The 69,574-nt window shown below is 37.8% G+C and overlaps 7 protein-coding genes and 1 long non-coding RNA gene across 13 annotated transcripts; 5 read left to right on the forward strand and 3 right to left on the reverse strand.

Moving 5' to 3' along the window:
- Positions 1-18,658: 18,658 nt before the first annotated feature.
- LOC112283460 (uncharacterized) lies at positions 18,659-22,472 on the forward strand. Its single transcript, XM_024522128.3, has 7 exons — positions 18,659-19,414; positions 19,689-20,022; positions 20,335-20,504; positions 20,770-20,915; positions 21,179-21,239; positions 21,584-21,676; positions 21,929-22,472. The coding sequence occupies exons 1-7, from the start codon at positions 19,109-19,111 to the stop codon at positions 22,217-22,219; spliced, it is 1,401 nt and encodes a 466-aa protein (XP_024377896.1). The 5' UTR covers positions 18,659-19,108; the 3' UTR covers positions 22,220-22,472.
- A 755-nt stretch (positions 22,473-23,227) lies between these two features.
- On the reverse strand, positions 23,228-26,431 carry LOC112283462 (metacaspase-5). 2 transcript variants are annotated; one of them, XM_024522151.3, is made up of 6 exons: positions 26,364-26,431; positions 25,941-26,019; positions 25,490-25,792; positions 25,198-25,276; positions 24,365-24,912; positions 23,228-24,090 (listed from the first exon to the last, which is right to left on the reverse strand). In XM_024522151.3, the coding sequence occupies exons 3-6, from the start codon at positions 25,754-25,756 to the stop codon at positions 23,641-23,643; spliced, it is 1,344 nt and encodes a 447-aa protein (XP_024377919.1). In that variant the 5' UTR covers positions 25,757-25,792; positions 25,941-26,019; positions 26,364-26,431; the 3' UTR covers positions 23,228-23,640. The 2 variants fall into 2 exon arrangements, with proteins under 2 accessions (XP_024377919.1, XP_024377910.1); XM_024522142.3 differs by lacking the exon at positions 25,941-26,019.
- Positions 26,432-29,599: 3,168 nt separating this feature from the next.
- LOC112282172 (metacaspase-4) lies at positions 29,600-34,131 on the forward strand. 2 transcript variants are annotated; one of them, XM_090250544.1, is made up of 7 exons: positions 29,600-29,671; positions 30,004-30,712; positions 30,968-31,036; positions 31,273-31,351; positions 31,599-32,607; positions 32,789-33,212; positions 33,482-34,131. In XM_090250544.1, exons 4-7 carry the CDS (start codon positions 31,336-31,338, stop codon positions 33,914-33,916), a joined length of 1,884 nt encoding a protein of 627 aa, XP_090106670.1. In that variant the 5' UTR covers positions 29,600-29,671; positions 30,004-30,712; positions 30,968-31,036; positions 31,273-31,335; the 3' UTR covers positions 33,917-34,131. The 2 variants fall into 2 exon arrangements, with proteins under 2 accessions (XP_090106670.1, XP_024375283.1); XM_024519515.3 differs by having other exon boundaries at positions 30,004-30,672.
- A 1,465-nt stretch (positions 34,132-35,596) lies between these two features.
- LOC112283643 (uncharacterized) lies at positions 35,597-38,644 on the reverse strand. 2 transcript variants are annotated; one of them, XM_090250570.1, is made up of 6 exons: positions 38,512-38,644; positions 37,883-37,956; positions 37,598-37,747; positions 37,137-37,422; positions 36,783-37,016; positions 35,597-36,527 (listed from the first exon to the last, which is right to left on the reverse strand). In XM_090250570.1, the coding sequence occupies exons 1-6, from the start codon at positions 38,581-38,583 to the stop codon at positions 35,907-35,909; spliced, it is 1,437 nt and encodes a 478-aa protein (XP_090106696.1). In that variant the 5' UTR covers positions 38,584-38,644; the 3' UTR covers positions 35,597-35,906. The 2 variants fall into 2 exon arrangements, with proteins under 2 accessions (XP_090106696.1, XP_024378468.1); XM_024522700.3 differs by having other exon boundaries at positions 38,472-38,618.
- LOC149989880 (uncharacterized) lies at positions 36,887-38,494 on the forward strand. The gene is made up of 3 exons (XR_016503011.1): positions 36,887-37,022; positions 37,147-38,191; positions 38,359-38,494. It is a non-coding gene; the product is annotated as an uncharacterized LOC149989880 (long non-coding RNA).
- Positions 38,645-39,270: 626 nt separating the features above from the next.
- Positions 39,271-44,179, reverse strand: LOC112282166 (uncharacterized). Of its 2 annotated transcripts, XM_024519491.3 has the most exons (9): positions 44,042-44,179; positions 42,888-43,823; positions 42,151-42,294; positions 41,535-41,840; positions 41,244-41,303; positions 40,693-40,938; positions 40,285-40,395; positions 39,937-40,113; positions 39,271-39,811 (listed from the first exon to the last, which is right to left on the reverse strand). In XM_024519491.3, exons 2-9 carry the CDS (start codon positions 43,734-43,736, stop codon positions 39,485-39,487), a joined length of 2,220 nt encoding a protein of 739 aa, XP_024375259.1. In that variant the 5' UTR covers positions 43,737-43,823; positions 44,042-44,179; the 3' UTR covers positions 39,271-39,484. The 2 variants fall into 2 exon arrangements, with proteins under 2 accessions (XP_024375259.1, XP_024375269.1); XM_024519501.3 differs by having other exon boundaries at positions 42,888-44,112.
- Positions 44,180-44,306: 127 nt separating this feature from the next.
- Positions 44,307-47,876, forward strand: LOC112282182 (zinc finger CCCH domain-containing protein 12). 2 transcript variants are annotated; one of them, XM_024519534.3, is made up of 2 exons: positions 44,307-46,193; positions 46,801-47,876. In XM_024519534.3, the coding sequence occupies exons 1-2, from the start codon at positions 45,152-45,154 to the stop codon at positions 47,325-47,327; spliced, it is 1,569 nt and encodes a 522-aa protein (XP_024375302.1). In that variant the 5' UTR covers positions 44,307-45,151; the 3' UTR covers positions 47,328-47,876. The 2 variants fall into 2 exon arrangements, with proteins under 2 accessions (XP_024375302.1, XP_024375311.1); XM_024519543.3 differs by having other exon boundaries at positions 44,332-46,076.
- Positions 47,877-49,869: 1,993 nt separating this feature from the next.
- Positions 49,870-57,563, forward strand: LOC112291012 (imidazole glycerol phosphate synthase hisHF, chloroplastic). The gene is made up of 18 exons (XM_024537933.2): positions 49,870-50,420; positions 51,243-51,325; positions 51,475-51,569; positions 51,822-51,925; positions 52,640-52,809; positions 52,998-53,112; positions 53,316-53,374; positions 53,530-53,589; positions 53,822-53,920; positions 54,107-54,169; positions 54,382-54,444; positions 54,538-54,620; positions 55,032-55,140; positions 55,391-55,444; positions 55,639-55,764; positions 55,868-55,973; positions 56,542-56,708; positions 57,165-57,563. Exons 1-18 carry the CDS (start codon positions 50,186-50,188, stop codon positions 57,225-57,227), a joined length of 1,854 nt encoding a protein of 617 aa, XP_024393701.1. The 5' UTR covers positions 49,870-50,185; the 3' UTR covers positions 57,228-57,563.
- Positions 57,564-69,574: the final 12,011 nt, after the last annotated feature.

Raw genomic sequence — 69,574 nt, forward strand, 5'->3', positions numbered from 1 at the left:
GCATGCACTCGACAAACTCAACCCTCTAGACTCCTCTAAATTTCAACCATAGAAGTTTTTCCAATTTCACAAAACAGTCAAGAGTATCAGCCTTAATTTTATTGCAAAAAAAAAACCCAATTCACCAATACAAACACTGACTTTTAGCAACGACTGCCAAAGTCCTCCCAACTCCTATGAATCCAATTCTATGCCTTTCGAAGGGGCTTAAAGCTAGCTCTCCGACCTCCAAATTCCTGATTTTTGAATGCCTCTTTTCTTCTCCTCTCCTCTCTTTTAACTCCATGTGGTCTCTTTTTCTCCTGCCCTGGACTCCAAATTGGAACAATCGACGGCTCTTCTCCAAAATTCATGTCTCTAAGAGGATCTTTCCATGGAAAAGACATTTTCTCCAAAACAGCATAGAAAACAGAACAGCTTGAAATGGAACCAAAGCCTTCGTATTTGGGACCTCATTGGTTTGCCCAACCAAGTCAGGTCTCATACTGAGTAAGAGGCCCATACCAAGACCTGGATTGGATGTCTCCGTAATTGGGTCAAATTGGCCCTTCACATCAGACTCACCCAAATATTGAATTGGTCATTTCTCCTTTTATCGACTCTTGGTAAGAATGGCTCAAACTCATTCTCCTTCGATTTATCGGAGAATCTTGAGGACCTTGATTTATCACCTCAAATTTTCTTTGGTATTGGATTTATTGATCTTGCTTATTGAAATTGGACGAAGCATTACATTATTGATAAGTATGCCTCATCTGCTTACAATTCCTACACACTGGCGCATAATCATCACTCGCTTTGGGATTGGAATATTCACTAGCATAATGACCAACCTGTTTGCAACGAAAACAACGAAGTGGTCTTCTTGCACCTCCATCATGCATATTGGGTGTCTCCACTGGTATATACCTACTAGGCTTGTTCCATATAGGGTTGGAAAATAATCCTAGTTGTCCCATTCGTACAGAGGGTACTTAGTTCGATAACGTCGGTGGGATGACATTAACTGACCCTGAATATTGGCACTAGAATTGGCCATTGTTTCTAATATCCAAGATGACTAAATATTAATAATATCTTTTGTATTTATATTTTCACTATATAGTCATGTTACAATATGACATCCACCCCCTCTAAACCTCTTCATCCTTTGGTATGCACCAAATACCCTAGTTGTTGTTTGATTCATAATACGTTCTTCAAGTCTTTGTCCAAATCTTCTTCATCATTTTTGCTCTCCATGTCAAATTCATCTTTGTATTGAGAAATATTTATATCTTCACCAAGGTCTTCTATATTTATTTTTGTGTATCTTTGTTTAAATATTTTTACTCGCTTTTTTGTAATTGGTATTTTTAACCTTATTCTATCTAACTTCCGCAATAAATAAGTTATATTATCATAAACAACTGTTACCACATACGGTCCAAACCATCGTTTAGAAAACTTCCTTAAAGTACTATGTTGATTGTCCAAGCTACTATCATAGACCAAAATCCAATCATCTTCTTCAATTATTTTAGGCCTCAATCAATGCTGCTTATCAAATTGTGTCTTATTTTGTAACCTTGTTCTTTTTAACCTTTTTAATGCTATTTGCATATCTTTTGATCTTTGCTCTAATTATTGAATTCCAATAGCTATAAAATCTTCTCTTGTCAATTCATCTTCCCATGGTAGCACACTCCAAGTAGGTACTTTCTCTTCAATTGGCATAATTGGTTTTTGGCCTATCATAAGCTCAATAGGCATATATCTCGTTACCAAGCTATGAGTTGTTTGATCAATCCATAATGCAAATGACAAAAGTTGTCACCATTCTCTAACCTTTCCATTACAAGCTTTAACTAATGCTTTCACAATTGGTGGGTGACCACATTTACTTTTTACATTTCCTTCAGGATTATAAGCAGTAGTCAATGATAGTTTAATTCCACATCTTTCAAAGAATTCATGAGCTTCTTGTGCATTTAATTCTCCACGATCTGCAGTGATTTTTCCTACACATCCGTAGTGGCAAATAACATCTTCAAGCAAATATCTACAAATTCCTTCCATAGTTTTTGTTCTCAATACTCTTCTATCTACTTGATTTGATAAATCTTTACGAGCTAAGATCAAATATCTCATTTGTCATAACCCGATTGGCATAATAACCAAATCAACAACCCATTTAAAATGAATAGCTAGAGGATATGTAGGATGAAGACCATCTCGATGTCGTATATTAGAATATGCTTGACAAACTTTACATGATTCTACAAATAAGAGCTTATCTCGATACATATTTTTCCACCAATATTGTTCTTTAAGCTTAGCGAAAGTAGTCCAAATTCCTCTATGTCCTGCCCATAAACTGTCATGAAATCCTTTTAATAATTTTTATTTCTCTTCCTTATTGCCTATCATTCTTTGTAGCATTCCAATTCCTTTCTTTGGTCTCTTCCATAAGAATCCTTCTTGAAGCAAAAATCCATATGTTTTTTTTCTTATTTGTTTAAATTTTTCTGTAGACCAATTTTTTTGCTTAGTCAAGGTATTCAAGTAATGACTAATATCTAATAATTCTTCTTCATAATTTTCTTCAAGAAATAGCTTATCTTCTTTGTTAAGATTTGATACTAAATAGAATTTTGACCAAACATCATCAATGTCTTCAACCATTTCGTCTTCTCTTTCATATCTTGCTCGAGATAGCATGTCTGCTACTAAATTGACCTTTTCAGCAACATGCTTAAATTCCGGATTTAATGACTTAATATAAGCAATCCATCTTAATATTACAATATCCTGCGTTGAACAATTAGTGATCATTTCAAGTAATGATAAGCAATCCGTTTCAATTACTACTGCTGGACCAATCAAATAATCCTTTTCAGCTTTCATAGCTGAAACAACTCCCCAAAGTTTTCTTTTGATTTGCGAATATGCACGTTTACGAGTACTTAAAACTTTAGCTCCAAATCAAACTGCAAATCTATTTTCATTGGAGTTATCTTGACTGACAACCCATCCAATAGCAATAGGACTAGTATCCACATGAAGCATTACTTATCTATTATAGTCATAATTAATTTTTCTTAAAATTGGAGGTGTCACCAACAACACCTTTAGCTTTTGCATTGCTTTTGTATGCTTTTTTTTCCATTTAAATCGATAACCCTATATAATAATTTATATAATAGATATGCTACATGAGTATAATGAAGAATCCATATACGATAAAATACACAAGTTCCTAAAAACCTACGAACTTCTGTTAAAGAGTCACATGAATCTCTCATTCTTCCAATTGCATCAACTTTTCTTGAATTAAGCTTTCTCTCATAAAATCCATACAAATATCCAACAATAAAAACTTCTTATACTCCAAATATAGATTTTGCTCTTAAAAGTATAAGATGAACCTCTTCAAGTCAAGTTAAAATCTTTTCACAATCGTGTATATGATTAACAACATATTTGCAACACCCCCTCTCATCTAAAGTTTCATCTTTTTTTCCTTCTTTACATCCTTTGATAGGAACATCATCTAAAAAGAGCGTAGTTTTTTCAGGATTAAAGTCTCTTAATACCTTGTTCATCCCATTCATCATATGTGCAACTAAGTTAATAGCACCCTGAGGAAGAGTACACATTTTAAGTAATCTAAGTGGCATTCTCATTCTTGTTAGATCTCTACTCCCATGCGTAAGTTGAAATTGATCATAATCCGAATATAAATCACCCATTGAATAAATTGTCCTTCCCACAAATACTTCTACAAACTCGTCTATTAAAGTTCCTATACCTATATTTTTTATAGTTAGTGCATTCATTGGCTACATATCTTGAATAAAATGTAACGATCCATTTTTCTTAGGCACTGTAAACCAACGTCTAGAATATGGAGCAAAAGAAGGCTCTAAAATTTTCATTCGCATCTTTTCTTTCAATAATTCCACCAATTTAGGTAAATGTACCCTCAGAACGGGAATTGGCCTTAAGTTCCAAGGCACATGAGGTACTGTAAAGATAACGATAGGAGAAACAACATTAGGATCTACTTATCCTATTTCACGAGACCCAAAGGTACATGATTTACCTCGTTTCGCAAGCATTTTTTTAAAATATTCAATTTCTGTTGGAAATAAGGAACCATCACATCCAATCTTCAATTCTTCAAAAGTCTCCTTTGTCAACCAATGTCCAATCTTCTTTGGATCTCTTCAACTTTCTTCTTTTGATACTTCTTCCATTTATTCCTTAGAATCTTGTGGTAAACGTCCAGCAACAGGTTTTACCTTTTTATCTATTGTTTTATATTTTGTCTCTATAATAACTTTTGGTGCTTAAAAAGATTCAAGTATAGAATAAACCTCCCTTGCATGAATTTCCACAATCTTATCATTATCCTCTCATCTAATAGATGTAATTAATTCTAAAGAATCCTCCAATCCATTTTCTTCATAAACACATGAAATCTTCTCATTATCTTCTTATGTCCCTAACTTGCATAATTTCTTTTCAATACTATATAATATTTTTCTTTCTTTTCTTTTAAAATCATCAACTTTCTTATACATAATATTTCCATTCTCAAAAATATCAAAAAAACTTGCATCAAAGGGACCTTCATCTCGTTGTTGGAGTAGACAGAATTTGCCTTAAGAAAACGCTAGGCTTCTCACTGTCACTAATTATTCAATCAAGCTTGAAAATAAGAGAAGACCTAAGTTTATATATAATTTATCCCTTTTGAATAATTACACCAAATACACAATCCTCAAGTAACCCACAACTTCCAAAATATGATAAAATCTTCTAAAACCTTATATATTCTTATGAGGAGATTTTTCTGAACTTCAACACCTCATATCTCCTAATCCGACCATCCAAATAAACTCAAATTTTACATGAGGTACTCATGTATTCTTATTAACTTCTACAACAAATTTCAATTGCAAATTCGTTGCAAATCTTGAGATATCTTGAAAATCCTAACAGCCACTTGAAACCCTTGTCTTTATACATCCGCGTGCAATTTTCTTCATATCTCACAAAATGTAAGCTCAAATGCCACGAAATTTGTGTATATAGCTTCTTAATATAAGAATTTACATTCTCCAAAACTTTGAGCTAAAAATTCATCCGAATACTCATGTTATGGCTCCAACCATTACTACAAACAAAACCGCTTACTTACTGCCTTTGATTTGGAAGCGCCGCCTTCAACTCCTTACAACTCCTTTATATAAACTCCAAAAGAAATAATTCTTTCATGAAAGATGTAGGCCTTGAAATCGCCATTCCAGTCGTACCTTCCGATCTTCAAAAGCTATTGTAAAACTCCTCGTACTTTCAAAAGAGTAACAATATGTCTTAAATAAATACCTTAACTTCAAACGGCTATAACTTTTTCACCCTAACTCCAAATCCTCTATTTTTTGTACACAAATTGTACTCCAAACCCTAAACTTTACAATCCTAGCTTGTAATCTCCAAATGCCTTCGAAAGAAGAACCCTAATCCCTAATAAGGCCTCGGGCAGCCTCCTTGAAGTCCATTGGGCATGGTATTCGACTAATAGGGATGAAGTTCTCCATTCTTTGCCTTCATCCAACCATGCTTTGCTTTTATCCCTCCTAATTAGCCTCCTATTAGTTTAGATTTTCATCCTTAGGCTTCGACCTTCTCCCAAGGCTTCATACTAAATATTTAGGTCTTAAATTTTTTTTTTAATGTCAAAATCAAAACAAGTAAAGAAACAAAATAAAGTTTCTTATACCAACTCTTTTTAATTTAATCTACTAGCCACTCTAACACACATCTAGATTTATTAACATATAATATGTTTTAACTAATTTTTACATACTATAAGTATTTACACTACGACATCCACTCCCTCCAAACCTGCACATCCTCCGGTATGTGCCACATGTTACTTTTCTTCATCTTCTTGAGATTTCTTTGAATTACTCATAGGCTCTTCTTCTTCATCTTCTTGGACTAAATATTGAAGTAAGAATTTTTGAAGGTCTTCTATTTGAAATAATCCATCTCTTTTCACCCTCTTCTCTACTATTGGATTCCTTATGATAGCTCCATCTAACTCACGTAAAGTATATGTGGCATTATCATATACTGTAACCACCACATATGGTCCAAACTATTTTTTTACAAATTTCTTTATAGTACTATGTTGATGCTCAAGGCTACTATCATAAACTAGAACCCAGTCTCCAATCTCTATAGGCTTAGGCCTCAACCTATGAGTCTTATCAAATCTTTCTTTATTTTTCAATCTTGCTTTCTTTAACCTCTCAACTACAATTCGTAGGTCTTCAGGTAACCTACTTAATTGTTGGATTCGAAGCTCCAATAATCTTTCTCTATTTATATCATCCTTCTAAAATAAAAATATCCATGTAGGATAGGTTTCTTCAGCTGGCATCATAGATTTTTGTCCTAACATTAAATCCATGGGCATATAACCAGTGACAGTACTGTGAGTAGTTCTATCAGTCCATAAAGCAAATGGAAGCAGTTTAGGCCATTGAGTTGACTTATCTTTACATGCCTTAACCAATGCATAAATGATAGGAGGATGACCCCTCTCACTCTTTCCATTGGCTTCAGGATTATAAGAAGTAGTCAACTTCAATTGAACTCCATACCTGTTGAAAAATTCTCTTGCTTCCACAGCATCCAATTTTCCTCTATCAGCTCTCATCCTCCCAATGCTACCATATCTACTAAAGATGTCTTCCAATATAAATCTGCATATTACTTTTGTAGTCTTGGTTCTCAAAGCCCTCTCTTCAACATAATTTGATAGCTCTTTTCTTGCCAAAATCAAATATTTCATACCTCAAAGTCCTAATGGCATAGCTACCAAATCAATCACCCATTGAAAATGTATTGAAGGTGGATAAGTAGGATGTAATCCATCTTTGTATCTAACTTTAGATTATAGTTGACACTCTGTGCAGGAGCTCACATAGTCTTCTACATCCCTGTATAAACCCTTCCACCAATACCTTTCCTTGATCTTGATATATGTAGTCCAAACTCCTCTGTGCCCTGTCCAAAGTGTATCATGATATTCTCTTAAAACCTTAAATTTAGTTTCAAGATCTCCTACTATCCATAATGGGATTTTATCTCCTCATTTTGGCCTCTTCCATAGGAATCTATCTCTAAGCAAATAACCATAGGATTGATGTCTAATATCTTTGAAGGTTTTATCCATCCACCCTTCTTGTTTTTTCATTGTACTTAAATAAATTCTAATATCCTTCAATCTGCCTTCATATAATTTTTGAACCTTATCACCAAAATCCATTCTACCAGTAGCAAATGAATTTCTATAACTCTTCTCTTCTTGATCTTCACCTCCTTCGTGTGCCATCATTTCCTCTTTGAAGGTATATCTAGCTCTAGATAATATATCCCCCACCAAATTTTCTTTGCCAGTGATATGTACTAAAATAAGATTCAATGTTCTTATGTAGGCTATCCATCTTAACATGGCAATGTTTGAAGTAGTACACTTAATTATCATTCCAAGTAATGGCAAACAGTCTATTTCCAAAACCATACTTGCTCTAATCAAATAATTTGTCTCAACCTTTAAAGTGGTGAATGCTCCCAAAAGCTTTCTTTTAACTTGTGGATAAACCCTTTGCCTCTTTGTAAGAATCCTAGCTCCAAACCTTATAGCAAATCTTCTCCCTTCTATATCATCTTGTCTAATAGCCCATCTAATTGCTGTAGGGCTTATATCTACTGTTACAACCACTGATCTTCCACATTGATAATCCACTTGTCTAAGCACAGGTGGTGAACTCAACATCTTTTTTAGGTTTTCCATAGCTATTTTATGTTCTTCTTTCCAAACATATCTTTTATCCTTCCTTAATAATTTATATAGAGGCTCTGAGATATGGGCAAAGTGAGGCACCCAAATGTGATAGAATACACGTGCTCTTAAACACCTTCTAACTTCTGTAACATTTTTATAAGCCTTCATTCTAGATATAGCATCAATTTTATCAAGGTTTGGTTTCCTACCATACCTGCCACACATGTGTCCCACCACTAGAATCTCATCAATTCCAAAGCTTGATTTCTCCAAAGATAATGTGAGCTTAACTGATTCAAATCTCTCTAATATTTCAGCCACATCTTCAATATACCTCTTAACAAACTTTCTAAAACCTTCAACCTCCATAGTCTCATCCTTGTCTTCTTCTTTATCTCCCTTTATAGGTATATCATCCAAAAATAGTATGGTTTTTTGAGAAATAAATTCTTTCAATATTTGGTTCATAGCATTTTACATATGAGCCACTGAGTTGGTTGCACCTTGAGGTAAGGTATACATCTTCATTAAATCCAAAGGAGTCTTAATGGTAGTTAAGTCCCTACTCTCTTTAGCCAATTGAAATTGGTCATATCCTGAATATAAATCTCCAATAGAATAGATGGCATGACTTGCAAATTGTTCAGCTACTTCATCTACTATAGGACCTGATCCCATATTTCGAATAGTTACTCTCTTTGCAAGTTGCATATCCTGAATAAACCTTAATGTCCCTGACTTCTTGGGTCTTGTGAACCATCTATTAGAATAGGGAGCAATTGAAGGTTCTAAAATATCCATCTTCACCTTCTCTTTTAGTAGTTCTATCAATTTTGGAAGTAAAGCTCTAGGCACAAGTATAGGCTTTAAATCCCATGGAACATGCGGCATAGTAAAGATTATCATAGATACTACAACATTAGGATCCACACATCCAATTTCATCAGGAGTTGAGGCAAATGCCTTATCATGCCTAATAAGTATTTCTTGAAATATAATTTTTTCCGTTGATGTCAAGAAATCATCCACTCTAATCTTCAATTTAATTAATGATTCTTGAGTAAATTGATGCCCAATTCCACGTCCTTCCCTTAGACTTGGCTCCTTAATTGCTTGGTTGATATGATCCATAGTATCAACTGGTAATTGAGTAGCTATAGGCTTTACTTTTCTTACTACTGCTTTATATTTAGTTTGTACTCTAGTTTCATGTTTCAATCCATAGCTTGTAGCAAGCCCACCAATTACCACTATCTTTTTTAATTCTTCATAAGTCTCTTTTGAATATATTTTTACTATAGCATTTCCATCTATACTTATAGCTAAATTTTCAAGAACCTTTATCAAATCATCTTTCAAACCTATTTCTTCTGTTACTCCAACTATGGCTTCATCACTTGAAACTAAATCCACTCTTTTTAAGTTTTTCTCTTGTTTCTTCACCTTTCTTCTATGTACAGAATCTAAATCTTTAATCTTTCGAATATTCACAAATCCATTACTAGTCAAGTTTAAAAATCCAAAATTCATATTATCTACAATAGGGTTTGCAGATGATTTATTTGCACCCATGTGTCCCCATTCTACAAAGATACTTTTTAGAAATCCACAAAGTTGTTTCTTGGCTCCAAAGGCATCCCTGTTAATTGTTCTCTATGCCTTTCATGAAAAGGTTTCACAATAATAAACTGCACAGCTTTTCTTCCATGCCAACTATGAATCCTGGCATAATGTGAACTATCATCCAAGACTCTAGTTTCCATTCTAGCAGCTGTAATATAAGGTTGACCAAGTATTACCAGGTATGTAGCAGAGTTTTGCACGAAGAAATTTTGCTCCACTTTCACATCTCCAATTCTAGTCCTTATAGCTGAGCAAGCTCCGTATAAATCACCTTGTTGGTTGTTTGCAGCTCTAATTACCCAACCATAATTGGTATCAACTAGCCACTTATTTTTCTCATATATTCGCCTTGACATGATATTGATTTCTGATCCATGATTAACTAAAGCCAAAATTGGATCTTTAGAATCTTCCAACCTCACATATGTCTCCGTAGTAGCTCTAGCCCAATAAGGAACTGAATAGCTACTACTTCCCATTCCATCATTATCACATTTAAAACAAGTATTCACACATGCTTCTTGTGCATTCTTCTTTATCTCAGTAATTTTCATAGATGCACATTTCATTTGATGCTCATCTATAGCTTCTTCATATTTATTTAAAGCCTCATTGTCCATATCAACCTTAATTCCAGCTTCTGGTATTGCAAATTGTACAAATACTTGCCCTATCTCTTCTTCCTCATCCATAGTTACTCGAGTATCCAATGCCTCGATCATAATAGCTTCAGCTGTCATTTGCCTCTTCTTCTTTATTAAATTGATGATCAACTCATGGAAATCCTTTTTAGCTATACCAAGAGCCTCTCTCAGAGTGAATTTAATTTTTTCATCTAAGATCTTTTCCTCCAAAATGCTCTTCATATCTGTAGATGTTTCAATGTCAGATTGAAGTTTATAAGCAGGATTTTTACCTTTAAATTTTCTTGCATCATCTTTCTCTTTCTCTTTGCTCTTCTCCCACCACTCTTTTGATAATGGTGCACCACCAAGATGAATAGAAGAAGGTATTTTCTCCGATTTTTGCTCCTTAAAAGCTTCTTTGTTTCTTGGAGACCTCTTCTTATTTTCAAACTCAATAACATCTTCTTCATAAGTAGCTCTACTTCTTTTTTCTTCAACCATGGCATTATATAAATCATCATCATATTTATCTCGGCATAAATATACTTTAATACTAATAGCATCAACTGGATCATTCCACCCAGTCATTTTTCTGATAGCTTCAGCTCCTCTGATCATGATTTTTATAGTTAGTAGGGAAATAGCCTTAAGTACTTTTTGTTCAATTGTAATAGAGTAAGACTCAGCTCCTTCTCTTTGTATGGCATTATTTCTTGATATTTACTCTTCTACCAATTTTTTCATGCCACCCTTCCCAAAATTTGTCTTTAAAGGCTCATCTAACACTGTGAGTCTTATCTTGCCCTCTTTGAAGTATAAAATACCATCCTTGATTGCACCTTTGTAGCTATCACATTCACCATGCTTGTAGTTTGGATGGTCACACCACATACATCTCTCTACAAATCCCTTTGAGCCTTCAATTGTCTTTGATGAATTTACTATTTGGGATTTCTTCAATTCAATCATTTCTACCTTCAAATCTTGTATACCCTTGATCAATTCTTCAAGAGTACCATCATTAATAGTCTTGATCATCCTTTGAGATGGTCTTTGATTCTAAGATGTAGGCACTGGTTCCAATCTCGATATTAAACCATGAGTCTTAATCTTCTGTTGTTTAGCCAAAAGTTCCATAGTCTCTTTTACTAGCTTCCAATTATTTGTAAAACCACTCTCAGATGTCTTATCTGCTAGATAAAAGAAAAACTTATCTTCCAAATATTCATCAACTGCTTGTAAAAATAATCCAATTTTCCTTGTTTCCAAGAGCTGCCTCTTTTGCCATAGTAACTGTCCAATCTTGATCTCAAATTCCTTGATTAATTTATTTGGAGCCAATTGATTCCCTCGCCTTTGCTCAATCCATTCCAAAAAAGTTTGTCTTATCATTCTTTCTAAATCTTCTTTAAAAAATTCATCTTTCAAGAGTTCTTCAAATTTCTTCCATGATATAGTCTCAGAATGTAACTCTTGCACCGTTTCTCTGATTTCTGGTACCACTGCCAAATCAAAGGTGGTAATCATCTTCATCTCTGAAACTTGATGCACCTCCATTTCACATGCGTAAATCCTTAAGAACTTGGTGATATTCCTTCCATCAAACCTCTCAACTTTGTCCACTACTACTCGTAAGGCTTTAGTAGTGTTTCTATCCTCTCCATGCACATATTACCTTTCTTCCATAAATTGAGCAAATGCCCTGAATAAATCACGGACACCCACTCCTCCTGATAATCCAAACCCTAGATTTTGATCCCCCATTTCAACTTATTAAAAAATCAGTGCCTTAAGGCTCTCTCAATGGAAGCACCAATAAATATGATAAAATCCTCTAAAACCTTGTATATTCTTATGTGGAGATTTTTTTGAACTTCAACACCTCATATCTCCTAATCCGACCATCCAAATAAACTCAAATTTTACATGAGGTACTCATGTATTCTTATTAACTTCTACAACAAATTTCAACTGCAAATTCGTTGCAAATCTTGAGATATCTTGAAAATCCTAACAGCCACTTGAAACCCTTGTCTTTATACATCCGCGTGCAATTTTCTTCATATCTCACAAAATGTAAGCTCAAATGCTACAAAATTTGTGTATATAGCTTTTTAATACAAGAATTTACATTCTCCAAAACTTTGAGCTAAAAATTCATCCGAATACTCAAGTTATGGCTCCAACCATTAATACAAACAAAACCGCTTACTTACTGCCTTTGATTTGGAAGCGCCGCCTTCAACTCCTTACAACTCCTTTATATAAACTCCAAAAGAAATAATTCTTTCATAAAATATGTAGGCCTTAAAATCGCCATTCCAGTCGTACCTTCCGATCTTCAAAAGCTATTGTAAAACTCCTCGTACTTTCAAAAGAGTAACAATATGTCTTAAATAAATACCTTAACTTCAAACGGCTATAATTTTTTCACCCTAACTCCAAATCCTCTATTTTTTGTACACAAATTGTACTCCAAACCCTAAACTTTACAACCCTAGCTTGTAATCTCCAAATGCCTTCGAAAGAAGAACCCTAATCCCTAATAAGGCCTCGGGCAACCTCCTTGAAGTCCATTGGGCATGGTATTCGACTAATAGGGATGAAGTTCTCCATTCTTTGCCTTCATCCAACCATGCTTTGCTTTTATCCCTCCTAATTAGCCTCCTATTAGTTTAGATTTTCATCCTTAGGCTTCTACCTTCTCCTAAGGCTTCATACTAAATATTTAGGTCTTAAATTTTTTTTTTTAATGTCAAAATCAAAACAAGTAAAGAAACAAAGTAAAGTTTCTTATACCAACTCTTTTTAATTTAATCTACTAGCCACTCTAACACACATCTAGATTTATTAACATATAATATGTTTTAACTAATTTTTACATACTATAAATATTTATAGTATGATATCGTGAGAGTACCTCCTCTTTTGTACCTCCATAATCCTGCTTTATAGTAGTACTTCCCCAAAATCCTTAAATCCTTCAACAATCCTTGGCAATGGTTTCTCCCTCAACCTATCTCGATTCCGTTCATGATTAGGAAGTACTGTCAGAAATTATATAGCTTTCTTTTCATCTTCACTACGTACCCTTGCATAAGCAGAACCATTGTCAAGTACTTTTGTTTCCATCTGTATTACTGTAATATAAGGTTGTCTAAAAATCAATAGATATGACGTTGTATCTTGAACAAAGAAATGTTGTTCTGTCCCAACATCTCCAATCCGAATTTTGACATGTGAACAAGCTCCATATAATTCGCCTCGTGTGTTATTAGTTGCTTATATTGCCCATCCATGTTCCATATCAATTGGCCATTTTTGCTTCTTATAAAGATCCTTAGACATAAGTTTTATTTCAGAACCATGGTCAATTAAAGCAATAATTGGTTCTTCTATATCTCCTACTTTCACCAATACTTCAGTAGTTTCCCTTGTCCAATGTTTTTGAGTATAATGGCTTGAAGCTTCTATTTTCTTATCACTATAATCTTCAAAATGTACTCGTTGATTATATCCATTCTTTTCATTTGTTGATTGTTTATAACCATTATCAACCTCTTCTTCATCTTTATATAATCTTACATCAATAGTATGACTCATTCCAACTTCACCCATTAATTGTCTCTTTCGCTTAATTTATCAATGATAACATCATGAAACTCCTTCTTTGCAATTTCCAAAATCTCTTTCAATGTGAATTCTACCTTAGTATTTAATATACGTTCTTCCAACATCTCTTTTAAATTTGTTGCCACTTCAATATCAGAAAGTAGCTTATAAGCAATTGATTTTTTTTTATCTTTTGTCTCATTTGTTTTTTCTTCCAATCATACTAAAGTATCCTTTATAGGCAATTCTTGTGAAACTGCCTCACAAGCCTCATTTCCTCGAGTTTGCCTCTTAGAAGAATTTCCTTCCCTTGTATCATCAAAATTTTCTTGTCTCTTTTCTTCCATCAAAGCTTCATGTTGGCTCTTAGCAATATATGCATGAACTGAAAGAGACTCAACACGATCTTTGCAACCTGTTGCACCTCGTATTGTAGCTATAGTCCTCAATAACGCTTTTCGAGGTATTTTCTACTTTTGCATTGTAGAAATGGCAGAAGCCCAAAATTCACTAGTTTCCATACTTCCACCAAAGTCATCATCTAATCTAGTGCCATAACTTGCACTCTCTCGTGTTGCTATTTCATGTTCTTTTAAATAATCTTAAATCAATGCTCTCATACCTCCTTTGCTAAAATTGATTTGAAGGAGATCCTCTATATCCTTTAATGCTATCTTTCCATCTTTCTAGTAAATAATTCCTTACTGTACCATATTATTAAATTCACTGCAATCCTTTCTAGTATGTGAAACGTCATCATACCAGATATATCTTTGTACATACCTTTGTTTTGAAACATTCTTCAAATTATTTGTAGAAGCATTTTCTTCGAGTCTTGTTAATTTGATTTGAAGATCTCACATTCTACGTATAATTTTTTCAATCCCCATGTCTCCTTTCTTTGATAAAGATGTTGAAGGTTGAATAGTAAGCATTGTTGGTCGTGTTGTATGTACTGGAATTTTAGGTCCTTGTACTCCTTTTGGAATATTACTCCTATCCTTCCTCTTTTCTCTTTTTGCAAGCAAATCCACCACATTTTCAACATTTTTCTACTTTGTTGTCAATCCTTCATCTTCTTCTTTGTCTTCAAGAAGCAACTCCAATTTCCCTTGTAATTCTCCATCAACAGCTTGAAGAAATAATTCAACTTTGTTCGGCTCTAATGTCAATTTTTCTACCTTCAATAATTGATAATACTGCCTCTCAAATTCCCTTAGTAGCTCTGTTGCTTGCAAATTCTTATTAGGCCGCTCGATCCATTCTAGAAATAGTTTCTTAGTAACACGATCAATGTCCTTCAAGAAATATTCGTCTTTTAATGCATGCAAAAAAATCTCCCATGAATTTCCATAATGTTCCATAATTGAGGTAATATGTTCTCTTATCTCCGGTATCATGGCTAGTCCAAATAATTCAACCATCTTCTTCTCAGAAACCTGACTTAATTCCATTTTCCAAACATAGCATCTTAAATACTTTGAAATATCCCTTCCATCAAACTGGTCAATTTTATTGACCACTGCTTGCAAAGCTTTGGTTGCTAAAGCTTCTTTGTGATCATTGCTTTGTTGTTGCTGCAGAGATAATGATAAGGCTTGAAACATACTAGCAATGGATGGATCCATGTACATATCTTGCCTTTTAGAAGAAACTCCATCACAAGCTCCACTTGAAGTTCCTCCCAAAGATCCTTCAAAATTTTTAATCTCATTCTCCATGAAATAAAATGAAAATAAACAAAATCTAATACCTTCCACCTCAAGTTTTCACGTTGCATTCACCACTTATGTCATATTACGTGCTATCTTCCTTGAGAATGCACTGGGCATTTGACTAAGGAAAATAAAACAATATTTTGCAAGTATCTAGATAGGCTAGTGGGTTTCAACCATCTAAATACAACTATTTCAGATTTCAATGTAAAAGCTTAATGCCATTAAAAATTGCTTAGAAATACTATTTTAATAACTTCAAGATATTATAAGCATAAGTCTTTTGTTATTTGTTAGTTCTATTTTATTTTTTTTATTTTTATTTTTATTTTTAACCCTAATCCTAGATAGTGAGCTTCGACAAGCTATAATTCTCAATATGACCATCCGATGGTTGTAAACTTCTACCACTAGTGTCTTTGCAAGCCTTCCAAATACTCAAGAAGTTTCAATCTAATCTAACTTACAAGTTGCAAGAAAATGCCATTAATCCACACTGATGTATCTTGACCGCAACCTAAAAGTCCTTGACTTATCACGCCAAAAGTCACCTTATTCCAGCCAATAGGTCTCCAGATATTACAAAAATCCTAAACAACCTCAATCTGCTAACTTTCGATACCTCTTTACATTAATGGTCAAATATCCTCTATCTGTTTCGTCAGATTAACACAACTTTTTGCATGCACTCGGCATACTCAATCCTCTTGACTCCTCTAAATTTCAACTATAGAAGTTTTTCCAATTTCACAAAACAGTCAAGAGTATCAGCCTTAATTTTATTGCAAAAAAAAAATCCAATTCATCAATACAAACACTGACTTTCAGCAACGACTGCCAAAGTCCTCCCAACCCCTATGAACCCAATTCTACACCTTTCGAAGGAGCTTGAAATTATCTCTTCGACCTCCAAAATCCTGATCTCCGAATGCCTTTTTCTTTCTCCTCTCCTCCTTTTTAACTCTGTGCGGTCTCCTTTTCTCCTGCCTTGGACTCCGAATTGGAACAGTCGACGGCTCTTCCCCGAAATTTATGTCTCTAAGAGGATCTTTCCACATAAAGGACGTTTCCCCCAAAACGGCATATAGAACGGAACAGCTTGAAATGGAACTAAAGCCTCCGTATTCGGGACCTCATTGGGTTGCCCAACCAAGTCAGGTCTTATACTAGATAAGAGGTCCATACCAGGACCTGGATTGGATGTCTCCGTAATTGGATCAAATTGGCCCTTCATATCAGATTCACCCAAATATTGAATTGGTCCTTTTTCTTTTTGCCGACTCTTGATAAGAATGGCTCGGATTCATTTTCCTCCCCCCCCCCCCCTGATTTATCGAAGAATCTTGAGGACCTTGATTTATCTCCTCAATTTTTCCTTGGCTTTGGATTTCCTAATCCCTCTTATTGAAATTGGACGGAGTATTATATTATTGATAAGTATGCCTCGTCTGCTTGCAATTCCTACACACTGGCGCATAATCATCATTGGCTTTGGGATTGAAACATTCACTAGCATAATGATCAACCTGTCTGCAATAAAAATGACGATGTGGTCTTCTTGCACCTCCATCATGCATATTGGGTGTCTCCACTGGTATATACCTACTAGGCTTGTTCCATATAGGGTTGGAAAATAATCCTAGTTGTCCTGTTGGTACGGAGGGTACTTAGTTCGATAATGTCGGTGGCGTGACATTAACTGACCCTGAATATTGGCACTAGAATTGGCCACTGTTTCTAACATCCAAGATGACTAAATATTAATAATATCTTTTGCATTTATATTTTCATCATATAGTCATGTTACAACACGACACCGTTCTATAAGATCTCCAACACATGTCCAATTTATAAGACATGTACTTTAACTTATAAGTCAAGTTTCCTATGTCTGCACCATTTCATTAGCTTATCCTCCAAGCTATCAATACACGCAACACATGGCTATCTTGTTGGCCAAGTTTCTAACCTATCAATTATCTATAAACATGTATAAAGGTGAAACTACATCTGCAAAGCTTTTAAAAAGCTTTTGTATAAGATATTATCAAATTAACCTACTTTTATCTATTCATAATTTCTAGGCAATTATTAAAATAAATATATATATATATATATATCATAGGTATTTATAATCTAAATTTGAAAACCAAAATACTATTAATTTCATTCTATGCAATATTAGTTTTAAAGTCAAGAAGAAAATAACTTCAATTATTTGTAAATTAGATTTTTTTTTTTTAAACACAAAAAGTACAAAAAAACACCAAAAAAAAAAAAAAAAAAAAAAAACACATTCACCTCGAACTGAGAGAATAAAGATCCAAGTCACATTATACCTATACCACACCAAAGTTTTATGTTTAAAACTGATTGAATTAAATCATTACAGAATACTATTTTAAATCAGATTTTGTTAATATTAGCTACATAAATTTCCAAAGGATTTAATGGTAAATAAAAGCATCAGTAATAACCTTTTGTGGATAATTAAAATAAAATTTATTTTTATTTTTTGAAAATGACATGAACTATACATATGCATAATAAAAATTCGTTCAACAACCATATATTTTATATCTAAATTCCTCATTTTGCTTGAAATTCTCAAATATTAGCTTATCATCTTTTTACATTAAATTTCCTCATTATTTCTGCTTTATTTTCATTTTTATATGGTTATACAATACTGAGAAAATCTAGTTTAAAATATTCACTTTAAATAAAACACAATTGGTCACTGTCCTTAAAATTCTCTGATTGGCTAGATTTTTCTGTCTGTCCTTGAACTTTGCAGAATGGATGAATTTTTGAGAAATAAAGTTAATTCTTGATTAATGAAATTTAAAAAACCAAAAGAATCTAGCAAGAACTATGTTTGAGATTATTGAAAGGGTTTCATTCTAAAATGGAGATTTAATTACAGGTTTGCAACTTCTCAAAATTTATTTCGAATTCTAATTTACTAGTAATCGATTTGTTATTTTTTTATTTTATTTTATTACCTTTTCTTGTAAAAATTTTAAAATTTCATTGTTTTTACAAAAACATCATATCCTTTACCGTGGCACATAAAGTTTCAATTCTGGTATCTCCAAGGACCTTGAAAACATCAAAAGTAAAAGCTAAGTAGCTGCGATTGAAGGAGTCACGCTAAAAGTGAAAGGAGTACAAACATGGCGGTGGAACGCGATGAACGATGAACGACGAGGCGTACTTGCTCTCTTGCTCCATTCCTTACTACAATTTCAGAGATAGCGGCACTACTTGTCAGCTTGCATGCTCTGTTTTTCCCCAGTTATGGAGTCAATTGCTTCATCCTCGGTTTCTAAAGTGCTTGTGATGCCCACTCTTTTCCCACGTGCTGTCCTTTACGGACTTGCTTCGAAAATCACCACCCTCCCCTGCTTATACTACAAATTCGGGCACATTGTCGTTCTGGACTGTGTTCGAGCCATTGTGAGCCTTTCTGGTGCTTGTTTCTGTAAGTTGGTTGACAAAACGATTTGGAATCATTCCTCTGCTGGCTCAAGCTCTCCCTGCTTTCGGACAACAGTACACTTGCCGTCTTGTTGTTTGCTTCAATTTTCGTATGCCTGGTACGTAGGATGTTTTTCTTTTTCTGCTTCTAGGTTAAAACGTCGGGGTTACAGTAGAGGCACTTTAGAGCTGTAGCCCTTGGAGGCCGCATGGCTAGCGTTTTGCGCCGTTTCTTGAAGGTGCCGCCGAGAGAGCCTCTCCTTGAATTAGAGGCCGATTGGTCTGCAGTATCTCCTGCGGGTTTAGGGTTATTGTTCAAAGAGTTACTGGCTGATTTTATGGGAGCTCCACCGCCACCCGAGGTACTGGAAGCTCGAGAGTTTTACAAACGGGCATGGAAGACCGCAAATATTGCAGACATCTATTTTCGGAATCGTCACATATTCAGTGCTACCAATCCAGGATTTCTTGTGCGAGGAATTATATATGACATGCCATCCCTCATTTACAGAGATGTAGGCCTCCACAAGCTTGTTTCAATTTCGCACTTTTGAACGTGTTTCTGAGTGTCTTATTTACCTGCAGTATTCGCGTTTACTAAAGTAGTGATTCTCTTGTTTTCGATGAAGTTGGACGGATTGAAATCTGAACGCGGTTATACTGGGATATTTTGACACAATGTACTTGAACTGAGTTATTTGCTCTCCAGACTGGATCTGTGTTATCTCAAAGTTGCGTATCTGAGTCCTGAATTTATCATGAAGCTTTTGATTGATCACTATTTTGCAGCACAAGGCCCCGACCAATACGTCAGAATCTATGCTCGCTTCGAGTACCAGCTCTTCGACATCAAGTAGTACCGCAGAGCCCGTGGAGAAATACGATGTTAAGCGGCGAGACTGGTCTTCGTTGCTACTTGATTTCGACACAGTCGAAGCGAAGAATAATACGAAGGCTGACGACACTGCAGTGTCCGCAGACCAAGTAATGGAATCGTTAGGGTTGAAGGCAGTTGTACCTGGGCTTAAGGATCGTGTGGGGATAACGTTGCCTGGGCGAAAGGAAATGAAGCCAAGATCTAAAATGGAGGAGAAGCAAGCACTGGAAGAAGTTATGGGCAGAGGTGAGCAGCTTGGTTGTATCCTGATTGCTTCTTTAACAATTTTCGTTGGGAATATGGCATTCATATACTACCAACAATCGTGATTTAAAAGCTCTATTCTTTTGTTACGTATCTTGCAGGTGTTGCGTTTTTCCCGACTTCATGCATGTAGCATGAGAACGAGTTTAAAGATAGCTATTTGATATAGACAATACTCGTATCGATGAGCTTTGCCATGGAGAGAATGTCGCCCTGTCTTAAGATTTATTTGGATGCGCAGGAAGTTGCTATGTTCAATGTATAACATTTTCGTGACGTTATGATTGTGGATAGGTGATAGCATTCGTGCAAAATATGCTGCTAAGATTTTTCAGAAGAAGATGTTAGCTGAAGCAAGACGTGAACAAGCTAAGTTAGGTATTTTTCTGACTGCAAGTCCTAGAGCTTCTTCGAAAGGATGGCAGGCCATGCCAGGGGCGCCAGCACTCGTTCGTTATATGGAGGTTTTTCTTTTTTCAAAGTCAACTCTCCACCCGTTTTATTTTACTAGAATTTGTCATATGAGTCGTTTCTTCGTTCAAATATTCTAACACTTCGTAAAGAGCAAAAGTTGTTCCCCAACCTGGTTCTATAACGCCACTATTAGAGCACGTAATGTATTGGTTAAGATTGAAACTCTCTAAATTTCATTTGGCTCTGATACAGCATATTTCCTACCCTTCAGTTTTTGTTGCAAAATTTCTCACTGCAGAGTACTACTCATTTCAGGAACGTGGGTTGAAACAAGCTCTCTTAGCTCGTGGATCTGAGGAAGACCTTACTTGTTTGTTGGACCAGTTGGGCAATTATCAATTTCAACATATTACCCATTTAAGCAGCGGAAGCAGTGAAATGGCATTTGGAGAAACTCTAAGGTGATGAATACGTCATTTGTATTAAACATTAGTAATTGTTTTAGAACTCGTCCCAGTTTTTTATAGTACTACCTTTTTCTAAACAATACGGTACACCTTGTCTTCATAAGAAAGTGTTGTAATTGTAATTACTGAAAAACTTGGATTTGGTCATAGTCAATGTCTGATTAGGTACAGCTTTGTCAGAGTGCGGGCTATCTCTGTGTTGAAAATGTTATCTTCTAGTAGTAATATTGACAACTGTGGTTGAATATTTTCTACAGCAATGAGCAGTTGAAGAGAGTATGCACGAATTGGGCGCTTCCTCCTAAACAAGTTATGGTGGTGAGTGACACACATCTGAAGTTTTCTACGACAAGACAAATTTAGTTCTAATTATGATTTTACAGTCGTGATGGCATTACTAACATCCTCGCGGCATACTCATGATTGGTTCTGGTGTAGTGGTTTATAAGATTTTCTTAGCTTGATTGATACATGTTATGTTCAGTATTCCTGCTAGCGAGGTTCTGCCTGCTCAGCATCACAATATCATCTTTAATAGCAATTGTTGACATGTAGAAAATTTCCAAGGCTGGTAAGAGCAGAGCTTCCATATAAATTTCGTGCAAAATTTGGGTGGGTTTAATCTACCTAATATTGATCTTGCTGTTTTCGCTTTTGACCAGGTGATTGGCAGTGGGGCACCGGGCAAAGCTGCGTTGGCTGCTACTGAAGATTCCGGCTTCTTTGTCTGCCAAGTTAATAATTCTCCTCATGAGGTCAGTTCATTCTCATTTAAGACACGCTTTCACCAATTGATGATATTCTAGCATTATATGAAATCTATTAGGAGAAAATGCTTTCATGAATGCATAAATTTCTTATGTTTCATTCTGTTAGTTTCGCTCAGATCACGAAGTGTCCCATGCTGGTGGCTGAACCAAATTCAAGTTTGTGAAGATCGTCACTGGTTTTTTGTGATTAATTGTGATCTTAGAGGTAAAGGCTGGTTGCTTTGGCTGAGTGAACAGGACAAGCAAGAACAAAACATCACAGAGACACTCGGAACCAATGCCAAGTCCTCAGTCCAAAAGAAGGGATTAGTTTCGTGGTTCAATCAACTGAAGGAAGGTACTCTGCATGTGGATGAAGACAACGACTCAAGAATGCGGCATTTGTTCCCCAAGGGGCATATACATTTCTCAGTGACAGATATGGTTGAGCTAAAGTGGGTGATTGAGGATCTCAATGGTGTCTCGTATCGCAAGAGTACACTGATAAGTGGATTTCAAGATCTTGGACAAGGAGCGAAGCAGTTGTAATCTTGGGGCTGTTATCTCCTTTATTATCAAAGATCAGAGATGACAGTCTTGTTGTATGGCTGTGCTTCACAATGAGTGTAAAAAACAGGGAACATTAGATAGGAGATTTGCTTGGTTGAAACTGGAAGTTGCCTTCCCTTTTGGAATAAGGGGAGTAATGTACTACATTTATGCATAGGTGAAGTTACAGCTTCTCCTTGGTCTAACTATTGAATATAGTCTCTAAACATCCTCCAAGATTTTTCATCACAAATGCCCAAGTTGATCTTCAATCAGCCATGACATCACTGAGTTTTTAGTAATGAGTGGAATTGAATTAAGTCGTTAGATTTTTCTTCATGAGAACACTGACATGAGTGTTAATACGAACTTTAAGATTGCAAATTAATTACAAAATCGCTAAGGAACAAAAATACAACGTATGAAGAGAAGCTCAATTTCACAAGCCAAAATCTACATTGGGAGTGGGACATTTCTTTAGTTCATTTCGTACATGTTAGGAAAGCACAAAATTTGACACTGTTGTCCACAGATATTTTACTTTTCTTGGAAGAAATGGTCTTGGACAAACGGTTGTGGGGACCTTCAGATGCTTCACATACTGCGACTATCCATTCAAGAATGATGCAAGAGGAACTTCGAATACAATGTTGCCAAAAAAAAACTTTTTTTTTTATCGAGTTGTTCAATTCAAAGTTTGCACCAAGAAGAATACACTTTATTCTTAAGGCATGATAAGGTGCTTCTATCTAGGTGAACAAATTATAATGGATGGTTGTAGCAAGGTATATTTTTTCTTGTCTGCCATTAAGAGAACACTGCAAGACCGAGTTGCAGCACGTTTCACAGACAATAATATCCTTATCGGCCACTAGGATTAGAATGATTTCTTGACTTCAAAGACGGGGGAATAAAGTTAGGTGTTTTCATCCATCCATCTATCTATCTGTTTGCACTGATGAAATTTAACCTAAACATGTGAGACAACAAGAGGTCATGGAAGCGAACTGGTGTAAAATCCACATTCTAATAGTCTTGATTCAATTCTACTTTACACAGTATGACCTGGTGTTACACGAGCAGAAGCAATGCCTCGAAATCTAGAGTTACTGCTTTGCTGCAAGTCAACCTACTACCTCAACAGGATAGTTTAGAAGCTGGATGTCCTAGCTAATCAAATACATCCAAGACTTCTTGAATCAAGATGCAGACGATTGTAGGTTCTGTTACGATAACACGTTCTTGTAAACTTATAATTTCATGCGGCCTAAATCAACAAATGCAGAATTTATATAACTTACAGATACACTCGCAAGGGAGCCTTCGGCATTTACAAAGAAAGCCACAGAGCCTCGCACTCATGGACATAACACAAACCCAACTGACTCAGCAAATGTCTATGCACAGGAGGCAGATAGCGCTCAATCGACACAGATGAAGTGAGCATCGGCATTTTGGTCCGTGCAGAATAAGCATGGGTGCTGCTTGAAGCCAGACTTAGCTAGAGACTCGCGGATCTGCAACACGAGGTCACGGTTGGTAATGGGGCCATCGTGCTTGGCCAACACTCCGATCAATGCATTGCTGAATGCTCCATACGATTGCGAGTGGTCGCCGCCAGGTGTGGCATCGGCGGACGTCTCGTTGTGCTGGCACCCACTTACCAGAATGCCCGCATCTTCACGCACGCGATGGCTCGCAGATGGTCGCACTCCAGCGTAAGCAGATCGGGGATTGGAAGGGTGCGCGCTCCCGGCTGCGGCCATGAGGCTGGAGATATGATCAGGTGAATCAGATTCCAGTTTGGATTTCAGAAACTGGCCCGCCATACCTGACACCATGCCCATGAATCCGCCTTCACCAGCTCCGCTCTGCACATCAGCAACATACATAGCAACGTTGAAGAGAGAACGCCATAAATTCTTAGAACATTACAAAACAATGGTTAAGGTGAACTTCAACATCCAAACATCCACTTTTCAGCTAAGGAATAAGATGTTTCCAAAAGTAGACACACTACTCAGTTCCTGAACTAATTCAAGAGATTTCATGTTTTAAAAGAGGCTTCACTTCTTCGCCTGACAGCAGATATAATTATCCAGAATTGCTCGATCAAATGCATAGACATCGAGGAATAGAGTTCACCTGAAGCTGGTTGAGGATGACGCTCACAAAAGTTTTCACTTTAGGGCTGGCATCGTCCCCGAACATGTCGAAGAGGGTGGTACGAATGTTTCCGACTTGTACTTCGTGCCCAGTCCGTTGGCTCAGGATCTCAGTCAATGAGTTGATATCAAGATTCTTGTTCTTCACTTGGTGGCCTGTCTCTTCCATGTACTGGGACTCAAAGTCAAAGTTCTGGGTGTCAGGCCTTTCCTCCTCTTTTCTCTTTCCTTTGTGGGAGTCGTATTTGGCCTTGGCCTTCGACAGAAACCCTCGGAAACCGCGTTTCTCCTCCCCTTCCTCCACGTCCTTCTTGCTGGTGAAGGCATCAATGCCATGCCCAATTAATCCGATAAGACCGCCTCCGTCATTATCACCGGCATTCGATGGAAGACTGGCGTAATTCACAACAGTATGGCCAATCTGCTCCTTTGTAGAGTCAATAAGACCACCACTGTGACACGAGTCCGACAAAAACGTAAATGTCACTCCAACGGGAATTTTGTTCACCAGTTCTCTGAAGTCGTCATCTGCACACACGTGGGTTCACACATATTAATATGATATCATCCCAAAGTTACGCTCAGTGCTGTTCACTAATGTAAATAGGATCGGCAGGGAACTTGAGGAAACCGTTTTGTGTGTAAAAGGCGATGCCTCAACTTGGCAATATTTAAGTCACCAAGATTACAGATATAAAATCTATATGGTGCAGTAGCCGAATAGAACACCCTGCAAATACCTTTGAACGAAATTTAAGTGCTATAGCTATTGCCGAAAGGAACGTACTCAGTATCCGTGACATGAAAGCGGACCTGTAAGAAGATTCATATCAGTGGGTACAATGGCCTCTTCAGCTCCAGTGTCATCTTCCTGACCCGACTCTGCAGGAACCTGTTCAAAGAAGACACGGATTTCAATCAACCACATCAATTCCCCTTGAGAGCGAAGATCATAGTTTAACCACTGCATTGTAGAACCCTTCTCACACACACCACAAATTGGGAACAGATTTATTTATCCTATTACTATTAGTGCTGCGATTTTAATTTATTCGCGAAAAAAAAGAATCCCACGTTGTAGAAGCTGGAATGAATATATCCATACCTGCGTGCCATGGCCACTATAATGGAATACCAAGCAATCTCCGGGCTGTGTGTTCTCAATAAGCTTGTCCAAACATTTGCGAATATTGGCACCGGTGGGTTGCGGCAGAGCCGGATCAGTGTCCAACATCACCAAAATGTCCCGCTCATCGAAACCAAAGCGATCAATGAGCAGGGCTTTCATACGCCTCACGTCGTTGGCACATCCGTGCAGCTGAACCTTAGTGCCAGGGTAATTACAACCCACCAGCAACGCACGCTTCGACATTATATTTGCAGTGCAACAAGCTCTGCGCTACCACACCTACAGATTCCAACTCTTCCCGTTAATACATTCAGTTGACATTATCAACCGAACGTCTTCAGTGACTTGAAATTCTTAACAAGTTTTGTCTTTTGAAAAGCTTTATAGACTTTCAGGTGGAGTAAGACAACTGAATGAGTTCGCTCACCATAATATTTGTGACACAGAGACCGACTCCCAAAACAGTCCACATTAAACAAAATTGGGATCCACCAAATAAGCCCGATCTAAAGCAACCAAGAGCAAATGTCAACAGAGAAGATTCGAGGAGTGTGCTTCGAATAACAAATCGCGCAGTTGTTCTTGTAGGGAAGTAATGATTAAGACGACGATCATCATTATACTTTGAAAAATGACGAATTCTTCAAAATGATTAGAATCGCATCTAAATCTAAACTGCAAAGACAACCGAGAGGCAACGGGGATCTGACAGTGCGCCGCTAGGGCGGTTGGTCGCAGGTCCCGATGATACAACTAAGAACTAGCCCGCAGAGATGAGAGATTAAGAGGGTTCAGTCTGAACACATGAAGACGTGCTGTAATGGCAGATCGAATGAGAGAATCAACGTACCTGGGAAGGAGTCCCGGACGATCCTGGGAAAACAGAGCGATGTCAGCAGAGGAGAAGGGGGAGATGGAGAAGTCGAGGCAGGAGAGTGACGGAGTGCGTGCGCAGATAAATAAGAGCAAAGCGAGGCAGCAGCAGATGCCGAGATAAGGAGGAGAAGAGAGCACAGTGCAAAGGGAGGCGACCTAGTCGTGGTGTTGGTGGGAAATGGCAGGGGCGATGACAGGGGAGTGCCGCTCCACCAGGCCTAAAATGCATGTCTGCCTGTGAAGGCTTGACACGGGCTGCCCTCCCTGCGAGCACCAGATCCAACCGGGACTGCGCGTCACGTCACGGCACAGCACGGCACGGCATGGCTCTCTACTCAACCCCCCCGCCGCTCGCTCTTCCCCCCTCATCGCCGTCGTGTCCAGGGCCGCCGTCATCCACGAAGGACGTCGTCAACCCATTTCTCGTCCGTCTTCTACTGGGGTAGGGCCTCCCTCAACAGCGGCAATTACAGTTCGTCCATCTACTTTTGCTGGCTCATCCATCCGATAACAAAGTCACTTGTCCGTACGTCCTGTCAAAAGGTAGTCCTTTATAAATTAACGCATTCGAATTGCGATTTACTATTTTCATCTTTTTATCCGCTTTTATAAAAATGTATGAATGATTGACTATTTTAAGTACGAAATATTAATTTTACTATTTTTATTGAAAGTCTTGGTTCTATGAAAAATAATAATAATCGTGAAATTTTACTTTTATTAGACATATTAAATATCTTTTTATCTTTAAAATCATGTTTTTTTTACTAACAGAGCTGATTTAAAACTGATGGAATCTTTTAAATTTTAATTATTGCAAATTAAATCACATGTCTCCAAATTACAATATTATATGACCTGCACACATACATTTGAAAAGTTCTGGTCGCTGAGTGATTATTTATTGGAGGAAAAGGGTGGTTGAAGAGAAGATGATATTTTGGTGCACGTCGTCAAACAATTAGAAAGAAGAAGGGTTATACAAGCAGGACCGGGGGAGACAAGGGGGAGGAGTAGAGGGGGGAGAAGGCGAAATATCAGGGGAGGGGCGAGGTGGGTGTGTGTGTGGGGGTCTGCCACAGCTGACGACGAGAGTGCTGATGCCAAGTATCGCATTCCATTGTGTCGCGTCGCTGCTGCTGCTGCGAGCTTAGCAAGAAGGCTTCCGATGTGGTACGTGGCCACCACCACGACGCGGTCGGTGGCCTGAACCTTTTCCTTCAGTCTCTCTTACTTTCGTTCCTCCTCTGGGTCGTTGCTTCCTCTTGTCTCCCGATCATTCGACCCCCCCCCCCCCCCCCCCCCCCCGTGTGCGACCTCCCCTCTCCAGCTTGATCCAGCTTCATGACAGAACACTCCGAGTTCGGAAAGCTGTTGCAAAGGAATCATTTGGGTCCACTGTCCTTTTTGAAGCGTAGGACCCATTCCTCTTAGCCAATGTGTTGGGGGCCTTGTTTCTCATTATCTTGAATCGGTCTCTTCCTCAAGTTCCTCATCATCAGTCGTGGATTGAGTCATACCATCGAGACACGCTGAAGATGCTTTCTTGGGTGGCATTTCTGAAGGAAACTAGGGCCATATGTAGAAATTACAGGATTATGATTGGTTATAAGGGCCAGAACATAAACTGATTAAGTTTGCATTATGGTCAGAGAGCCACTGAACAAGAAAGTCCGTTGATGGATGATGAAAATGACTTGCTGAATAATGGCGTATCGAGTTGAAGAATGTGGGAGTGATCTCGGGAGGTGACCCAAGAGCTTGTCCATAATAGATACCCACTTCGATAATAATATACTTGAAAACTTTTAGCATGTGGTGCTATCTTATCCGATGACCTGTCAGTTACACAACATGCTTGCGTTTCTGCTGTGAGTCTGTTTTTTTCGGTGTGTTGTGCATGAGAAGGTGTAAATCTTTTCCTTAGTTCCTGATTACTTTACCATCACCAGCACTGCTAATGCCGAACAGGTTTTCTCTGCCTCGTGTTGCTCTTCATTTTCACTGCATTGTCAATGTTTAGCCGATTCCTGTTGATGGGTGCTTTTTGTGTTTCCGTAATTTTGAGTTGCCCGAGAGTTTCCTCATTATCTAGCCTTTTCGCTTCGCTTGCGCGTTCCCCTTCTGGCTTCTGATTTGTGGCCAAAAGCTCGCTTCTCGTCTATTCAACAAGAGGGTACAACGTTCGCACTTCAAAGAGCTTCCATCTTGCTCGAGGCATGAAGGTGATTTTGTTGCAGAGCCCATCATATTGAATCTCTTGACTTGAATTCACCTCGATCCATCACGCGGCTGCTCCAACTTATCCTCACTTATAAGTTGGAGGAACTGTGCGAGGAACTCCTCTAACCATGCGAAACGGTCAACGTTGTCAACATTATGCAAAGTTTACAAGTGAAGATTCCCCCAGTCGAATAGCGAGTGTAGAGTAACAGAGAAACCAATCCAGAGAAACAAAACATCTCATAACGACGTCAGCAATGGAATTAGAGGCAGGGTTAGTGCACAAAGCAGAAGGCAAATGTTGGACAGGAGGAGAGCGGGCCCGCAACATGGGAAAGGAGGGTGGACAAGATAAATGGTGAGGGAGGGAGAGGGAAAGGGACGATGATGAGTGTGGGGAACATTCATCCATGCATTCAGCCATTCATAAATACATTCATTCATTTTTCATCAATCCATCCTAGGCCCCTTTCCAAACTTGTGGGGGGGAGAGATTCTCCGGTGCCCGGCGAGAAAGGCAAGGGCGTTCTTGACAATCACAACCAATGACATCCACAGATGGCACCAGTTGAAAAGTTGTAGGCCTTGGATAATCTCCACGTGTCCTGCGCCTCTTGCAAGCTGCCACCTCACTAAAATTCTCAGCAGCACCATGGAGGCTGCCGGCCCTCCCCTCCCCCCGCTCCACTGCGAGTGTGGGAGGGGGGGGAGGCGGCCTCATTACCTGCCTTCCTGCCTGCGTGCTGACTTGGCTCACCTGCTCTGGCTGGACTCCCCCCTTCGTCACCCCCTCACTCTCACCCTGCTTTGACTGACCGATTGGCTGACTGCCTGCCTGCGTGCCTGCCCGCCCGCGTCTCCGTTGCCCCTCCCTCCCTCTCTCCTATCTTCTTCCTATCAATAGGTCTCCTTCTCCTGTCTCCGTCGCCTCTGCTCCTCCACTATTACTACTACTGCTGCTACTCTCCTCTTTGCACTTCCTCTCTCTTCGTCCTCCCCGCTGTCGGCCTCAGTATCTGTGTCGCGACTGCGTGCCCCAACCCGGCTGGCTTCTACGCTGTAAGTCTTGCTACACTCCCTTCCTTCCCCCGGACACTGATAGCTTTCAGGCTGCTTTTCTACCAACTTGTCCCACTCCCTTATCCTCATCTCTTTCATCCCTGCGTGTTCACTACTCTCCCTTCATCTCCCCTCCCCTCCTCTCTCGCTCACTCCACATGACTTCCTCTCTGCTTCTTAAGCGCCCTTCTAATGCTTTATCCTTCTTCCTGATTCCTCATTCTGTTGCTTACGCGGAATTTCTGACAAAATGGTATTGCTTCGCTTGTTGTTCATCCGTTTAGACGACCTGTGGATTTTCTTTTGATTTTGTGTCGGTGTGGGGACCGCAGGTGATGTTGTGGCTACGCTGTGCGAGGATGGCGTAATTGGAGTATTGGTACCTTAGCGTGCATCCGCTCTCCATTTTCGTTCTCTATCGACTAGAATGAGGTCAAGTGTTGATATTAGGTCTCATACCAGACAAAGTTTTTCATAAACGCTCTCTTTGACTTTTTAGGTCCTCTACGAAGTAGTTTGAAAAGAATTGGCGTGTACTACGTTGCATAGAATGCTGTTTCCTGAAAAAGTTTCATCAGCATAAGTAGCAATGACCACCATCTAGCTTCACTTAGCCAGATGATTTGAACCTTTTCTAATTCTTGAGTATTGCGAGAGACATCTAGATTTCGGAATCTAGAAGCACGTCATTGTATGCAGTGAGGTGTCATCAGGTGTCACCCGAGGGTTATAATTGTGGGAAAAGCGAGATTTCTGCCGGGTAGTCGGAAATTGGGGGAAGGTGTTCCGAAAATTTATAGAATATGGTAAGGAGAGCGTTACTTGTAGGGTGTAACTACCCGGGTGAGCCTTGTGAGCTGAAGGGTTCCGCCAACGATGTTGATCGAATGCATGTCCTGCTTACGAAGAAATTTGGCTTCAAGCCCACAGAAATTTTGGTGCTTGTGGACATAGATCCTCGCAGCAGACAGCCAACTGGAGCTAATATCCGCAAGTCCTTGGTACGAATTGTTGGTACTTAGATAACATCTGAATTGTTGGGTATGATCATTATTGCTTTTCATTTCGCATAATCGTTTTTTCATCATGTAGTGTATTTTCCCCTCATGGCAGCATCCGATGACGTTCACATTGGACCCCCCTGTCTCAGTTAGTATGTTGCATGAGCTGTATTTAAGTTTGTGAAGTCAATCTGCCGAGAATCTGCGGAGATTGACTGATTGTTGATTCTATAACCATTAATTGTGACTCTATGCATCCTCTTTTCTCACATTTTTCTTGTGGAGCATTTTGCAGCGTAAGCTCGTCGATGGAGCTGAGCCAGGAGACGTCCTATTTTTCCACTTCAGTGGACATGGCACTCAGGTCAGTAGATTCTTCATCATAGACTAAAATGCTTATCACAAAGTAATGGCGACATGGCGAGTATTGCGCAAAAAATTTAATCGATTTGTATGCGAAATTTTTGTTAATTACGGGAGGGAATAAGCAAAAGTACTAGCCGGTGGTGTTCAAAAGTTGAGAAGTGGGTTTGTGGATTATCAAGTTTTTCTAGACTACATTTTTTTATTTCTCGTATGCGGTTCTTTTACTGATCGCAGGTGCCTCCAGATCGTGGAAGGAGAGATGAGACAGGTTACGAAGAATGTATCGTGCCCTCTGATATGAATCTTCTTACAGGTAGTTGTCCTTGATAACTGGTGACCTTAAGTACCGCGCACCCGGTTGGGATTTCTCACTCAAAGTAGTATTAAATTTTGTGCATTTTTCACTTAAAGTTCTTGGTGGCATATTGAGTCAGATGAACAAGTAACCGTGCAAGTGAAGTGCTGATCATCTTACTTTTTGAAGCGAACATGGTGCTGTAATGGGTTCCATCCTTTCCGGCCGTCATCGAGACTTATATTTTTTTGTGCTTGGAGAACAGATGATGATTTTCGTGAGCTGGTGGATAGGATACCTCCTGGATGTAATTTCACCTTCATTGCTGACGCTTGCCATAGCGGTGGACTGATCGACAATGAGAAAGAACAAATTGGAGATCGGTATTCCATGGGCGAAGGGGGACCGTTAGGAGGAAGACCAAGACCACCACTACGACCCGAAGCAGGTGGTGGAGGCTTAACAGATTTAGTAGCGGAAGGGATTGAAGCCTTTTCTGGTGCAGGAGGTGGAAAACAAAACTCTTTCATGGGTATGGTTGGTCAAGCGTTGGGGTCACGTTTAAATATACGTGGATTGCCCGGAGATGATGATAGGGAATATGATCCAAAATTAACAGACCCTTATGCGCGTCAGCCAGGATCACCTTATGATCGAGGGTATGCTGACGGTGGTATACCATCTGGATACCCAACCGAAAGGCCGTATGACAGACGGAATCCAATAGAATCTGAGATGGGTGGCTATGAAGGTCGTGGTTCAGGATACGATAGACGGGAGGCAAGGGAGCCGGAGCGATCGTATGGTAATAGTGGGTACACCCAGAAGTATATGCAAAGAACACCAATGCAGGCAGCTAGGGGTTTTGCAAATGAGGACGTTGGGTATACTTCTACTGTAAAGTATATGCAGAGTGGATTTACCGAACCTCAGACAGGATATGCTGAGAGAGCATTTGGATATCCTACAGAAAGGACATACGATACGCCTGGGAGTTCATATGCTGGAGGTATTGATCCGGAGGCGACATATGGACGGCCATTGGAAGATCCTCGGGGGTATGGGAGGCCTTCGAAACGAGCTGACGATGAATTTAATTACTCTCCTCGAGGCGCATCATACGAGAGGCCTTTGAGAGCCGGTGATGATGACTACGGTTACCCAGCACGACCTGTGAGGCCTACTGAAGACGATTATCGTTATTCGTCCGAGGGAGCTTCTAGGAGACTTGAGAAAGGCGGTTATGGGTATGCTGAGGAAGACCCTTACGACAGGTAGTGGGTTTTTCAATATTAACTTGAATCTATTTAGTGATGCTTCTTTGAATCGTAGTTCGTGTTGTTTAGTCGAAGGCGAGGGAGTGACTGCTTTAGCAGAAGATAGCCACATGATTGACTGGCATAAATCTGGCTCTGTGAAGACTGCTGACAATTCAAGGGCTTCTGATTCCTGCAGATATCATACGTATGATTCAAGGGAGGATGATAAACGTAGATTTGATAGGGAAGGCTATCGTAAGGAACATGATCGACGAGGAAGGTACGGAGAAGGGAGTGAATATGAAGACTCCTCACGTTACCCTGTGAAGTATCAATCTGAATATTCAGTGGGTAGTGGTAACTACGGCGGTTATCCAGATGCTGGTGTACGTTATGGTGGTTACTTGGACAGTGGTGATTATGGTTACTCGGGGAAGCCTCATCACACACCTTTGAAGAACAAATCATTGCCCCTGAACATTCTGACATCCATTCTGAGTCAACGGACAGGACGCAGTGTAAAACCTGGCAACATTTATCAGAATCTTTACGACTTGTTTGGAGAAGATGCAAGCCCCACGGTGAAGGTCTTTGTTAGAATATTGTTGAACAAGTTGGAGGTAAGGACTGTGCTTATCGTCATGAGTTTGGAACTCGTGCTTTACTTATGTTGGGAGCTGTAAAAACATTGTGCAATACATTGATTCTTGATGTTTTCTTCTGATGTGTTTTGGAGTACAATATGGGGTGTTAATGACTTTCGTATCTACCAGGATGATTTGATTCTTCTGCCTCTTTTTGCTCAAAATATTTAAAGTCAGATTATATATATATATATATATATATATATATATATTATAATCAACTCATTCTTATGTATTTACTACAGGATTATGAGGGTGAAGATGGCGGTCGGAGCCACGGTTTGCTAGGGAAAATTGGAGGTTTAGCTTCCTCTCTTTTGAAGACCAAAATTGATAACGACCCAAGCGGTGGCTACCCTGAAGACCGTCAAGGTGAAGAGTTGAGAAGACACAGACGAAGACAGCGGAGGAACTATGATGCCGGCATTCTAATCAGTGCGTGTGAGCCTCATGAGTCTTCAGCAGATGCTAACCCCACGAACGATCCCAGAGATGCTTACGGGGCTCTGAGCAACGCGATACAGACCGTCATTGGTGAGTCACGTGGGTACCTTACTAACAGGCAGGTAGTAATGGCTGCCAGAAGACTTCTAAACGAGCAAGGATATAAGCAACATCCGTGTCTCTACTGTTCCGATCGAAATGCTGATGCCTACTTTCTGCAACCCATGCCTATGTAATATCTCTAACCGCACTTAGGGTGTAATTTATTTATGATACACTGCTGAGATAGGCTCACTGCAGAAGTTGATCTAGGATTATCAACTTTGTAAACACTGTTTAATGATCTTAAGCACGTTCCTATAGCACTTCCGATGTATACATCTCCTAGTCTTATGTTTAATTTAAAATTTCAACTTCAAAATCCCTCCCCCTTACGGGTGGGAACATCTTATCTGATGCTCTGAATGTTTTGTGCTCAACATACATTAGCGAAGACAACTATTTCTTAAGAGAACAATGGTTACTGGACGATGTATTCGATTGTTTTTCGGATAATATGGTTAAATCCATGTACTTCAGTGTGGGAGCTGAATCTTAGGGAACTGAGGAATTGGAGTGTTATTGCTCGAGCGAGGTATTGATTCTGCCAAGTTGCAGCTAGGTTTTCGAATTACAGTGAATTGGCACGTCCAAAGACAACTTTTAACCGTGAACATGTCTTGGTTGATGACCCCTTACCGAGACTTTAAGTTGCATTATTTGAGCAATTTAGAGACTAACAAAGTTTGCTGGAAGGGATGGTTTCTATTGTAGTAATACAGCGAGAAACAAGGCTGCGCCAAGAAAGTGAAAACATCTTTAACCGCCAAACTTAACTCCATTACCTTGACAAGTATGGGATACTACAGAGTGTTAGAGTCTCGTCAATGTTGTTGAAATGAATCCTTGTATTCATAAACAAACGGTTGAATAGCTGCAGGTCAATACAAACCAAAATTGTGGTCAATTCTCACCTTGGGTCATTGCAACTTCCACAACTTCAAGAAACTCCTTAAATGTCAAAGGTCTTTAATTCTTCTAAATAAGACTTGTACAGCAGCTTTCTATATGGTTATTGCATGTGTGATCTCATAAACTTTTCTCTTCTGGCCATGCCTCTCTCACAGATTCATTCTCTTTGATGTCACCAACTTCTAAAATTACCAATCTTGTTTGACTTTCTTTCAAGTTTCCCAAGAGTTTCATTCTCTATCTCTCTTATATCCTTGCAAAATTAGCACATCACCAAGTGCAAAGTTGAGAGATCAGTGAGGGTGTGCAAAACTCTATGAAGTGCAGAGACAATTGGATTGATTTCAGTTTTCAAATATATATATGTATATATATTTTTTGTTGAAGTAATTAATTTTATACATATGTTAGAAAACAAAAACTTTAAAATGAGATTATTATAAAGTAAGAAAATTGTTGTTGTCAAGTACAATGAAACTAGAAAATTTGGAACCAAAACTAAAAGACAAAATATTTGTTGAAAAGATTAAAGTTAGTGTCAATTTTTCTTTCATATCCACTAGATAAAAAAAATAGAATGAGGATTTTTTTTAAAGACCATGAGATTTGTAAGTTTCGAAGATGTAAGATAGTTCCATAGTGGCTTTCTAAAAGTAAGAAACTTCTTGAAGTAATTATATAGCCATGTTATGCATCAATAGATCTGATCTATGTTTAAGAAACTTCTTTGATGTTTCTTAATAAGATGTTTTCTACCTAATCTATTTATATATATATATATATTTACATTTAAAGGAATAATAAAAATATTTTATTATTATTCCTACTACTAATGTTTTTTAGCCCCACTTTTGATTTCCGATTCTGGTAGTCATATTTTCTCGTTATGCTCTCTTAAATATGTGTTTTTAAAATAATTCGAATCATACAATTTTATTATATAAAAGTTCAAAAAAAATCATATGTCTATACAGGAACAAACAAACTGTATTTTTTCAATGTTCTGTGTTTTGAAGATGCAGAGCCGATGAACATATTTCTAGTACACAAAGATATCATTTGCCTCAATAGTGTAGATACATGTACAAGTCTGTATTATTAGGAAGATTGTGATTCCAGTTGTGGCCTGAAACCAAGTCTCGTTGGGAGGTGGATTTACACAACATTGTGCGGAATGAAACATGTCGTGCAATAAAATCTTTGGAATGAAGGTAGTCATCGTTGAATGAAACCCTCAGAGAATTCCTCGTTCTCACCCCTGACATCAATTGTGTCTACAAGAGGTCCATGCTCTGACGCCCTCCGCTCGGTAAGCTTTGTTAACTCTGTGATCTCTTCTTCCACTGCACTTTCTCTCCGACTATCCATTGCTTGACTGTCCCAAGTACTCGAATGTCTGAATAAATTTTTTCCTGATCCAGCAGCAGGGATGTTGTGGTCTGGAAGAGCTGCCCCGCGAGAGTCCAGTCGGGGAATTATACCACCTCGAGGATTGAAGTCGTTGTCGGAGAAACTGTTGGAGCCTGACGATGGCTTCGTCGTGGATCCTGAAGCACGGTAATCATCTGCCACATCTGCTAGCATCTGGCTGTAGGTGGGCGGACTGCGATCACCTGCAGGTATGGATTGTCTTTCCGTGTCCAACACTCCCACAATATTCGTCTTTGCTCCTTCTGGCTCACCAAAGCTCAGAATCTGAGTCATAGAATTGTTCCTCACCACTTGGTCCATTTCTTGGCCTAGCCCCATTGGGATGAGCATCGGCACCCTGTGCCGTTGGGGTGCCTCTTCACTGCCATTGCTATACAGAACATACTCCTGGTATGTAGGTGCAAACTGTATATCAAGCCAGTCAGAAATTCAAAATCAATATCTTGGTGTTCATATATATATATATATATATATATATAAGTTCAAATGACACAAAGTAGTGCAACACACTGAAGGATATTTATCAGTACACCCACCACGTTCTCTACCCCATTTGGAATTGGAATGTAGCATGTAACAAATAACCCGAAATATAAACGCATATCTACGCGATAAACTTGGATTGAAAGCATTTTTCTGGTACAAAGGATAGCGAACTACCTGATGCATGGTGTCGTAGACAAGGTCTGAGAAACTGAGTGCATGCAAAATGCTGTAGGTTAGGCTTCCTCCGCCGTTGATGTTAGAATCTGCATATACTTTGTAGGGGAATGCATATAGGTGCCCAACGGCCGCAAACAACATTTCGATGCAAATGGTGATGTTTTGAACATCCAGGGCGTCTTGCGCTGTCTTGATTATATCACCACTTGCAAGAAGAGCAATTATGACACTCTGCAGGTCGCAGTAATATTCATTTCAAAGAGGAGCATTTGAGGTACTTGCATATGAAGAAACTCAAAGAATTATCACGTGTTCAATGAGATTAATCTTGTGATAAGAAGGCAGTCATACTTGCCAGTAGGTCAAGAAGACAACTGATTTGATGATAAGGAACTTTGGGAGCGGCTGGAATGGCTGCAACATGGACTTGCAGGCCACATAAAACAACAGCAGAGCTGCCAGCGCCAGCGTGTATGAAAATGTGTACACGATGGTGATGTATAGGTAACCATTGGTTGTGGAGAAACTGCCGTCCTCATACAGATCCGATTCATATAACATCAGTGTTGCTGCCACCAACAACGGCTTCAAAATCACAAACTGGAGCACCCCTCTTTTACATCGTCGAATGAACACCCTGTGCGTCACCATTTGCAGAACACAGTTGTCAATGACATTGGTTCAACCCTTTAACAGCCTGAAACAAACGAGAGTACAACCTTGTGTCCACTACATTTCATTCAAAGTTTTGAGACAGAAACCTCTCTCTCTCTCTCTGATCAATGAATTGAAAGGGTGATAAATAGGCGTACCCATCCAGGGGGATGGCATCACAACAGCAAGTCATGAGGTGCCACGAGGGCTTCAGGTATCGGCCGTGAAGGCTGGTGGCTACAGCCCCTGGACCCCCAATAAATGCGATACACAATGACGTGAAGTTGTAGATCACCCACGCCTCGTATCTGTTTCATTTGATACACAACCCATTTCGGTTCCAAATCATATTGAGAGATTATGCATTATTATCAGACGCTAAACGGGTTCATGGTACATGGAGCAGCAAGTAACAAGTAGAAAACTGATTAATGGGTACTTGCATTCCACATAGAGAGCTGAAATAGATTGCTTCCCTCGGTCTCACTAATGCCAAATATGACATGAGCCCATACACCTGCACAGTGAGCGTAGTATGGAAAACAGCTCAGCAAACCTTGCTAGGAACGAAAGAAAAGCGTTTTGGTGTAGATTGGATGCAAGTTAACGTTGCGAAATTAGGGATTCGGAGCACAATTAGTATTTTAACGCACAGACCAGCATTCGTTTTTCCCTTTTAAATAACGTAAAAAGTGTAGCTAAGCAAACCACCGAAATTAAATGCAACACTGGTTCCACTGTTGCACTTTGAGGTATACTACGTATCTTTAAACCCTAATTTTATCTGATTTTACTCACAATGCTTCAAACTCTCTATAAAAAACGCAATTGAAGCTTCCCAATTAAACATATTCTACATCCTGACAACAATCCAAGAGTTCACTTTCGCTCCCTAAACTTGGTAATAATTTGAATACAGACATGGTGATTGACAACTAAACATCCAATGATAAGCTTGACGAAAGAAACGACTACAGTGCAACGAAATTAAAGACTTATTAAATTTCTATTACAACATGTGAAGGCAATTACGTGGATCATGAAGATGATGCGAACAGTGTATCGTTGGTACATGGGTTCTGTGTAATTGCAGAGATGCTTGTAAATGTGCCATGTTGCTATTACACTTGAACCAAGTGTGCATCCTCCTGCAAGAGCCTTCACGTCTCCTCCTGCCATCTCTCCCTCTCTCTTTCTCTCTCTCGATCCACTATCTGACTCCACGACGCATCCCCTGTAGAGTTGCGCAACTACAATTGTGTTCGCTTTGTCCGTGGAGCAATGAAGCAGAGCATTGAGGCAAACACTGCCGTGTTAATTCCTCCTTAATTCTCATTTTGCTACGCTATCAGTAATGACTTGACGTTGTTCCGTGTTAAACCTGTGAGTTTTTCATACTATGCAAAACTAGGTCAGGTTATATTGTTGCGTTCTCGACCGTCTGGGTACTTCGCCACTAAGCATAGCGCCTACATTCTGGGGTTACTCCAGATGAAACCAAGTGGTTAATTTGATGAAAGGTTGAAATATTAGGGGTTATGGGTCAGTAAGGGAATCAAACAAGCCTTACATTCCAATTAGGTTTTCAAGAGCAATATGATCCCAGCAGAAGAACAAAGGCAAAGTCTGCTCTGGAGATGTACCAACATTCTAACCGTTTTGTCAAAGCATTACGTGGGCAGACTTTGCGCATTGATTCGAATCGGACAGATATGGAAATTATTCTGCGGGTTAGCTTGACAAATGCACAGGTTTGTTGAAGCTCAATCCTCGGTTTGAAATGAGTCGACCTGAGGAAATTTCGCAATAGGCTTTGATCAACAAACCTAAATAGTATAAAAGATGAATTGCTTTTAATTGAAAAAACCCATTGAAGGTATACAACACTTCCATTCCAGCTGACTGTGCTTCAGCCATAAAATGGATAAGGGAGTGACAAACTAATAGGCCGTTTTCTCGGAGAAGAAATATCTACATTTGATATTGACGTCGTCTTCACTTATGCGAAACGCAACATACTAGAAAATGTAGCGAACGTTGAGGCTTCAAGTGATCACATTATCACTTAGCTTTTGTTGCCTTTTGGCGGCCACTTTGGATTCCTGACGTGTCAGCCCAGCTGCATTACCAGATCGCTCGGAGAATCTCCCACCCAGGAAGGCATCTACATCAAACTCTTCCTCTAATTTATTAGCATCCTCTAAAGCCTCGAGGCTTCCCACAGTCCTCTCATCCATTGGCTTCATTCGCTCCTTCTTGGACCATGGAAATCTTTGTTCTAGCTTTAAGAAATCCCTCAATTTGTCAATTGCTGGTGCTAACATGTTTTCCAGATTCACATCCCATGGATTTTCGTCTACAACTTCTGTCCTCTGCAAAGCACGTCAAATTCCTCCAATCAGTTTTATAAAAACAAAATGATCATCTACAAATAAACGCATCAAGCAGGACGGTAGAATGTGAATACGTAAAACAAACACGACAAAATATCCATTACCTGTTGAAGGCACAGACTTCGAAGTTCATCAGCTCGGACGGCATTGCCCTGTCGTTCCTCCATCGCTGCCCAGGACATCCATGTGGGAACGTTCTGAGAGTCCACTCTTAATGCACGCTTGAACAAAACTCTTGCGACTCCTACATTCCCTTCTCTGTCTTCTAAGATGCCCCAAGCCTGCAACAACAAATTCAATGTAAATTTCATCTCCTTGCCCTCTATCTGTTTCTAAATACATGTTATGAAGTTCGAGTAATAAAAAGAAAAGTGAGCAATGGACAGCTTCGCAAGATCCCCATAATCATGTCTGCAACACAGTCCAACCAGATTTTTCTCTCAATAAACAACCTGAAATGCTCGCACTGCATCCATAGACCTTGGGTCAACTGCAATAGCCCTCTGAAATAGCTCCCGAGCCGCATCTAGATTCCCTTCTTTCCACTCAACCCAAGCCCAAGCCTGCGCCGATCAGCCAAAATAAGTTCAACATAGTTATCTTTTAGCCTCTAAACAGGAAAGCAATGAAACCTACCAATTTTGAGAACGTCCAATACAGCTGAGTTGACGAGTTCACCTATTTGCATACAGTCGCCACTAAATAAATACCAACTGCTATGTAAAATACAAAAATAAATGCATGTGCTGAGAAGTAACATGCCCACCAAGGGCATGCATAACTATCCTTAAAGCCCCAGATTAAATCTACTTAAACGAATATAAATGATTAAATACGGAGTATCAAAGTGCGGAACATACAATCCAAGCAGGTTGATGTTGCGGGCCCACAGAAACTCCTCGTTTAAAAAGCTGTTTGGCAATAGCAATATGGCCACAATCGTACTCGAAAAGACCATAAGACTGATAAATAACTGGGTCTAGAGGATTCAATTGTTGTCCTCGTTGAAATAATTGACGAGCACGTTCTTTGTTCCCTTCCTTTGCCTCGAACAATGCCCAAGCTTGCCAAACATAACGATTCTTGGGACTGGCTTCTATGCCATTCTGTACATGTATTTCCAACTAACAATTAGTGAAGTGAACTCCAAATGTCCACTTGGATGATAGATATTTACTCGAATACAACTTAAGTGCATTGACAACATTTCTAAGACCTGTCAACAGGAAACCGATCCTGCGTGAACTCTCTTTAACAGCGATTCCTCTGTGAAGTACGATCAGAAGATGCATTCAGAGCCATGGCATACGTCCCAAGAAGTAATAAGCCGCGGCATGTAATAGGAGTTGCTCTAGCATAGTAAACCTGCTAAACCCAACTAATCATGCATGTGAGCGGCTCGCAGGATTACCTTGAAAAGATTACGAGCAGTAGTTTTACGCTCTTGGCTTGCCTCCATTAATGCCCAGGCCTCCAGAAAGGACAGAGGAGAGTCAGTCCTACTTCACAATCAATAACCTCCAAGAGGAAAAGCTTTACGGGTAAAAAGACATGTCAAGCACACTTGTTGCATCTAAATTTCTTCCAAATGTGGCAACAAGAGAGGACCAAAATTTATTTGAAGATAGTGTAAACTGCATGACAAAGATTTCTTTTGAATTGCAATTTTACCCATTCTTCGAGTAAGAGCAGAGTCATGTACCAGCCAGCTTGCTGCACTTTTAGGATTTGATCGAGTAGCCTTTCCAAATAAGATGCGAGCTTGATCATATCTACCCATTTTCACATCAAGAAGAGCTAGTGTCTGCAGGAGATACTCGTTTGGTCCATGAAATTTTAAACCCTTCTTTAACAGAGCTCTAGCTTTCTTAGTGTTACCCTCACGCAACTCCAAAACAGCCCAACCATGCCAAGCCGCAGGATGTGTTCGATCTGCCGCAGTGGCAGCATCGAAAAGCTTCCTTGCTTTACCAGTATTTCCAACCCGATCTTCTAAAACTGCCCAGGCCTGACGACCCATCCTCCATTAAAACGGGCACCTCTAACAGAAATGGGCAACAAAGAAACTGATCTTACACGAAAAGAAAAACTAAGAACAGATAGAAACAGAAAATCTAATTCATGATTGAGCAGCACGATCGAAGAGAGAAAGGCCAGCTTCTGAGGTATCAACAAGATCGGAGGCATGAGTAGGCATATGAGCACACCACATGACTAAAAATTTATTCACGGGTCATCTCGTAAAACTAGTCTACGACTTGCATCTTGGCTCCTCTTCAGAAACAACCAGGGTTAGAGGATAAAAGAAAAAAGCGCACCTGCCAGATATAAGCATTTTCTCCACGAACAGCCTGGCAGCCATCTTCAAAGACCTTCCGTGCTTCTTGCACCTTACCCAATTTTTTTAGCAATGTCCCTAACGCTACATATGGCCTCCCATCGTCTGGCCAGTCTCTAATACACTGCAAGGCAATCGAGCAATTAAAAGGCGAAGCGCTTGTGTTAGTCAGAAGACGTAATTTACAGGTACTGAAAGCAATCAAAACTGATTCTAATTATATAGCATCAGTCCTCTAGTCGATGAGGTGCAGAAATTATAAGTACTAGCTGCAACAACATCATACACGTACACGATAGAGGACAAAGTACTCATCAGCAGCGTATCACTAATTTTTGAAAGACCCGAATGGGGAGGGGATTTAGTTCTCATGTTCATGATAGATTTCCCCACGAAGAAAAAAAAAGAAATTGGGCATTTCGTTATAGGCTTCCAGAAGCTCAAAGCTTGAACAAGAGTCATCGACTGGCTCTTAAACCCATTCCATTGGTAATAGAACTTGGTTATAAGGCATAAACAAATAACAGAATTTGATTCGGTTATTTAGATTCATAAGATTACAATTTCAAGCTAAACAGTCAGGAACGTGGTTATTACGCATGAAAGCCGACAGTCCAAATAGTAAGAATCTTCACAAGATGCGCGTTTTAGGGGTTTAACACAGAATTTGGAATCGAGAAGATATCATTTGATATGAGATGGCGCAAGGGAAAACACCTGTTTAAGGATCTCCATTGCCTGGTTTTGCTGACCTTTCTGACGTAGAAGGCGTGCCCAGTACAGCTGCAAGTCTAAATTGATGGGGAGCCTTTGATAACGTGCTCCCGGCTTGCTAACCAGAGACAAGTTGCTCGAAGAAAATCGTCCACCATTCCCTGTTGCACTGCTCCCTGCTCCCTCCCCATTCCTCTCATAAACATCTCCGTTCTGGTCGGCCTCCTTTCCATCAAATTTTCTGACAGAAGGGTTCACCCACCTGTCTACCTTCTTTACAGGCAAAATGTAAGACTGATCCCGTGGTCTGTACTGCCTTTCAGGTTGCTTCCCACTAGAATCACTAGAGTCTTCGGCGGGTGCACGCCATACACGATTTCTGGAATTTTGTTCATTGCTAGCAACTATTCCACTCTCCTGCTCAGCTCGTGACTCGTTAGTAAATTCTGAATTGTCCTTTCGCCAAGACTGAAAGGTCACACTATCCAGTGCATCGGAGACCTGGCGTTCCTCATTCGTGCCACCGTCAGTTACCAGTACCCTTTGCGTGTCCGAAGCAAGCAATTTCACGTTGCCCGCTGCCTTGTCGCCCGAGACAACATTGCCCACACCACTCTCAACCTCGGTGCCGGAGTCGATATAATCCCAAGCTCCTTTGGCAAGAAACGCACCAGCACTATTGGAATGCAGCCGAAGCAGCTCGGGAGGACTAGGCGAAAGCTGAATAGAAGTCAAGCTATGTGAGTGGAGGGCGTGCTGCGATGCCGAATTCCGATGCAAAGACGAATTTCGAGAACACAATGCAACGGGGAGGAGGCTGGGGTGAAGGAAACCTCCAGCAGCCAGCGTCATCCTGCGCAACCACGCCCTGGATGCTCCTGCTGCTGCAGCTCCTGACTTCTCCGCATGGACAAGCAACTCCAACACTAAAATACTCCTCTACACACAACAGCCCGCACCAGAACTCTAAGCAATCTCGAAACCTAATGCAAACCAAGTTGGTACGACATCAAAAAGTGCAGGATGAGTAATTTGAAAAAGGAAGGACGGACAGGTGCAACGAAACTCGCAGCAAAGGTGGCAGCACCAAATGAGCGCCAATCGCCCCAAAAATATTATATTGTGATAGGGCGGGCAAGCACTAGAACGTGGTGCACCTGCTATCGCAGATCGCTGAGGGTCGGAAGACGGAGGTTTCTGAGTGCTTCGTAGCCAATGCATTCACCACGCTCGAAGAAGACGACTCTCGTTTTCCTCCATTACAAGCGGATAGAGTGCTGTGTCAGTGGACAAATCGGAGGCGCCCCAGTTCCCCTTGCTGAAATCTACCTCGGTGTCCAAATTATCGGGTATCAACCAACTGAAGACCCAGGTTTTCACTACCGGACATGGGTTTGTGTCCGGGTACATTAAATTTGCTTCGAGAGGAAACAGAATTCATCATGTGATGTGCGACGAGATAAATTTATGATTGAATCACAGTGGCAATTGCGATTCGATTAGGTCGCTTTCATGGAAGTGTTTCAGCATTTTGCAGTAGAGAGAGGGAGACTAATTCTGAGCCCTTGACGTTGTTCCCTGCATGTGACTGGGTATGTTATGGACCCAAGTGCTATGTGTCTATCCAAGCTCCTCCTTGTCTTGCCTTGCTTTGCTTTGACCTTCAATACCATTGTTGTTGCCGCTGCTGCGTTGCTACTTCCGTCTTTTCACTCATTGCCCTTTTTTCTCCCGAGTCTCTCTTCCGCTCGTGTGGTTGTTGCTCTCCCTCTGCTTCTTTTTCCTCGTCGCTGGTTTAGGACCCGTTCCTCTCAATTCTATTCCCCCTCGCATACCTCCTTTTCCTTCATCGCTACCCTTATTGCACTCGATACTACAATATCTTCTCTATAACGGGTCTCCTTTTCTCATGCATTTCTGTCATGTAGCTCCTCCGGGGAGTTATCCTCTGCTTTCTTCTTCAAAACACCATATCTGTATCTCTTTGTTTCCGCCCTTTTTATCCCCCCCACCTTCCCATGTCGTACAAATAATATGTAGCACCTCCGCGGCCTAAGTTGGATGGTCCACTGTCCATTTCCTCTCACTGGCACCAATCAATAACATCAATCAGTCAATTATCCCGGCATTTTGCCTCATAAGAATGCAAGTTTTTACGAATTTTGGGTTTTGCACGCGAACTGAGGAATTCACTTCTCTGGCAGTCATACTTCATGCAATCAACGGACTGCTTGTTTTAGTTTAAGGGAATAGAGACACAGAACCTCATGGATACTACAGCGGCAGCCGAGTTAGGGATGGGGGAACCTGTAGTAGGGATGGATGGCGCGGGTTTTTGGGACGCAGGGGCACCAGGCCTAGATCAGTGGGGTGATAATGAAGACGATGAGTCGGTCGAGAATGATTTATCTTGGGATAGAGCAGGACCTCATGGTAGTGCCGCTGTGGCCCAGGAGTACCAGCAAGCTTCTCATTCAGGGTTTGGAAGAGGAAGAGCTATTTCTGGAGCAGAACCTACACAGAAAGTGTTGCGAACAATGCCTGATGGAAATAGAGGCCCTAATCATCATAATCATAGTGGAAATCATCAAGGGTTTGGTGGCCACGGAGGCGGAATTCAGTCGGGAAGGGGTGGTTCCGCTGCCGGTGGAGCGGGGTTGGCAGATTTTGGTGCAGTAGGTTCTTCATCAGCGGGAGCTGGAGCTGTGGGAAGGGGGCGCGGAATGGGAAGCATTTTTTACAAAACGAAACTATGTAGTCGTTTCCGTAGCGGCAATTGTCCTTACAGTACCAACTGCAATTTTGCTCATGGGATGGAGGAACTGCGGAAGCCTCCGCCAGGGTGGGAAGAGTTTGTTGCTTCGCAAGAGTTTCCACCACCACCACCTAGTCAGCCTGGCGGTCAAGGGGGCTCAGGATCTGCTGCTGGTTCGACGGATTCGCAAGTTAGGTTTCACAAGACACGCCCTTGTAAGAAATACTTTGGAGAGGGCAATTGCCCTTACGGAGAGAAGTGCAACTTTTTGCACGATGAACATAGCGTTCCTCGTGCTGTTCGGGAAGCAAGAGATGCTGCTGTGGCTGCGGCTTCTGGTGCAGTTGTTGCTGCCTCTCCCAAAGTTGAAATGCAGCTCGCTCCAACAACGAATGGAAACACGAAGGAGGGAGAGGGAGGTAGCTCGACTCCTGCAGGTTCTGCAACTCCCAATGCTCGCCCTTCGAATTGGAAAACTAGGTTATGTAACAAATGGGAGACTACTGGGCATTGTCCTTTTGAAGATAAATGCCATTTTGCTCATGGGTCGGATGGTAAGCTTGTAGATAAGAGCCCCCTACGAGTTATGCAGTGTTAATACAATAATTAAGGATTTTTGTAGAAGGTGTTTTGCTACTTACTATCCAAGTATAATTCTTCTTTCAGTTGTCCTCTTAATCATTGCGTTGTTCTTGGCCCTTCTCGATTTTGAAACGTTAGGGAGTACAATCTATGTACGTTGTTTACAGTTGATGTTTTACTATTCAAATATCTGTTTGCTCTGGGGTATGATTTCCCACGGTTGCTGTACCTTCAATTTAGGTTTCAGGCTTCTTGATTGTTTTAGAAAGCTGGCACTGGTATTTGCAGTTTGAAATTTAACTGAGCAATAGTTTCATTTCAGTTTTAAAGAGCAGTAGTTTTGGGCTCTCGCTCTACTTGTGTGGGACTGGGTTTGTTTAATTGTACACTCGTGCATACTCAGGAGCGAATTTTTACATGTTGCTCTGAAATTGAATGATTAGACCATTATTTGGATAGAGATACATGATGCGCGCCTATCTGTGCTCTCTCATAACTCCAGTTTAGACCGTTAGCAAATGTCATGGATCCTTTTATTTGTGCAGCATCGGCCTTAGTATGCCTGTTATGTGTTCACAGAGTTGCAAAGATACGGGGGAGGGCTACCGGATTCAAGTGCTCCTGCTCTTTCTGACTCGAAGTCAGGAGGCACTCCTTCACAAGACACGGTTGCAGTGTCATCGTACCAAAGACATCAGGGAGGAGCGTCTTCTGCACGGTCTGGCTCGAAGGGGAAGAGTAACTGGCGAGGTCCAAATGAGATATCGACAATTTATGGTGACTGGTGGATAGAGGACGACGACTGGCAACGCGGGGCAACAACCACGATCCACGAAGCCGCTGAACCTGAAAGTGATGTACGGGGAGAGGTGCAGAGACGGACAACTTTTTCGGTTCCGTCTGCATCAACACCAAAAACAGTGCCGTTTTTCAGGCGCAGCACTGGCTTGGAGCCTTCTAGGCAACAGAATTTTACCCCAATTAACAGATGTGCAATCGTAGCTCAAATGGATGGTGAGGTGAACCAGCAAAGCTTTCAGTATGAAGGTGTAAAGGAGGATGTCTATGGAAGTGTGCTGCAACCTGAGCAAGGTTGGAGAAGGTAGCTCAGATAATTGGTTGCTCTTCATCCATCTTTCATTAGTTGCAGTGGTGTAAAGTTAAATTTCGCAACCACCGCCTCCATGTCTGTCTTTCTCTTTGATCTCATAGACTTTACAGACGGTAAATTTATAACCTCAGTTTGTCACTGGAAAGTTGAACCTGTTTTACGAAAGCCCGACATTACCTTGCCTTGTGAGAATTCATCAAGTAGTTCAAGCGCAAATGGGTGTTCATGCCTTTTGGGAAGAATGGAGTGTCGTCTCCGAACACAGGAAGATACGACGTCTTGTTCCTTATCTTCCAGGACTGTTCCAATCCCAGAATCCGTTCTTAAAGCACTTGGGTCCGCTTTGGTTCACAGACACTTGCTAATGTTGAACATTTTAGCTACTTAGAAGTATCTGTGACTGTGGCGAATGTGCTAATGCATGGAACGGTATGCTGTGCTAGTGCGTGTACATACGATCAGCACAAATTGCTCCTGCATTAGCCTCACTCAATGTGAGAAGAGCTGGCTGTATGAATCCTGGGAGACCAGTTTGCTTTTGACATGAGCTGATCCTCGTTTGCAGATTCCCTTTCGCTTGCTTCTCTTCCTCGTGGGAATATCATCTCGCCTTTGTTCTGCGCTTGGTTGTGAGCGCCACTCCTGCACTCACTCAGTGTTCCCCTCCTCTCTTTGATGGCTTTTTATCATACTTGGTTTTAATTCATGTTTAAGAGAATAAAACTTGGAGTATGATAGAGGGGAAAATCGGGGGATGCTGGAACTGGTACGCTAACATTAATCTGCCCTTAGTCTTGCCGGTGTTGAAGAATGGTTTTGTTTAAGATACGTAAAGAGAAGTCTTCACATCAGAACTAGTAATCGAATCCAATAAAACTTTAGCTAATCAGGCACTGTACTGAATTGATAAACACTTAATTTTTAATTATACTTTTACAGTGCATTAAATATAAACAATGTTTTAGTTATTCAATTTGGTTTTATTTTTCTTTTCTTTTTATTGTAGAATGAGGATAAAGTAATGATTTACAATATTACAAATTCCTTTTCAATTAGTTATTTGTGCCCATGCAAAACAACTGATGCAATTAAATTAAATACACTCAAAGTTTAGTTGGTATCTGAACGCTTCTTTCTCATCCTTTAGGAAATTTAATTATGATGCCCAAAATTTTATTATAAAAAATGATAGCAAAGAAAAATGTGAGACACAAATACAACGTTTAATTAATATATCTTAACCATAAATAAAAAAATAATTTATATTGATCAATAAAATTTCTAATAAAAATATATTAGTAATCTATAATTAAATTGGTAATCTAAATATAGATTACATTCCTCTATTGTTAAATATTTAAATTTATTTGACTTGATTCTATACTTCTTTGTTGTTGCAATTAATCACTATTGGTTTTTTTTTATAACTTACAAAGTTGAATCTAATTTATATATTAATAATTGCATATATTTTTTTACTTATTACTTTTAAGTATACTTATATTGTGCAAACTTTTATAACACTTTGTTAACATTGTCATAAACAATTCAAAACATAAATTTCACTTCAATGTTGGAATATATACACACATGTGTGCACATATTAACAAATTATAAAATTACAAGTCATGTTTAAGATTTTGTAATAAATTCACCTCAACTTAAAATCTAATTGAGTTGTACATTATTAATGGATAACATTAATTTAAAGTTTATAACTATTTGAGAGGAAGCATGCTTTTTTGTGAATCCTTGCTAAATTATTTAGGACTTAATAGAATATCATGCTTTTACTTGGTTAAATATTTATGTTCTATCAATTATCAAACATACAAAAATCCAGAAAATGTGAATTTAAGACTAATGTCAACACATGATCCAGTATCATGGAAAATATACGTTTGCTTCTTTATTGTGGACGAAGGGCACAACATTTGATAGAATGTTAATATTTATGTAGAATATTTTTGAAAAGAAGTTGTATTTATATTTTTGGAATTTTACCTACAGTTAAAAAGTAGTAATTTTGACCCCTGGTTTTATTTTGTAGTTACACCACTTATTGATTCTTCTAATAGGTTAGAGGTGACTATGTAATCATATAAATGTTGATTTATCAAAACAAACAAGAACAAAAAATGAAAACAATGGATCAGTTTGAAGTTTTGTTTTCTAAGCAGATTTTTCTTGGGATAAAATTACAAGCAACTTGCGAAGAACATTCTGAATTATACCCACTACATGTAGAAATGAAGAACATATAGAAATGATCATGCTCCATCCTTTTTTCCACTTTTTTCCTTTTTCTTCATCTGAATCTTTTACTTTTATCCTGTCCAGAGGTAGGTTCGCAGCACCTTCTCTCGACCGGAACAAACGTGGCAGGGTCATCACCGTTGTGGAGAGTGGTGAGAGGAGGTGACGAACGAACGTCGAGAAGGGACGAATGATAGAAGCGGTATAAATCATCTATGGATAGATGATGTGGGATGCGAACCTCGCCTTAAACCCTACCAATGGGGGCGGGCTCTAATGGGAGGGAGTGAGTGAGTGTTCGCGCAGGCAGGCAGGCAAGGCAGGCAGCACCACTCCGGTGCTTATTCGGTCGTCGCATAGCTCGGTAGAGGCGGGATGCTCTGCTCACCCGAGCGTTGTCTGTCTTCTAGCAATCCCATGCGATCACTCACCTCATAGTCGTCGCGGCGCGTCACCCTCCGACACCGCGCGTTGTCATTGTAGTGTGGGATCCTCTCTTCTGCTCGTTGCACCTGCACCGACGCCGTGCGCTCATTTTCGCCCATTTCACCAGGCTCTTTTCGTTTTCTATCTCTCTTGTCCTGCGTGGCTGTGGCCATGGCTTCGCTCTGCGTACCCTGTCCCTCTTCGCAATTGGCCTCTATTTCTACTCCTCTCGCTCGTCGTAAGTCGGCTCTAGCTTCGCGCGCTGGCGATGTCTTCCGACCTCATTCGCGACTTTCCTCTGCTCCCTTGCTTCGTTTGAGCTCAGGCCGTTGTCCTGTGCTGGTTGTCAGAGCTTCTGCGATGGATACGGCCAGCTCCAGCAATGATGAAGATGAAGCCGACAATGGTGATCTTCTCTTCACTCTCATTTTTTATGTCTGGATTGGTCAAATCGTTTTGTTGATGGATTATCTGCGGATGGTTGAAAATAATGGCCATTTTACCACATCGAATTCGCGTGAATCTGGCATAGACTTGCTTCAGTATCATTTAAAGGACTTATTTAGCTGTCTCTCTCGTCTCCTCCTAATTCTGAATTGGTATATTCGAGATCTTGTGAACCCTGAGTGACTGTTACGCGTGTTGGGACAGCATGAAACGCCATTTTTTCCAACAGACGGATTGGTCAGGGAAGTTTTATTTTAGGTCGTTCATTTTGTGAATTTTCCCTACGAAAGAACGTTATCAAATGGTCGAAATTTTGAAAATGACCGTCATCTCTTCATGTAATATTTTAACATGAAGTGTCCAGGTCAGGGACTCGGGCTTCTTAGGAAAAGAAGCTCGTGTTTCTGCGACTTGTAGTTCTTCTAGGTAACAACTGAGCCATTTTTGAACCCTTGGTTGCCTGTGCGGGTCAAAATGGATATAGCCGCGACTAAATCATTAGTTTATAACTATCATGTATCTTGGTGTAAGGTCACATTTTACACTGATAAAATGAGGTTAAAATCATCTACATTATGGAGTGAGACGTAGATCCGAAGAGAATGTGACAATTATCTGCTGCGGCTTTCTTTGAGAGAAACCACCGGTTTCTGCTAGTCACTTGAGCATTAAGGAGTGAAAAAAGGCCGAAAGACGTAGAATATACGATAGTGATTGATTGCCGTTCTCATTCATTTTGTCCAATAGTTGTAACCTGGAAGAGTGGTTCCTGGAGTTGCAGAGGTTACGCTTTTGGATTATGGAGCAGGGAATGTGCGAAGCATCCGGAATGCCATTCATCTACTTGGCTTTAAGATTCGTGAGGTTATTATCTTCGTCCATAGAATTTCTAAATGTAAAATGGCTTGTAGATAGGATTTCGTATGCTTCTTAGTTGAAGCCGAGTTATTGAAGTTATTATCGCCGAAAAGTAGGTTTCATTTTTGCAATAACATGGGGTTGTGGCTGTGCAGGTGAACGGACCAGAAGATATCCAAAACGCTAAGCGGTTGGTTTTTCCAGGTGTCGGCTCCTTCAAATCTGCCATGGAGGTGTTAAAAGCAAAAGGGTGAGTTTCAAGCTGTCGATTACCTTAGTCAGCAGCAATGCCTCCGTTTTCTTTTCGTGAGTTTGAATACTTTTTTTGTGAACTCGCAGCAGCGTGCCTCAAATGCTATGTGTGTAAGTACTTGTCGACAGTACTGTACATCTTCCCTTAGCGTTGGGTAACAGTTTTGAAGGTTCTATTCAAAATTTTACGAGATATATCTTAGGGTTCGTATTGTAACTGCAACTTATTTGTTCGCAATGTACATAACAGGATGACGGAGTCCCTTGTATCTTACATCAAGCAAGATAGGCCGTTTCTCGGTATCTGCCTAGGATTGCAGCTCTTGTTCGAGCGCAGCGAAGAGGGCGATAGTGGTACTGTTCCTCTTCTCATTCAATTTCCTTTCTCTATGATCGAGTCCCAAGATTCATCGTATAACATGATTGAACAGCTGCAGCAGATAGTGCTGCACATAATGCTGGTTAATGCTTGAAAGTTCCGTAGCTCTTGGAATTGATCAACTTGTTGATAAGTTGTAACACACTAGTTGACCTCCAAGGACTCACAATGTCCACTATAATATTCAACATTTTTGCATGAGGCAGTGGATGGACTTGCGAAATAGCTGCAGTTTTATCCCGTATGGATTCTAAAATTTGTAAGCAAGTTGTGATTCTGCAGCATTTCGAAAAGTCCGAGGGACTCTTTAGCACAAAGTTTCAAACAAAAATTTGTTGTCAGTTGTAGCAAGCCATTTAGATGAAGCTGTTAACCCTGAGCTTGAAATTAAAATTGACTTCGGCAGTGAACAGCATGGATTGTAGATGCCAAAGTTGATCATACCTTGCATATAGAGATGAACTGTGTTTCTCTAGTTGTAGCTGCAGGAAGCTTCCTGAGTGCTGGCTTTTCTTAAACTTAGATAAGGGGTTCACGTATTTTCTTACTAGACGGAGTGATTTGTCACACTGAAGTTTTGATGTCCATTTGCATTAAGGTGATTAGCAATTCATTGGTCTTCTTGTCAAGTAATACGGGAAATTTCCGATAACTTTATGATGGAGTGCAGTGTGTTGGATGCAGAGCAGATGGTCTTGGCATCATACCTGGTGTGGTTGCACGCTTTGACTCTTCAACAGGACTTTGTGTGCCTCACATTGGATGGAACGGACTGCAGCTACAGCAACCCTCTGCGTCTTTGTTAGAAGGTGTAAATGGTCGTCATGTGTACTTTGTGCACTCATATCGAGCAACTCCTGTACGTTGATTTACTGTTTACAAGTGAAGGTTCTATTTTTGTCATTCATGTCAGTTCTTGTGTACTCCGTGTATTCTCTTCACTGTATAAAAATTGCATAAGGTTTTTCTGTAGTCTGAGCATATCTAGCAACATGGTTTCACTGACGGTAAGGCATAGCATGATTCAATTGGGCATGGCTTGAGCAGACTGTCGAGAACAAGGATTGGGTTTTAGCAACATGCAATTATGGGGTCGACTTCATCTCAGCTGTTCGAAAAGGCAATGTTTACGCAGTCCAATTCCATCCAGAGAAAAGTGGTGGTAAGACGTTTTCATTTCTACTCGGTTTCAAATCACATGATCCCTCGTATCTTTCTATGAACTTCTTCAACTTATTGTTTCTTAACTTACTGATTGAATCGTGCATATGTTTGGTTATTTAGTGTATTTTGGTAGTACAGCAAACCGTGGGCGTGTGTGCACGCAGTGGAACTTGACCTGTGTTATTTTATGTGGATTTACAGTTGTAGGACTAGACATTGTTCGACGATTTCTTGGAGGGAATCACTCTGATGCTGCACAGGTATTGCCAAAGTAACTTAGTCGTCGCCGAATGGTTTATTTGTTTGCTCAAACTCGTTCATCTCGTAGGATTTGGGTTATTTTTATAACGTTTAAGTATTTCATCAATTCCTGAATGTTCCAGACCCTAACAATTTCCGTGTCTTATGTCAACAGGATGTTGAACGCCTGTCCAAAGAACGTATCCACAAGCCAGCCTCTTCACTTGCAAAACGGGTACGGGTGCAGGAAACTGTTTCACACTTATCTCCTTCACATGGGACTTTTCGACATTGAAATCTGTTCAAAACACGAAATCCCGGCGGACTTTGAGATTGGAAGGACAATCAGCTTTCCTTTTCACGAAGATTGAAAGGACCGGAATCTGTCGTTTCAATAATTCATTGTCCTTTTTCTGAAGATCGGAACGACAGAAATCTCACTCCGTTCACGTCGTATTGTATGGCAGGTTATTGCATGTCTTGATGTTCGAAGTAACGACTCAGGGGACCTTGTTGTGACTAAAGGTGATCAGTATGATGTACGAGAACAATCTTCAGCACGTGAGGTGAGCGCTATGCTTTTGAAGAGGTTATTACTCTTGTGCAGACTTGTATGATTTCATTTTTCTGAGGAAGATAGACCTACTTTGTAACATAGCTTGGAAGGGGAAGGGTTCCCTTTCTATTCATATTAGTCGATGCATACTTTATGTGTGATTTTAACAAGGTCCCTTGGATTTATAAATTGCTAGGTCCGCAATCTAGGAAAACCCGTGGAACTTGCAGGGCGCTATTTCAAAGAAGGGGCTGATGAAGTATGTTTCAACCTGCAGACTCTGTAGCTGCTTTCGTTTTTCTATCGCAAACTTCAATGAAGTGCTTCAGAAGTGATCAGTGCGGTCTAGATCAATATACTCTCATGACTTGGATTTTTTTTCGTTTTTAACAATCAGAATGCTTTTTGCACTTAAATGACTCTGAGTAGATTCTGTTTTGGTGCTTATTCTTTAATGTTAATGTTTGGCAGGTTACTTTTCTAAACATTACTGGTTTTCGAGACTTTCCACTAGGAGATATGCCGATGCTGGAGGTACATACTGCCATCTTTTTGTTCACTAATGTTCTTGAATGTACCCAGGGGAGTTAGGATGAACTAGACATTTGATGCATTTTCCTGATGCAGGTGTTGCAACGAACTTCAGAGCAAGTCTTTGTGCCTCTTACAGTAGGTGGTGGGATCTCCGACTTCACTGATGCCAATGGCAGGTTTGTTCTATGATGACCTGATCATGTTGTAGAAGACAATTTTTCACAGCATTTAGTAGCATTTCCACATTATTGATTTTGAGCCATGTTTTTTTTTGAGCTATCTTTTAGGTGGCAATGTTTTCTTTCTAAAATTGGGAGGGGCTCATAACTACAGTATCTTTCAGAGTTGTGTAGGAGAAATTTGATGGAAATGTTCATAGATAAATGTAAATGACCTGTTCATTGAGCTCGAATTATGCTGTCTAAGGAACTTAAAGCCCAGTTAATGTTTCTAGATTTAATGCCTCTTGATTCAATGTTTCCAGGTTTTCCTCACATGTTAAGCCGAACTTTTCATCACTCAATCCTGTATTTAATCTGTTCAAGAGATTGAAGTACTCTCATCAACTTTGTCATATCCATCCACAGATTTTATTCATGCCTAGAAGTGGCTTCAGAGTACTTCAGATCTGGAGCTGACAAGATATCTATTGGAAGTGATGCTGTTTATGCTGCTGAGGAGTATCTCCGCTCAGGGGTATAATGCCTGGCCTTTTGAAGATAAATGCTCCTACTTGCTTTCATTTTGCACTGGACACTAGAGACGAGTTTAAGTAGTTTTGGCATCCAGTTGCAGTAAAATAAATGTGAGGTCATGGAAAAATACAGTAATGTTAAGAGAAGTTCATGGAATACATAATATCATGAGGTTAATTGATGAATTGAGAAATGGGCAATTGCGGTTGAGTACTAATCATCTTAAGCTCTTTTGGTTCAACTATGCTCAGGTCAAAACGGGAAAGAGCAGCTTGGAGCAGATTTCATATGTCTACGGAAACCAGGTATGATTCATGTTTGATTCTAATAGTACAGGTTTATCCATCAATCAAGTTTTAAAAGAATTTTTTTCTCTTTTACATCAAGTCAGTAACAATGGCAGTTTGTCAAGTAAACATGTGGGATAGATGATCGATTAGGTCGTTAATTCCAAGCTCCTGACTGTCAATGAGAAGAATGACATGGATGGCATGTGCAGGCTGTGGTTGTCAGTATAGATCCAGTAAGAGTGTACGTTAAAGATCCTTCAGAAGTACCTTATAAGACTATTGAAGTCCAGGAGCCCGGACCTAATGGAGAGAAGTTCGCTTGGTATCAGTGCACGGTACTTCACGTTGTGGCTTCCCTGACTTGGAACTCATTTTACGTGTTTTATTATTAATAATCCTGGGTATCTTATGCACTGATTCCAATTCATGCCCTGTCAGGTCAGGGGTGGCCGCGACAGGAGACCTATAGGAGCATATGAGCTTGCCAAAGCAGTTCAAGATCTTGGTGCTGGGGAAATTCTCTTGAACTGCATCAATTGTGACGGTACGGGTTTGCTCTACTCTTTTTATCAGACTTGTTTTTGTGGCTTTCATTACGTCTTTGTGTGCCAGTATGCACGGCATGCAAAGTCAATACAAAGTGTTGACTTAGTCATGCGCTTGGTTCACTTCTGCTTCCTAACAGCAAATTTTTTTGTTTCAAGGTTGTTGATACAGTCGCGTAGGTTGATTCTATATTCTTTTTTATGTTTTGATAGATTCAAGTGAATGCTTTGTAAATATATAGTGTGCCAATTCATCGAACCATGGTTGGCCTGGTTCTTTTGAAACTAGGAAAAAGCTGACAGAAGTACAGTCTATAATTGGCGCAGTGGCGGTTAGCATTCACTTATTATTAAGAATATGTTTAGGTTATGTTTTCTGCAAGTTATCCGATGTAGTAGTGAGATGTGGTAATGAACTGGAAATTATGAAGGATTGATTTAATCCTGATTCCATCGATGGAAGCAGAACCGTGGCAGTTATACATTCTTATCTACCCCAAGAAATCTACTGGTCTTTTGATGTTCCTGAAGCATTAGCTAGTGCTTATGTTACATTTCTGGTCACAGGCCAAGGGCAAGGATTCGACATCAACCTTGTGAAGCTTGTATCGGACGCTGTTACGATCCCAGTAATTGCAAGCAGCGGTGCAGGCTGTCCGGAGCACTTTTCAGAGGTCTTTCATCGAACTAGAGCTTCAGCTGCGTTGGCTGCTGGGATTTTTCACAGAAAGGAGGTAAGTTGATTGGATTTTTAAAAGAGTTAGCATCGACTTTCTAGGCCTTGGCAAGGGTTGATTCCGAATTATCGGTGCACGTGAATATCAATCTTAAAGAATACCGTAGCTTTCTTAAAGCTGTAGCTTATATATGTCAGAGCTGTCCGCCAGTGCTGCAGTAATTTCCTCTAAAAGCTCTGTCAGGTCAAGATCAAGTTGGAGTTGTGACTTTGGATCAAGGCTGTCTAATTTTTGGCCAATTTAATACGCACTCTTTTAAAAATGTTTCTCTTGATAAGTGAAACAAGATGATGGATAGCGTGCATGTACATATAAATAAGAGGGTACCACTAGTTATCGTTTTGTTCGGCGGCAGTTTCCAAAATAAGTGTATTTCGTAAGTTGAGGACATGTACATTTAGGATATGATGTCTGCTAAATTTTCTGATTGTCTGCGATGTTTGAAAGCTGCAGGTGGAAATATCATCCGTGAAGGAACATTTGGTCACATCAGGTGTTGAAACAAGACTCTTGTAACAGTAGCATTCAGCGTCCGTATGCAGTCTGGCCTCCCATTCCAAGCGAGTTCTGCTGCACATTTCTTGCTTCTCCTCACCGATTGCGCGACAGACAAACATTGGGCTTCCGAGAGGTCATTGAAAAATTACTTGTAGGGCTATCTTTTGCCCTGGGATTCCGTCAATCATGTTAGCTTTATTTTATCCCAATAGCCACTCCAAAAGGATCAGTATTTCTTCCAAGCATCGTGACGCTGATGTAGTTTCCATCTTATCAAGTTGACCTATCCGTGAAGACTTGTATTAATGCAATGGGAATATAGTCACAATTACGAGCGTTTCGGAAGCTTTCTTATCCTTGGCCTTCTCAACTTATCAACATGCATGCATCAAGTCTGTCAAGGATAATATTTAATACTTTTCAGATTATGATTCAAGAAAGGTATGATTGGTTGTCTTGGCATCTTGACAGGGTGAATCATTTAGCCATTTTTGCCAACTCACTGACCAGTTTTACGTGAGGGCATGTGAGTCATCACGAACTGGCCTAGAACCCAGTAGAATGGAACACTCCCATGATTTCCTTTCTGAGATGACATAAACCTGAAAATGTGTATGAGCTGATGGTTCTGTTGACAGGCAACTAATGATCTAGTTCTCGTCAGTTCACAGACGAAAACCAGTTGATTCTTCTTAGTTTTGACAAGCATGCTGCATCCAAGCCAACGAGTTCACATTCTGGAATGCGGGGATTCCATGTTGAGAGCACATTATCCTTCCTACCCCTCCCTCCCTTCCGCAATCAAACTTTGGTCTCCACTCATTCCAATCTTCTGGTTGGTGCTGACTGGTGTCCATCATGTCAGTCCAGACACCAACTTCTGGTGGATGTGTAATAACTATCTCTGCATTGGTAATAATCATCTTACAAAAAGATGCCCTCGTAACGTCCATGATATGACGTGCCTTCAAAACTAGTAGAATATTTGAAGCCTTTTCAATGGATTGTGTGAATGCAAATATAACTAATGAAAAATACAATTTTTGTAGATATGAACCTTGGAATGTTGAGAACTCGCTCTTCACTTGATCTCCAACTATGTCCTCTTTTCATTTTCACTTTTTTACTTTTCCTTTCCTCCTTGGTATTTATTTATTATTTGGTGTTTAGAAGAAATCATTGAACATTTTTGCATTTGTTTAGAATGGTATGTGTACTGCATTCAAAAGGACTTGCCTTCACTCAAAGTGGTTCCCTCAATCTAAACCTTTTCCAGCTCGAGAATAACACAGCAATTAGGCACCCTTGTTTCTTCTTGATTATATTTAATCCTTATTAAGTTTCAAAGAACTCAATGATTTAATTTTTCCAGATGTGGAGTTTAGATTTGGTGCAATATGTAATAAACATTTTTCCTTTCTTTCATTTTAAATTGTGTTATATCATTTTACTAAAAAAATGATTACAGAAGGAAGCATATATATAGATATGTGTATGTATAGATAATGAACTGGATGCACACCCATACAGTTATTCTTGTTGCTATTGCTTAAAGAATCAAAATTCCATCACATTTGTTTCAATGTGAGCATGATATCAACAGTCTTCACAAAAGAATATTTGTATCTACACCCAATATATTCATACAATATTAGTTATCTGTGTTCGTAACATATAAATCTCAATGCTTATAAAGTACAAAGTTATTATAATTCAAATTTTGATAATACATAAATATGTCAATATTGAGTATAATAATTGATAAAAAATTGTTAATGGGAGAATTCACTTAGTTGAATGAATGAAGCAGAAACCTAACTTGATTAAGTTAATCTAGTCAATTGTATTGACTGAATCAAAATTAAAACTTGATGAGATCAAGCATTGATGAATACATATATCTTAGAGTAGAAGAGTTTAGGCATAAAGAAAAGTTAGGAAATAGATAGAGAAGGGATGAGTAGAAGAAGATATAAAAGAGAGAATATGAATAAGATGCAACAATTGAGGCTTTGTAATTTTGGCAATTTAGGATGTTGTTGCAAGAGAATAAGGTTTAATATTGTTATTGAAATCTTTTATATTTAAGGGTTAGACAATCAATAAACCATTGTTCAAATCTAAATTAAAGAAGAATGTGCATAAATCAATGACTTAATTTGAAAGAATTCTTTAGATTATATCATACTCTAATGTATTGTGTCTTAAGTTAAAATCTAATTCTAAAGTGCCCAAAAGTGGTGTAGGTTAATGTGAGTACTAATTTGTATGTTGATTTAGTTGTTGTAATTCATAAACAATACGTGTGAGAAAAGACAAAGGAAGGAGACAATTCAAATAGAGTAACATTGAATTGTATTAGTCAAAGGTAGGAATTGGTCTGAAGTGGAAGAAATTTGGCTAATTTCTGATGTTGACTAACTAACGACCATATGTTTAGGATCCAAATAAAAAAGATAAAAAAGAAGGGTATTACTTTAGACAAAACAAATCTCAACAGCAACAGGAATGTGAAGAGAGATTCAACAATATTTGTTAAATAAATCAATGAATTGGATTAGTGTCAAAGTTTCAATTTGTAAAATTACAAGACAATCTACTATTCAGTTTAATTTAGTAATAATCTTGGTAAGAATTAGAAGTTGCAACCATAATATTAAGTAGCAACAAGGTTCCATAACATTTAGAAGAATGAAAGATTCTTTCTAGTCTTTACAATTTTGAATGGCCAAAAAATATAAAATATAAAATAATTATTTAAAAGATTTAGCAAAAATAATTATAAAATAAAAATAAATTTATACTACGATTTAAATGTAGAATATTTTAAAACTACATTAATAAATGGCATTATATAATTTAAAATCAAAATGATATAAAAAATTAATTTAATTTAGGTCCAAAAATCCATCATTATATTTTAATATAATAGATTTTACTCATTAGAAAAAATTTGGCTGTTATAAACCATTTTTATATAAAAAAAGTATGTATATGAAAAAGCATAAATTTTATATAATTACAAAATATAGAATAATAAATATTATTTTTATAATAATTTAATTCTTGTTATTTTAGTGTCAAAAAAATATTTAAAGCTAAAGTTTTTAGATATAATATTTTACTCTACTTACACTCTTACTATTCCTTTTTAATTTTTAATACTACAGGACTTCAACACTTAGTTATAAGTTTATATTTATATTCAAATAAATTTCAAGTAATGATGCAACACATTAGCATAATTAATAGATCATTATGTAATTTGGTTTTTTATTTTATATTATTTTTTCATCTTTCCTTTATTTTAGTATTTTTTAATCTAAGTAGAGTAGAAATAATGTCATAAGTAAGTTAGAAGTAATTTAGAAGTAATTTAATTCAAATCCAAATTACTATACATTCTAATCTTCATAAAATTTATATATTTTTTTATAAATAAAGACATATGAATAATCAATCTCTATTGAAAAATGTATTTTAAATAAAACAATGAAATATTTCAAATATTACAATCAGACCATAAAAATTTAAATGAAGATAAGAAATTTTTCTGCAATTGTTTAGGCATAAAAGTATTAGGATTTGGAGTTTCAACAAGAAGGCAACATCTACTATACTGAATTGTTGTATTTAAAATACATTTTTCAATACAATGATATTTTAAATACTATATTGAAGGATGGTATTCTACCTTCAATGTTTGTACCTCTATTTTGAAAGACAAATCTTCTTTATTTACAAGTTAGAAAGCAACAAGATTTGTCTTTATGAGTAAAATCTAATATATTGATTTTAATCTTATATTATCTTAAATTATTTGATAGTTCTTTAATTAAGATAGTTGTTTTAAAAAATTTAAAGAACTAAAAAAGAAAGAAAGATACTGACTAAAAAAATTAATTAGAAGATAGTTAGACAATTTGATGTTGAATGAAAATCCATAAAGGCATAACAATGAATGGCACAAAACATTAATAGAACATAAAAGTCAAAAGATTATCACTTCAATTTGGCAAGGCAATAAATTCCCTTCTAGAAAACTAAGTGCCACGGCCTTGTCTTTAATTACCTTCTATTAAATCTAAGCTTATTGAACATTAGCTTCAAATGGTACCTTATTCAAAAAAAAACAATGAGTCCTTGAATTGCCTAAATTTTCTTTATTTTTCTCTCCAGAAATAAATCTTTAATCTACACCATGAATTTAAAGGCACTAAACCTTTGGCTACAAAAACCAACACTTCTATCACATCCCAATTCCACTATTATTACTTCTTAGTACTTTAGAAATTAAATTTTATTAGCTCTTTAATATAATAATTTTATTTAATGACTAAAATAAATTAGTCTTTACTCATTTAGGCAAATTAACAAAAAAATTGTCTTTGCACCTTGAGATACTATTATTATACCTTTATTCCATTGAAGATATCTTTGCATGCATTAAGATAGAACTTTAAGAAATCTATCATAAATATATGGTAATATTTCAAAAATACTAAAAAGTTTTTTTTAAAAAAATCTTATTTATATTTTGTTTTTTTTATCACAAAAACTCTAAGATTATTATAATCCATCATAACCTTGTTTTTTAAAAAATACGTTTAAAATATTCAAATTGACTTTAAAAATTATGGTGGTTAATTTAAAATTATTTTAAAGTAATTTCTTATATTTTTTTATATTTTTTATAAATATCCTAAATAAATTATTTTTTTACTTATAGAATCTTAGAATAAAATTTATAAATAAGAAAAAATTAAATATTCAAATTACTAATCTTAAAATATCATTGTATTATTTAGATCAAATATCAATATTATATCTAGAAATAATTGTAAATATCAATTTCATATGAATAAAATATGGATATCATTAAATTATTACTAAATTTGTTTACATATTTAGTATCAAATCTCTTTTCTAAAACTTTAAGTATCATTTAATATTTTTAATAATTATGATATCATTTAAAAAAAATTTTAAAATAAAGATCTAACATAAAAAAGTATAAAAAAATAATTTTTAGCTTCTAAAAATATATATACTATAAAAAATCTTATAATATAAAAAATATTTATGTATTTTTACATAGAATTAAAATACTAATAACTATTAAAGCTAGATAATTTTATCATTAATAATTTTTTGTATTATAAAATTAATTTATTTAATTTAAATATTTATTTTTTTAAAAAATTGAATAGTATAATTTTATTTTCAAAATATAAATACAACTCTCTAAAATAATTTATTAAAAAATTTGAACATAAATTCAAATTTTTTTTATTTATTTTTATTTTTATTACACTAAAAAATTATATTATCTGCTTTTAAAGGTATGGTTATTGTATTTATCAAAAATAATTATTTTTTCGTGTAAAAGATAAATATTAGTTATTAATGAATATTTTTTTATTATTATGTTATGATTCTCAAAAAAGTTGACTCATGGTTTTTTTAATTTTTTAATTAAAAAAAAAAACACTTTTGATTTGCAAATTTTATTTTTTAAAAACACACACTTTTGATAGCCCCACTGTTGTTCTTAGTCAAGAACAAGAATTTCGTTAAAAATCTGAACCAGGATTTTGATATGAAGCTTTGTATAATTTATGAATGGTACGATTCTAATTGTGCGTGTACAGCACTGTAATGGAATACCCAGCAACTAATCAGTAGAATACATGATCTATTTCTCTTTCTTTCTTTTTTTTTAATTAAAAGACAATGTCCAAATTTATTTTGATATCTTTAATCAAAAAACGAAAGTGCTTAGAATGGAGCCGTTACATACGGCGTAAGTCTCACTCATGTAACCATGAAAAGGAGTCGTATTAAATGAAGAAATGTAAAAAAGGCAAATATCATTTATATAGGATCCCTTGGTAGAGATTACAACAAACACTCACTCATTCATCCACACATTCATCCATGCGTTAGGAAGGCATGGCGGGTTAGCGAAGCATGACAAGGAGATAATGACGTCATCTGGGGGGTTTGGAAGGAAGCTACGAAGATGCTTCTGGGGATAAGAGCAACCACAGGTGGTACGGATGGGCCAGGTGGACCGGGTCCAACCAATGGCAGCCTTGGATCCATCAGGGGGTCCTTACGCTGGCGTGGCTGCCAGATCGGATTCGACGTGGCTGTGATCGTGGCGTCCGCTTGGAGGGGTCGTGGCAGAGAGGTGGGGCAGAAGTCATATAGTTCAATACATTTCTATTGTAAGAGCTCCTTTGTGGAATAACAATAATCTAGTGTAAATTGGAATAATGAATTGCATATCTAAATTAGGATTAGGATTAGGATTCGGATTTTGGAAACTTTTTGCACATAATGAAAGAAGCACAATTGTATGCAAACTCTGTGAAGACAGAGCTTGCTCACACTTTCATTGATTTAATACAATTAGAAGACAACCAAGAGAGATCCAAAGGAATCCATAGTATAAATATAAGTGAATCCAAATTGGTTGAAATTATAACACATATAAATAAGCATATGTCAATTCATTCCATCATTTTGAAGGAGGGTGAATTGTTACTAGTAGGATATACAAGAAGCAACATAGGCTTCTTACTACATATAGAGGTCTCAGCAATAAAGATCAACTATGAGTTAGTGAAACAAGAGATGTTGCATCTTCAAAAGCATGTTATTGTAGCATACTTTGTTAGAGGTAGGTAGTGCAAGTATGTCATGTCGAAATGGTTAGATGTCCTTAAAGAACAAATTGGTGAGTCCATAAAATTAGGCAATTACTTTAGAAGGGATTTTTTTTTCAAGTTATTAATTTGCATGCCACCATAATACAAAAATTATTAATGTTGACCTTCCATTGCCTAAGATGGAGGACGTGCATCATGCAAACTTTAGTGATAAGGTTTAATGCAAATCAACCTCAAGGTCTTAAGATCATGACGTGGATTATGCTACATAGAATTCCAAGTGTGTTCTTTAAGGTTGTACTACAAATTACAAGTGGCTTAGGCTTGTTATTAGGAAGTGACACTTAAAACAATTCATTACTAAAGCAACAATTTTGTATGGCCTTAGAGGTGGATCTCAGATGGTGAATAATATTGTTAGTAAAAAATGACTATATAGAAGAGATGGCAATGATTTTTGTAGATTATTTCATTTTATTGATCAAAATTAGATTTTGTTTCAATATAGATTATTTTATCAAGGCATAGAAAAATCCTCAACACGAGAAAGGAAATTTTGGTAATGAAATAAGATTAATCCATCATACTTAATCTTCAATCTATGCCACACATGAAAATCATGTACATCCATCTCTATAGTTTGGCAATAATTTTTATGACCTTTTGCCTCTTTTAACATTGATAGGACAAAATTCCACCATATTGGTGGCATCATGTGGCTTGTCAATAAAGTAGAAAAATAATACACGTTCCTTGAGTTAAGACACTATACACTCCAATAATCACTACTCTAATGACAAAGCCAAACTTACTTTGAAGTATGAATGGGGTAGATGGAAAAAAATATACCATAAAAAAGAAATTGTAAGAGGTTCCAATTATATATCAAGTAATGATTCTGATTCAAATATAAATGAATGACATCAAATGCTTAGAGAGCATGTAAGGTAGACTAATGCATAGAAGACTACTACAGAGTAGTAAATTTGTCTATTTCAAGGAATAGAAATAATTCCATTTGCATCCAATTAAACCCTTGCTTCCAATCCATGTTTGATTACTCATCCATCTACTCTTATGGTGTCAAGGGCAATAGATCCACCTGTTGCAAATCTAACAATTGAAAGAACTATAAATTGGAGTCCTTTTACATTACATAGCTAAGACAAAGTCTCTCAATATAATAACCATGGTGGACCAAAAGTTGTCTCAACAAAGTACATGGACATAAATACTTTACTATTAATTGTTACACCTACTATAATAGAACAACTATTATATATAAAATTAAGGAAGATCCATAAAAACTCATCTTATTTTCATGTCAATTTTTTAAGATATCTATCTAGGCATGCAGACTCAGTTATCATATATGATTCACAAGAGACTATTTTCATTACCTTGACTATTCTAGACACCTAGATCCTTATAATTCCAATTAAAATAGTCCAACACCACCTAATATATATTAATTTAAGGATGGTAGGCTTGGAACAATTGAATAATCAAGGAAAGTAAAAGAAGAAGAATTTCCTCCCAACTACAAAGAAATTGATGCTGCCACCAGCTTCTACTAGCTCTAATCAATAGATACTTGCATTTAGTAGTCTATCATAAATTCAATGCTCCATAATTAACTTAAATAAGATTGCAACTCAATCTTAGTTCTTTCCAACAGCAAGCGTCAATGACATATCTAATATTTATCTTCAAAGATTAACTATTAACATAGTAGGCTTTACTATCTTAAAGTCAAGAGTTTCTATACCTCAAACTCCAATAGGAACAACATTTAGTATCTCCAAACATCTTCACATGCAATTTTATACTTAACTTAATAATATAAACATCTTCAAGAGTAATCAAGAATTCATCACTTCTTAATCTAAAAGGCTTATAAAATACCAACTTTTGAATAAATAGGACATCTTTGTAATTTCTTGTAAATAATACAACTTGCTTCTTTAAGGTTGTTGATCATCTTATGATACTTTATCTAGTTCAAAAAGTACCTCCAACTTTCTTTCTTGTTCTCTTCTCTCTCTCCTCCTTCTTCTTCTCATCCTTTCCTATCACTTAATATATGTTATAATATACTTGCACAATGTATAGGGGCTTAATTATCCAAAAAAAGATCAATTTAGTTAAAAATTACTACATTATTCTTTGCCAAAGTTTGGATGTTCTCTGTTATTAGGAGCATAGACTTCAAGATGATAATTTATCAAGCATCAAAGACAAGATGTGGCCACAAGTTTGTCTTATAGATAGAGAGGCAACAATAAGATATGGACATGGTATTTAAGACATTGGAGCGTAGGTTGTATGGACATAGGTTGTACCTTACTTTCAACATGTGGTTCAAACATTAGGCTATTTTAAATATAATTGGGCAATATAGATAAGATTGTGTAAAATACGTAAAAGAGATTTGGCCGTTTTGAATGTGTATGCTTCAATATTCACTTTGAAATATTATGCTTTATGGGTAGAACTATTATCATCACTCCTACGTGACTATTGATAGATCATGTGTAGAGATTAGAACTTTATTGACCACAAGCAAGATAAATCTTCATCTTATAAAAAAATTATTTCAAAAGGGGAAAAAATTTCATTCATACTACTATTAGAAGCTCTAAATGTAAAAAAAACTTCTTGATTATCAATAAAGTATAATATCCTTGGAATAATAGAAATAAAGAGAGGCTTGGATAATAGTGAGGTTGGACATGATGTATGTTTTCAAAGCATCTAGAAAAACAACTAATTTGATGGTTGAATATACCATTAGAAGAAATTGCATGCTTGTAGATCACTAGCCTATGAGTGATATTCTACAATTAGTAAATAAATCACAACACATTTTTTCATACAAAATAAATCACATATTTTATGGATCATGAAATTTATACTAAAGTAACTTAGATATGGACATCCAATTCTAGTTGTAGCTACTTGGAGAAATTGTGGTTAGTCTTCTAATTCTATTGAGAATATATAATTAGAAAGATTAAGCAATATTGTCGTCTGAAGGTGCATTAGAAAACCACATTGAATGTACTATGATCGAGTTCCAAGCCACCTAAAAAATACAATCTTTCAATGCTAAGTAACAAAAGTGACAAAAAATTTGCAATTATTTGAATAATACAAGGCTAAAAGCTTTTAGATTTGAAGCCAAGTAAAATGGTGCAAAGCCAAGGATTCTACATCAAAAGAATTATTTCATGCAAATAAAGAGCAATCAAATCATGTTGTTATTATCATGCTTGAAAATAATATAGGGCTATTGGTAAAAGATCAACCATCAGTGGAGGAAGTATGCTCATGATTTTATACAAACATGTATGACATAGTACCTCCGTCCTTTTAGGTAGAGAGAGCTAGGGTGCATATCTTGGACAACATGAACAACAAGCTAATTGAAAATATGAAGTTTACTCTTAAGGTTCCAATCTCCACACTTGAACTAGATAAGGCCTTATAAGAAATGGCAATAGGAAAAGCTCTAAGGCCGAATGGAGTGATCAAAATTTTTTTTTGTCTAATTCTAGAATGCCATTAAAATAAATTACTTTGATTCCATCATTTCTTTTTTAGAGTCATTTGTGGCCTTATTACTTTATTATTTAAAAGTTGAAGTAAATCTCAACTTATAAACTGGACACCTATTATACTTTTAAATATCACTTACAAGCTATATGCTAAGGTATTCTAAATACATCTCTAATTAATTCTTATGGAAATCATTTCATTTAATCAGTTTTTTTTTTATATATATGAGGTTTATGTTATGGAAATTCAACAAAAAGATTTTAGAAATATTTTTATAATATTCTATTAGATTTTTAAATATTCTTAGAATATTCTAAAAAAATCTAGAAAGTTTTAAGAAGATTAAAGAAGTTGTTTAAGAAGCTTCCCAAGGTTACTTCATCTTTAAGCAATATAGAAACTTTACAAGAAGCTTCCTAAGGTTGCTTCATCTTCAAGTATTATAAAAACTTCTTGAAAAGCTTCATAAAATCTAATATATATTGGAGTTGAAGCTAAGAGGATCCTCATTCTTAACAACATATATTTAGAGCTTTAATTCATCTCTCTCGGTGTTGATCTTATACTCATCTAATTTAATGAAGTTCTTGTTAGCTTTCTTATTGAAGATTTTTTGTTTAACTTCTTATTAGCTTTTTTATTGAAGCTCTTCCATTCAATTTTTTTTTTGGTCTCTTGTATAGTATATCTAAGATAGTTCATTTTAGACAACATTCTCCTTATCTATAAAACCATGAATTCAGTAGAACATTCTAAACAACCATTCATTTTATCAAGTTAGACTTTTGAAAGGCCTATGATATAATAGATTGGTCTTTCATTTTTTAAGCCATAGAGAGATTTGAGATTCTACTTGAGTTTATGAAGATAAGAAAGCTTCTTTTTGTTAATGCTTAGTAAATGCAAAGATAAATGGATCTCAATCCCCACCTTTCCCTATAACTAGAAGGTGTAGCAAGGTTGTTTTCTTGTCTTCTATGTTTTATTGATTATTATTGAAAATTTTAATTATATAATAAAAATAGAAATAAAAGATAGAATAATTAAAAGAATGATACTTTTAATTACTAATAAAAAACAAATTATTATCTAATATGCAAATAAAAGCTCTTTTATTCTTTTTGAAGAAAGAACTCTAATAAAAGAACTATTATATCTTCTAAATGTCTTTTGTTGTAATTTTGGACTAGTCTTGAATTGGAATAAATCATGTGGCTATTTGCAAGTGGAGGATTTGCAACCAGCTTCGACAAACAATGTAAAAATTACATGGATGGATGATAGAAGTATGAATAAGTTGCTAGGCATTCTTTCTGAGCTACAATTATCTTCTTTAGCTATTGATGACTTCTTAAAAGCAAGGATTGAGGCAAAACTGAAGTATTAGAATACAACTAAGATAAATTCTATAATGAAGGATGTTCTTGCCATTAAAATTCTATTGTCTTCTTTTCTTTTTTTTGCAACCATTTGAGAAGGTATGAAGACTAGAATTTCTAATGTATAATCTCAAATTTAAAATAATATGTATTCTAGCTCAGTCCAAAGATCAAAAATAAAGTTTTCATGGCTACAATGTTGCCAATATAGAGACAAGGGTAGCATTGATATGATAAATCCTACAAATTCTTTTATTTCTTTCATGGTTAAATGGATCATCAAAGCTTGTGAACCATATACTTTTAAATTACATACCTACTTTAGATTTAAGTTGAATAATTTTCAATCTTATACATAAGATAGATAGACTCTTAGTTTAGTTTTTAGTTTTTAGTTTTTAGTTTTTTTTTTTTTTTTTTTTTTTTAATCTTATCTCAATTTTAATTCAAAAAAGATTCAAAAGTTTAGATACAAACAAAAATATCATGAAGAATCGTAGTAAAAAATCTCCTCCATGATCAACTGAGCATACCAAAAGAGGTGTAGAGAGAGCCACTATTGTCGTCTTTCTCTTTTCCATTGATAGGCTCAAGGTTCTCAAAAATTTGCACTACTCAAATTCATAAAGCTGACCTACAATGTATCAAAGATGTTCAAATTAATAAAAAAATTCCTCACAGCATAAGAAGATATGATCAGATTTGCATTCCAATAAGAAAAACTTGAGGCATGGTAGTTGGCAATTTAAGCACT

Source organism: Physcomitrium patens, chromosome 1 (assembly GCF_059467195.1).
Source record: "Physcomitrium patens ecotype Gransden chromosome 1, ASM5946719v1, whole genome shotgun sequence".
Lineage (NCBI taxonomy): Eukaryota > Viridiplantae > Streptophyta > Bryopsida > Funariales > Funariaceae > Physcomitrium > Physcomitrium patens.

Excerpts from the sequence above, each read along its gene's own strand:
- LOC112283460 (XM_024522128.3), top strand. The coding sequence starts at position 19,109 with ATGGCTAGCGTTTTGCGCCGTTTCTTGAAGGTGCCGCCGAGAGAGCCT. Across the intron at positions 20,023-20,334 it reads GGAAGAAGTTATGGGCAGAG|GTGATAGCATTCGTGCAAAA; the intron begins GTGAGCAGCTTG and ends GATTGTGGATAG. Across the intron at positions 21,240-21,583 it reads CTCCTAAACAAGTTATGGTG|GTGATTGGCAGTGGGGCACC; the intron begins GTGAGTGACACA and ends GCTTTTGACCAG.
- LOC112283462 (XM_024522142.3), bottom strand. The coding sequence starts at position 25,756 with ATGTCGAAGCGTGCGTTGCTGGTGGGTTGTAATTACCCTGGCACTAAG. Across the intron at positions 25,277-25,489 it reads ATAGTGGCCATGGCACGCAG|GTTCCTGCAGAGTCGGGTCA; the intron begins GTATGGATATAT and ends TTCTTTGAACAG. Across the intron at positions 24,913-25,197 it reads TGATATGAATCTTCTTACAG|ATGACGACTTCAGAGAACTG; the intron begins GTCCGCTTTCAT and ends ACGTGTGTGCAG.
- LOC112282172 (XM_024519515.3), top strand. The coding sequence starts at position 30,475 with ATGGTAAGGAGAGCGTTACTTGTAGGGTGTAACTACCCGGGTGAGCCT. Across the intron at positions 31,352-31,598 it reads TGATATGAATCTTCTTACAG|ATGATGATTTTCGTGAGCTG; the intron begins GTAGTTGTCCTT and ends CTTGGAGAACAG. Across the intron at positions 33,213-33,481 it reads TATTGTTGAACAAGTTGGAG|GATTATGAGGGTGAAGATGG; the intron begins GTAAGGACTGTG and ends TATTTACTACAG.
- LOC112283643 (XM_024522700.3), bottom strand. The coding sequence starts at position 38,618 with ATGGCAGGAGGAGACGTGAAGGCTCTTGCAGGAGGATGCACACTTGGT. Across the intron at positions 37,017-37,136 it reads TCTTCTTGACCTACTGGCAA|AGTGTCATAATTGCTCTTCT; the intron begins GTATGACTGCCT and ends TGCGACCTGCAG. Across the intron at positions 36,528-36,782 it reads TCTACGACACCATGCATCAG|TTTGCACCTACATACCAGGA; the intron begins GTAGTTCGCTAT and ends CTTGATATACAG.
- LOC112282166 (XM_024519491.3), bottom strand. The coding sequence starts at position 43,736 with ATGACGCTGGCTGCTGGAGGTTTCCTTCACCCCAGCCTCCTCCCCGTT. Across the intron at positions 42,295-42,887 it reads CAATGGAGATCCTTAAACAG|TGTATTAGAGACTGGCCAGA; the intron begins GTGTTTTCCCTT and ends ATTGCCTTGCAG. Across the intron at positions 40,396-40,692 it reads AACATCAACCTGCTTGGATT|GCTTGGGCTTGGGTTGAGTG; the intron begins GTATGTTCCGCA and ends TGATCGGCGCAG.
- LOC112282182 (XM_024519534.3), top strand. The coding sequence starts at position 45,152 with ATGGATACTACAGCGGCAGCCGAGTTAGGGATGGGGGAACCTGTAGTA. Across the intron at positions 46,194-46,800 it reads TTTTGCTCATGGGTCGGATG|AGTTGCAAAGATACGGGGGA; the intron begins GTAAGCTTGTAG and ends ATGTGTTCACAG.
- LOC112291012 (XM_024537933.2), top strand. The coding sequence starts at position 50,186 with ATGGCTTCGCTCTGCGTACCCTGTCCCTCTTCGCAATTGGCCTCTATT. Across the intron at positions 50,421-51,242 it reads TGAAGATGAAGCCGACAATG|AGGTTACGCTTTTGGATTAT; the intron begins GTGATCTTCTCT and ends CTGGAGTTGCAG. Across the intron at positions 51,570-51,821 it reads GAGGTGTTAAAAGCAAAAGG|GATGACGGAGTCCCTTGTAT; the intron begins GTGAGTTTCAAG and ends TGTACATAACAG.